This window comes from Embiotoca jacksoni, unplaced genomic scaffold (genome assembly GCF_022577435.1).
Source record: "Embiotoca jacksoni isolate LCO1_2020_lvr unplaced genomic scaffold, fEmbJac1.0.p SCAF_73, whole genome shotgun sequence".
Lineage (NCBI taxonomy): Eukaryota > Metazoa > Chordata > Actinopteri > Embiotocidae > Embiotoca > Embiotoca jacksoni.
The window spans coordinates 600,001-655,000 of record NW_027185429.1 but is presented as its reverse complement, the minus strand read 5'-3'; the positions used below and the strand labels follow the sequence as shown (position 1 = coordinate 655,000).

The window sequence follows — 55,000 nt, the reverse complement described above, 5'->3', positions numbered from 1 at the left end:
AGTGGGCTGCCTTTTCAAGAGGCGTTCAGGGGCCCCAGCTGCTTGGCCTAATGCTCCTCCGGAGAGCCGAGGATTAAACTGAGGGGCGACGGACAGAGAGGCCGGCGGAGAGCCGCGGTCTGCGGAGGGAAATGAAAGGAAACGATGAGGCAGGAGATGTAAAGGACGGATTCATACAAATAGAGGTTATAGTTAAGTGCCCCCCCCCCCCCCACCACCACCACCACCACCACCACCTCCCCCCACCTTTAGCCTCGGTCGGAGACATGAGTCGACACCACAGGTGGGTTTGTTTCAGAGCGCCGAGGACCAGGTCTGGAGAAACAGAAAAGATACCTGGTCAAGTTTCAACAGGTCCAAAGAAAAATCTTTATCTTGATTTCATTTTAAGAAAAATGGTAATAAAAGATTAAACAAGATTCTCCGCTCAATTATTCTGCTTTTGGTTCGTCTGGTTTTGTGCTCACAGAAACATTGAACAGAACTTTGTTGGCACCTTTAATGTCTCAGTCGCCCACCGAAGGCAGAGAGACGCAACAGGAACCCTTCGTTCAGTCTGAGAACCGAGAACACGGCTTGAAAAGTCAACGTGCTGCCGACGAAGACGCGGATCAACAGAAACTTTAATCACGTCGTCGATGGGGTCCACGTGAAGAAAATGTTGTCCTATGCTCACGTCCCCGAGGTTCTCCGTAGACGTCTCCGAGGTTCTCCGTAGACGTCCCCGAGGTTCTCCGTAGACGTCTCCGAGGTTCTCCGTAGACGTCTCCGAGGTTCTCCGTCGATGTCCCCGAGGTTCTCCGTAGACGTCCCCGAGGTTCTCCGTAGACGTCTCCGAGGTTCTCCGTAGAGGTCCCCGAGGTTCTCCGTAGACATCTCCGAGGTTCTCCGTAGACGTCTCCGAGGTTCTCCGTCGATGTCCCCGAGGTTCTCCGTAGACGTCCCCGAGGTTCTCCGTAGACGTCTCAGAGGTTCTCCGTAGACGTCCGCGAGGTTCTCCGTAGACGTCCCCGAGGTTCTCCATCGATGTCCCCGAGGTTCTCCGTAGACGTCCCCGAGGTTCTCCGTAGACGTCTCAGAGGTTCTCCGTAGACGTCCCCGAGGTTCTCCGTAGACGTCCCCGAGGTTCTCCGTAGACGTCCCCGAGGTTGTTCCGTGTCTACGTGTTGTGATGTTTTTTGTGGCCACTGGTACGTGAACATTTGTGATTTCACCATCGACCTGAAAGTAGAGCAGAGAAACATCAGATTTTTGGGAAAAAGAAAACATGTCCGCTCACAGCCGAGTGTTCCTGAGCCCATGCAGTGATTTCTACGACAGAATTGGAGATGTTTTTTTTGTGTGTCAAACTCTGTAAACGGTCAAGAGACCCTTGAAATGTTCAGAAAGTCTACGGGTGTTCTGATGACATCACGTTTCAAGAGGGGCGGAGCTTCACTGTCCAAGACCGATGAAGGCGTCAGGTCAGGAGACACCAGCTGGGTTTTCTTGGTGTCACCGTGAATTGGTTTGATTGTTTTCTTGTTTTATGACTGCATGCTGAAATATTACAAGTAGCATATAAGAATGTGCTGCTGTCGTTAGCATGTTAGCAGTTCAGGTTTAAGTAACAGCACCCTCTAGTGGCCGCAATAATCATTACAGGAAGGAAAGAGGAAGTAAGGTGACGTAGTTGCAGAGCCACGGACAAAAGGGAGGAGGTCGGGGTTGACGGGTGGGCCAACAAAACATTGGACTTAAACTTTCTGGTGCTTAACAAAATGTTTCTCATTGTAACCATGACAACAAAGGTCTTCTATTTTAATTAAAAAATCCCGACCTTCTCTATAACCTGGTGAAGTTTTTGTGCCTAAAATGAACTAAATAGAGGCGAAAAATCTTTACGTCATCGTTGAAGGACTTGTTGTCATTTGTGCAGCTTTTTTTTTTACTATTGTATCATAAATGAATAATATCTTATTTTGAAAAGGCATCTTGAGGGCTGGAATATTGAAGCAAAATCATAAAATCTTGTCTGCGGGTGAGTCTTAAGTTAAAGAAGCAGCTGGAGGAAACATCACAGCTCATATTAAACACTGACAAAACCTACTGAACTTTCTGTTTCTTCTTGCATCCTACTGAGAAGCCCGCCGGAGGAAAACACGCCAAGAAGAAGAAGCTTTTCTTCTCTGATTTGCAGGAAGATTGTTTTAAAGGAGTTCAACTCGGAAATCAGAAGACGGAGACGCTGAAAGAGAAGAAAGACACGAGAAAGATTTCAGTCCTTTGTGAACAACCTGCTTCTTTATATCTGGACATTTACATTTGGGAGAAAAACATGAATAGAACTTCTCATGAAGGATAAAGTTCAGATTTCACACAAGATTCAGAACTTTCTCCTCAAACACCCTCAGAAAACTGCAGTTTTAGTTTAATTTATACTGTCTTTGTTATTTTTATTCCCTGTAACGATGGTTTAAATAGTTTAAATGGTTTACATAGTTTAAATGGTTTAAATGGTTTAAATAGGTTAAATGGTGATCTGTGATCTGTAAAGACACTTCAGGTGTTTAAATCAAGAAGTGCTGAAACTTTCTCGACAGAAAACTTCCTGTAAACTCAATTCATTATTTCCACTTTGTGCTTTTTTTACATTTCACCACATTTCAGAGGGAAAAACTGCAATTTCTGTTTCACTGACTTCGTCATTTTTTAGCATCTAGTTACTTTAGTTTAATAAGTTTAACAAAAAAAACACGATACATTAAAAAATAAAATGTTAAATTTGATAACAAAATAAACAAGTTTTATTCACCCTCAGTCAGCTGGGATTAGCCCCGCCCCTCTGACTCGGCTCATCATAAAGACATCATAAATGGGTTAATTTTCTTACTGTATTAATCATCCGCTCACATTTCAAACCGAACAATAAAAAAAAGCCCTTTTACTTTTCTTACATTATTTTTGATGATAAAACTTTTACATACTTTTATTTTAGTGCAGAACTTTTACTTGAACTTATTTTGAAACTTTGATACTATTACTTTTAAAGAGAGTAAATATCTGAAGCGCTCTTAGAAAAGTCATAATTGGAATTAGTATTGTTATAGAATTTAATATATTGACATCTCATCTGATCTACATCAGACACATTAGAAGTCATTTTAGTAAATAATGAATAAAAAGTCTGTTCAGATGTAATTAATTCTCCATAAACTCGTTATGACAGGATCATTATTAGCACAAGTAAAAGTCTCACCAGAAACGTCAGAGCACCAGAGGCACCTTTACATCTGTTAGTGTATTTATTAAGAATTAAAAACAGCTTTCAGTGTATATATGTGAAATATTTTGACCTTAAATCACCTCAGACACACTAAACGTCATATATGATACTATAATATTTTCTAAAAGCCTCTCTTAGGTCAACATAAAGTTAATAAACAGTAGAATAGATACATTGTAGGTCAAAACCACCAAGTTTTACTGTATTTACCTTCAATATTTCGACCTTAAACGCATCATAAAACACCTCAGACACTTCAGAAGTCTTTGTGGAAATATTGTGATATTAGAACATTTTCTAAAAGCCTTTTTTAAAGTCAATAAAATGTAGAAAAAGTCATAAACCTGAGGAGCAAGGGCAACATGATGGCCTTGTATGTGTAGAGATGTTAATATTATTATCATGTTCATATATTATTAAGGGTTTAAAATGCCTTTCAATGTATTTAAATGCAATAAATTTACATTTAACTCGTCATAAACCTCTTAAAGTCAATAAACTTTAAAAAAAAAAAGAAAAAAAGATGTATGAGGATTAAAAACACATTAAAACTATTTCTGTGTTTTTAAACCATAGACATGTCATGACATCATATTACACAACATTATGATATCCTAACATTTTAAAAGTCATAGTTTAAGATCCAACAAAGTGATTAAAGTCGAACAGAAACACTAAAGGTAACTTTAGAGTACCAGATGAACCTTTAATTATGTCCATGTATATTTATTAAGAGTTAAAAATCGCCTTCCAGTGTTTTTACGTGAAATATTTTCACCTTGAACTCATCATAAACCTCCTCAGACACTTTAATCTTATGATATCATAACATTTACCAAAAGCCTCTTTTAGGTCAGTAATAGTAAAAATAAAAAGTAAAATAAAGACGTTATAAATCAGAAACTATTGAGCCCTGTGCAGAGGAAACATATTGTCGTTATGAATTTAACGTGACGTCAGAGAATATAATATTATAATTAATTCACCTTAAGCTGATTATAAATAAACAAAGACACATTATAAGTCCCTGTGGGATCATTAGAACAACACAGAGCCTTAAATAAGTTTCAATTAAATCTGTATAACAACGTATTGGAAGAATATCATAGAGATATAATCACATTAATAATTAATAATTAATAATAAAGTGACGATAAAGTGAACAGAAACATCTGTAAACACATCCGGTTACCTCTGACGACCCGCAGCAGCAGCAGCAGCAGCTCGGGGCCGGGATGAAGCTCCGGTCCGGTTGCCGGTGCCGGTGCCGGTCCCGGTCCCTCCTGCAGCGGTGCACCGGAGAGCAACACGCGCGTCCTGCCTCGCTTCTCAGGAAACTACAAAAAGGACGCGAAGTGACGTGACGCCGCAGGTCAGCAGGTGATTGGCTGCTCGGACTGAACGCGCACGTTTAAAGGTGGATTGTTGCTCGTTAAGGAGGAAACTGAAGAAGACGAGAGGCTGGAAATCTTTGAAACTCTGAGGAGGAAGAAGAGAGAAAAAGGCTGGAAATCTTTGAAACTCTGAGGAGGAAGAAGAGAGAAAAAGGCTGGAAATCTTCTGAAGTCTGAGTCAGAAAATCTGTAATTAAAGTCTGAACTCTGCAGCAAAAATAAAACTAAATCCACAGATTGAGGTCAGAGTTCGCCTTATATAAAAGGTTCAGATTTTTAAAAGTTTGTGTTTTTTATTTTCATTAATACAATATAAAAACAATTATTTAGTTTCTTCTGTGGCTCCAATTTTTATTTTGTCCAAATAGAAAATCAAGAAATTCACATTTAAAAAAAACAAAACCTTTTTCCACCAAATGATGAATTCAATTTAAATGAAATTAAACTTATCGACAAACACATTAAACAAAAGCTGCAACATTATCAAATTAATCATCATACATTAATAACAGAATTATTATTTATTTTTTATTATTATTAACGACTTTAAAGCACCAAAGAATGATTAAAATCTAAACACTATTACTAATAAATAGCCTTGTTCTGAATATATTTTATGATTTAGGTCAGAGCTGTAATATTTTATAAAATGCAGAAAAACAGAATAAAAAAGTAGAATATAAAAACAAACTTCAGTATCTGCAGGTTTCAGGCAGCTGATGATTATTTTCTGAACTTTATAATCTGCAACAACAACAAAAAAAACCAGCAGATTAGATTAATAACATTTAAATGAATAATAAAGTTAATTTACAGAATAAATAAGTTTGACAAACAGACTTTAACGTGTAAAATAATCAAATCAGAGTTTATGAAGGCTGAAGAACGAGTTCCTCTGAACAGTAAGATATGAAGCAGCTCAAACAGACATGAACTCATTTTATAGCTGAAGTGTTTCAAAGAGTCAAAAAGTCTCATCTGGAGGAAAATATCAGATTTGATCATCTTTTCAGTTCTTTATTAAATTAAAGGCTCTGAAGTATCTTTTTAATGAGATAAGAGACTTTATTAAAGAGAATCTTCAGAACCGGCGGCAGCACAAAGTAGGTCCAAACCATTCCCTCTGCTCACCTGTCATGCTGTCATTGTTGGCTGCTGTCCGCGTCGCTCCGCCCCCCCGCGCGGTCCGGCGGGATAAGGGCAACTGGTCTCCTCCTGCAGCCGATCAGCTGGACTTCTTCCCAGCGAGACACCAGAAGCAGGACGCCGGAGGGAGGGAGGGGGACACAGGCAGACAGCCCAGCACATCCAGCCAGAGGCAGCAGCGGACCGGACCGGACCGGACCGGAGGGCACGGTGGGGCCGAACCATGTCCTTGAGCCCAAGGCACTCCACCCCCTTCTCAGTGACTGACATTTTGAGCCCGATGGAGGACAGCTACCGCAGGTTCGGAGGGATGGAGCCCGCGGCGGGGTGCCTCGGAGCCCCGCTGGGGGCCTACCGGCAGCCGCAGGTCTCCCAGCCCGGTATGCATCACCAGCATCACCAGCATCACCAGCATCACCAGCAGCAGCAGCAGCAGCAGCAGCAGCAGCAGCAGCCGCCTCACCTCCACCACCATCACCACCACCACCATCATCACCACCTGTCCTCCTCCTCTTCATCATCCTCCTCCTCCTCTTCCTCAGCCACCGCAGCAGCAGCAGCCCTGGGCCCCCCAGGCGGGTCCTACCACGTGCCCCACGGGGTGCCGCAGTTCTCCGGAGCCGTCGGCGGGTTCTGCAACGGCGGCATCGGGAACGTGGGAGACCTGCCGTCCTACCAGGAGACGGTGCGAGGCGGCGGGGCGGCGGCGTGGTACAGCAACCCGGAGCCCCGGTACCCGACAAGTAAGGCCCGGTCCAGAGTTTGTGGAGGAGAGAAGTTTGTGAACTCTTTTATTTTGGTAGATTTTTGCTTGAACTCAAATTTAGATCTAAATTTTCCGCTATAATGTTAATTATTGTCTTTTTAAAACAGGCCTTAAAATAGTTTAATTTCCTGAGTTTATATTTCTGTAGTTATTTGAAATGTTCGTTGAGTCAAAAATAAACTTTTTAATAACTGAATTCTAATTAGTTGCAATTTTATTTGCCTTATTTTGACTTCAGTGTTGGTGATGCTCCATAATGACATTGATTGATTAAATAAAAATGTATTGGGCTCCATTTATTTAAAAATGATCCAGTTTTCCTTTGATCAAATTAAATTAATTTACCCTGCAAGAAGCTGCACTTTTCGCCTCTTGTCAATTTCTAATTTACTAAAGTTTCTATTGTTTTTGAAGGACCCGATATTAATAGAGGACCCCGTAGTTTGTTTATTCGTAAATAAGAATGTGATTTATGATGTTGACGCAATTTAATTGAACATTCCGATGATTGTTTCATGCAGTCTTGATGATTTTTCCTCCAAGTTTCCAGATTCATGGGCCCGTCCGCCGGGATGAACATGCCCGGGATGGTGGGCGGCCTGGCCGGGATGGACTCCGGCGCCAAGTCCATGGTGACGCTGCACGCGGCGCCGCGGAGGAAGCGGCGCGTGCTCTTCTCCCAGGCGCAGGTGTACGAGCTGGAGCGGCGCTTCAAGCAGCAGAAGTACCTGTCCGCCCCGGAGAGGGAGCACCTGGCCGGGCTCATCCACCTCACACCGAACCAGGTGAAGATCTGGTTCCAGAACCACCGGTACAAGCTGAAGCGGCAGTCCAAGGACAAGACCGTGCAGCAGCTGCAGCAGGACAGCGGTGGAGGAGGAGGACAGTGCACGACGACCCGCCGGTCCTCTTCCGTGTCCCCGGTCCTCTCCAAGAACGATAAGGGCTGCCGGACCGACTCCAGCGGCTCCACCCACACCGGGAACCGACAGAACGGCTCGGGTGAGGCCATGACGGCGACCCCCGCAGCAGCAGCAGCAGCAGGTGAACCAGCTGTCGTCCACGGAGGAGCTGGAGGATTTGTCCCCCAGCCCCCCGCTGGGACTGCACGCTCAGATCAACATGACGCAGACGGACGCGGCGCTCATCGAGTACACCAACAGCATGATCGGCTCCAACCTGCTGTACGGGAGGACTTGGTAGGATACCGAGAGCACCGGGCGCGGGAGCGGGCCTGCGGGGCGTCAGTCCCCGGATGGATTTCTGTTTTTGTCCCCGAGAACCGACTGCAGGACAAAAACAGGCACCAGATTGGTTTCTCTTTCCGTGCGTAAAGTTCTGGTTCCTTTACGCACGCAGGGACTCAAAAGACACGTCGTGTTTTTAAGCAATAAGCTGCAAAACTCAACGGAACATGTCGAGGCTCGAAGCTGAACTGAATGCTGATGATGATTTATTTCCTCCCGCCTCCACATGAACTATTTGTTACGTCTTCTTTGTAAATGACAGATATGACTGCTGCTGAAACAAAACACAGAAATCAAATTTTAGGAGATCCAGGATGATGCACTCTCCCCGCGTGCCCCCCAAACCCCCTTTCCACTTCCACGACTAAATTATTGCAGGTTTAACAAAGAGAAGCAATAGAAACCGGTCTGAAACACACAAGCGACGCTGCGCAGCTCGGAACCAACGAACGGAGAAATATTTTCAAATCCTCAAACATCGTTTGTTACAACTGATTTTAATGTTTCCAGTATTGAATAAATGATCGTTTCATTTTGGACAGTCAACGTTTCTTTCTGTGAACACTGAAGCAAAATTCAAGCAAAAAATGAGAGCAGATTTCGGGGTTTTTTTGGGAACAAAGAGTGAATCTCAGACATTTTTAATTGTAGCTAAAAAAAAAAAAAAAAAAAATCTAAATTAATCAAATATTCTTCAGGAATATTAACAACGTTTCATCTTGTAAGAAAAATTCAGTTTGGAGATTAAAAATAAGTGAATTTTGAATCGTTTTTTTCCCCTTTTTAAATCTAAGTGGGATTCTAATTTATTTTGAAAACCCATTTCCTGTCTGATGAATAGAACCCACACCATTGTTTTTCTTGCATTTCATTTACTACTTTTTTTTTTTCTTTTCTTCTTTTTTTTAAACATGAACCACTTCAGAGAGATTTCTCTGTTAGACCTGCTGCTTCTCATAAAAATCACAAATTACATCACAGTTTTCTCAAAATAAAACGAGAGAGAGAAAACAAATTGTACAAGACACTAAAATGAAGAAAATATGTCAGAAGATGACATTATGGTTCCCCTAAAAATAATCGCCCGTTCCATAAAATCCCAAAGTCCCACTTTGAGTTTAATTCCAGTTGTAGCGTCTGGATGGGGGAGGAGGAGGGTAACCTCGGCCGGCGCTGTAGGCCTGAGACACAAACAAACAAACAAACAAACATGCTTTTAAATTAATATTTTAAACAATTATAATCATCGAACAGTAAAACAAAATATTTAAAAAAAAGCAAATCCAAGTTTTCTGAATGTATTTGCAGAATTCAATTTATTCTATTTGGATCAGAGATTTAAATTAGCTGCAAATATTTCACTAATTATTTGCAAGTCAAATTAATATCCAGACATTTTTTTTTAATTTTATTAGAATTTATTATTCTTGTCCTGCTTTCATCAAAAGGATTTGGTTTCAAAATAAAGTTTTGGTAAAAATAATATTGAGTTTCATGACCCTGAAGTCTTAAAAAAAACCTCAACAACAATAATTTACATTTATTTTGAAAAATCTTAATTTAGAAAACAACCGAACAATAAATAAATAAAGTAAAAATAAAAATAAAAAAAAAAATCCCTTAATCTTTTTTGTACTGAAGAAATAATCCTGATTAAAACGATGGAGTTGTTTTTAAAGACCTGCTGCTGTTTGATTTTTAAACTGAATGAACTGAAGGTAAATGAGAAGATTTGTTTTTTTGTGCGAACTGTCCCTTTAATAGGTCAGCAGGCTTCAGGCTGAGACTTTAAACAGTTTATCTCTGTTAAACACTCAACTTCTTCTCCGTCCAGTTTGAAGAGAACAGGAAGTGTTTTTATTTTAAACTTGCTGAGGTCTTTGTTTGATTTCAGAATAAAAGCCTGATTTTAGAGTCAGTGAGGCTCCTGTTTCCTCATCAGGCCTGTTTGAAACTCTTTTAAAGTTCCAGATAAGAACGAATTAATGTCGACTCAAAATGTTCAGAGTGAAGAGTTTTCATTTTCAGGACTTTAAAAAATAAAATCAAAGGAGAATTTTTCAAATTTCCGATTAAGTATCTGAAAACTTTCGGAAAAAGAAAATCCTTTATTGCTTGTTTAAGTTGTTAATATTTGTTGGTTCCAGCTTCTTGGATGTGACGAGTTTTCTGTTTTCTTTTCATGTAAACTGTTTTAGTGTTTTAGATTTCACACATTTCTATGAAAGTGTTAAACCTTTTTTTTGTTTTACAATTTCTCTTTTTAAAATATATTTGAAAATAAAAATATGTAAACTACGCAGCGTAAATGAAGTTAAAAGTACCAGACTTCTACTACAGAGTTTAAAAGAGCCATTCAACATTTTTAGAGAATAAAAAACTAATTAAGACTAAAATCAACATTTAAAATCAAACAAAAACACTTCCTGAAATTTTAACCAAGTGGGAGCATCATCAGCCGTTAACAGCCAATCAGAGGCCTCGGTCTGTTTTTGTTTCACAGATCTGCCCATGAACAAAAACCTGATTTTGCTCACGAAACTTCAGTTCAACTTTCAGGAATAAAAACAAACCTGAACGTCTGAGGAGGAAACTTGTAGCCCCGCCCACATGTTCCTCAGAATAAAGCCAGGTCAGCTCGCCGGTTTAAACGTGTACCTGATGCTGCTGCCCACGGTTGTCCCGGCGATCGTCTCGCCGTTCTTGCCAGTCGTCGCGGCGGTTGTCGTAGCGCTGCTGGTAGCTGCCGGCCCCCGCCCCCGCGCCCGCGCCTCCTCGGTCGCGGCTGGCGTTCTGCTGGTAACTGGACTGCTGTGACTGCACGGCCCGGTCCCAGCCGTGACCGCCGCCGGCGCCGGCGCCGCCACCCCGGTACGACGGCTGCTGCTGCTGCTGCTGCTGCCTGCAGACAAACCGACCTGTCAGAGTCTCGAACACTTCATCAGTCAGGAAACACCAAACATCACTTCATCATCTCAGACTTTAACATCTGGAAGTTACAGATGTTTTAAAACCGTTCATTCTCCATCAAAGTGTGACGGCGCTGCTTCTTCTAATTCAACTCAAAACAGCTTTTAAACAGAAAAGTTCTCTATTTTAAATAATCTGTACTCGCTTTATTAAAGACTTTTATTTATTATTGATCTGATGAACATCTGAGCTTCACTATGGAAATATAAACACATCTCAAACTTCAGTATTTCATGTTTTAATACAAACACACACAAAAGGAAATGAATGAAATACTTAGTTAACAAAACTGATTTGCAACAGTTTTGATGATGATTATTTAAATAGTTCAAAATGTGTTTTTAAAAACTTCTCCAGAGAAACTTTGAACTGTTTTTGTGCTGTATTTGATTTCAAACTGGAAATCTTTTGCTTTTGGTTTGTTGGTCAAACAAAACATTTTAAAACATTTTCTGACTATTTATATATTAAATTAGTAGCTGATTGTTTTTAAATTTCTTCCAATGAAACTTGAAAAGTTTTTTCAGCCTTTTCATTAAAATTAGAACAAGAAGTTGAGGCGGATGGACGTTGGAGGATTTGCAGCCGGTCCTGGTTTGAACTTTGACCTCTCTAAGACGCCCTCGACTGCGTTTACGAGGGATGTGCAGCAGCTTCTCCTGAGAGGTGAGGACGAAATCCAACCAACCATATTCACACGCGGCTGAAATCATCCCTGAAATGAGGCGGCCGCACGGCGTCGGCGGGCCGAGCGGAGCGGCGTCGGTCCGGAGGAGATATTAAAGTCTCCGGTGAGGAACAATGAGGAGGAGAAGCTCCATCCCTCATTACTGAACCATGTCACGCTCCGGCCAGCGGCCGACTTAACCAGCGCTGGAATCCGTAATCCCTCCTCTCCAAGTTCCTCCCGGTCCCGTCCTGAGCCGCTAAAAGAAACTGTTTTCACTGGCGCTAATAACCAGTGACCTGCGCTGACACGGAGCCACAATGGGCCTGAAACGCTGAACCGGGAACCTGATTAGGACTCTGAGAGGTCTGGAGCTGGAATCAATAGGCGCTCTGCATTAGTGATGCCTCATTAAGTTGCACAAACCTCCTCCAGAGAAATCTGTTTCAGACAAATCTGAATCCGGCCGTGATGAAGCCCCGCCGAGCACACGGGCCCGGTCCACGCACACGTATGACCGAGGGCACACGGGAGGAAGTTGGAGGACTTTTTAGGAAGATTTCAGTGTTGGTGTTGAGGTGAACTCGGTGGGACTCACCTCGGGAAGGAGGGCTGGTGGAAGGAGGGCGGCGCTCCCATCAGACTGTTCTGCCTGGAATCTGCACACAACAAAAGACTGAGTGTGAAGTGGTTGTGCTGAGTTTGAGTGAGCAGAGACGTGAACAGCAACACGTCAGCAGCATGTTTCACTTCACTGTTTCTACGTGTGCTTCGATGTGAAGTCACGACTTCTGGGAAAACCAACAAAATGCACCAACACACCACTTTCATCGAGTTAAACTGCAACGAAACCCCAGAAAATCCTCCAGCTTGACTTTTTAAAAGCTGAACGCAGACGGATGTGACATTAAACATGGATGCTAATTAACCCAACACGTGCCGGCTTTAACCTCACGCATTAAAAAAAAGAGAAACACAGCTTCGTTTCTGTTATGGACACAGAATGAATCCGTTGTTATGAGGAAATTACGATTTTTTTTTTTTTTTTTTCAAACGTCGAATCAAGCCGAGAGGAGGAGGAGGAGGAAGAGGAGGAGGAGGAGAGACGAAGGCGAGGAGAGAGCGGGAGCGCTGCATTTGCATTTTTTGTTCAGAAAATGAAATAAGCATTCAGCCGGCAGCATTGTGGAGGGCTGAAGTACCCCGGGTCCATCGCTGCGAGCCCTTCACAAAGACACACTTAAAAAAAAAGAAAGAGGACGGCTTCTTCCAGATTCACTGTTGCCAAGGCGATGACCAGCTGCAAGTCGTGGTCTTGTTTGTTTATAGGGGCAGGCCTGCTGAGTGGCTGAGCCCGGGGCGGGTGAAAGGGGGGCCGTGAAAAGGACCCGGAGCCTCACGTTTACCAACCTGGAGGAGTCGCGGTGAAACCTGAGCGGCCGGTACGAGTCGAGTAGAACCGGAGACGATGTTCTGGATGAAGAGTGGACGTTCGATCTGAGCAGCGTGTTGATGTTTGTTTATGAACAGCTGCACCGTTTGATGTGTCATTTTACATATTTACACCTGAGTGATAAAAACACTCATCACATCACAGCAGCCTGAAACAGTCTGTTAGCAGGAGAGTGGAAATTCAGTTTCAGATCTATGTCACTAAAATACATGGAAATATGAAATATCATGTGTTTGTGTTGGTCTGGTATGAACCACTGTTAAACATGAGTGTATTTGAACTCTTTATAAAGTTGTTTTTACGTGCGTGGCTCCAACAGCTGATTATCTAAGCATGAGGAAATCACAGTTCAGATCTCCATTAGCTTTGTTTTGTTCATACTATTTTGATGCTATAAAGCTGCTGTACATTATGTGAATATGGAACGTTTCTTGTGAAATAACTGCCTGAACCCGACTGAAACCACAGCAGCAAAGTCCTCCAGAAACTTGGCTCACATTCATTCAAAATTCTATTAATTTAAGACTTTTAAACAAATAAAAAATGAGTATCATTAAATAAACAGTAAATGTATGTGGAGGTCTTTTTGTTGCGTCATCTTTCCTTGAACATGACGACGTTCACGTTTGTAATCAGTTGTTTTTTTTAATAATAAACCAAACCAATAAGGGACCAGTGGGCGTGGCTAAGTGCGATGACGTTGAATATAGGCTGCTGATTGGTTAAAAGCTGCTCCAGTACTTTCAAACTGAACGCAGGTTTAGGAGATTTTAGCGCTTCTTGAAAGTTGCCTCAAAATCGATGCTCACAACAGCGACCGCTCGCAGAACCTCTGATCTTTGAGTCAACTTTAATTAAACTCACTTATCGGCGAGTTTCCTTCTTTTGTGGAAAAACCGGCGATTGCAATATTGTAATATTAGTTTCCTGGAGGGGCCGACGTGCGTACGAAGTCACGTGAACACAAGAAGTGATTTGCAGATCCACAACAAATAAGTACCAATACCGCACCTCGAAATAACAAAGACACACACGCATATAACGCAAAGAGGTCTCTGCTGTAGTCCGCATACAGAAACAATAGGCAAATGTTAGCATGCTGACACGCTAAACTGAGGTGGTGATCGTTAGCTGTGATAGCGAGCAGATCAGCATTTGAACTTTTGAGTCTCCAAATCGTTGGAACCGACAAACGTCTGTAAATCCTCATTTAAATAAACAGGGAAAGAGACTTTAAAAAGATGCTGACGAGACGTTAACGAACTAAAGAATAAAAAACTGAAATAATCTGCGTCACCTGATAAACTCGAAGAAACTAAAACTAAAGTCCAGATTTCTCCGGTTCTCCGCTGACCACAGCAGAAAGCAGTAAAAACCCACATTTAGCCTCCAGCAGGCCGACTGCTGTTCACATCATCATTTAGTTTTCCTCATTCAGTTTTCATGTTTGATTATCTCCTCCACCAACAAACTTTAAGTGGACCACCCAGTCGGGCTCCAATTATAACGGCGGTTTTCTTTTTCTCATCACCGCGACGACTCAAAGGAGAGAATTACAAGTGGACACCTGTCAATCTCCTTAATTAACAATGATCTGAAAGTGTATAGACCTCCAGTCTGCGCCGCACAAAAGCCAACAAAGGATTAGGCTTTAAATCCTTAAAACACGCTGCGTCCGCTGTATTAACGGCGGATTACAACCGAGCTGAACAACTAAACGCCTCCTTTCAATCAGCGCAGCGACTCTTGGACTCAGATCGTCCAGCTCGTCCAGCTCGTCCAGCTCGTCCAACTCGCCCAGCAGCAGGACGCTAACTTCTCTGTGGACAAAGACGCTGCAGCCGCCGCTGCTGCTGATCCACAAACCGGGAATTCATCTCAGAAAAGAGCTGGAAACAAAAGACGTGAGGGCCCGAATCACAAGAGGAGTTTTCCTCTATTAAAAATATATCAATATATATATTAATGACATATCACAGGGACTCGCTGCTTTTCTATAGAAAATGACTTCAATAGTTTTCAGAACATAAACACAAGCGTTTGTGCAAGAACTCACGTTGATCTGATTTAATTCAGAAACGATTCAATAAACCTACAAAAATAAGTATGAATGTGTCAAAGACTAAAAACCGCAGGCACATTTTGTCCAAACTGAAAAAGCTGCTCTGCTCTTTTACTTCAGGCCTGAAACAACATGTAAAACTCAAACTCTTATCCTCCTGCGGTTTGTTGTGACGTGAACAACACTCGGCCGCTCTGCAGCAAACAGCGTGAATGAAAATGAATGAATCTGTTAGAAGCGTCTGATGTTTCATTTTAAAGCTGCATCTCTAACATCTAACTGTGGCTTCAGATTTCAACTTTTAAGAAGATCCAATGTTTTTTCTTTGGACATAATGAAGCTTTTTATGACGATCCGGAGAACAAACCACATGAACGTGGTGAGTTCAGGTTCCTCTGAAGTGTTGGAGGAGTTCGGCTGCAGGATCAAACCGTGACTCCGCCGCCCCGGTTAAAACTCGGTGTCACGACAATAATGGCCTCCAGCAGCGCGCCGCCGGTCACAAAGGCCGGCGGCGCGCTGCAGAGGCAGCGTGTTGACACATCACCGCAGGAGGTAGCAGCGCCGTCAAAGGGGAAGTTAACTTTGGTTTCAACCCTCTTCACACACCCAATCAAACGGGATCCCCCCGGATGCTTTTATCACAGGGGGCCACTGTGTCCAGCGGAGCCACTCCACAGTCTCATTACCGGCCCGGGGCTCCCGCAACACTAATCATCAGCCAACAACAACAACAAAAAAACATCACAAAAGCGGTGATTACTGGCCGAGCCGACGACGGCCCTGAGAACCTGTGATGTGGACAAAAGCCAGCCTCCGGCCTCCTCGTCCGGATAATCACATCCTGAGTTAAAGCCGCTCCACATTCAGCCCACTTTACACCTTCAACGTTAAACACAATCACAAACGTTCAAATCTGTGCCGTCGGATTTCAGACCAGAACTCAGCATCCAGAAAAAGAGTCAAAGGTTCAGAGCTTCAGCAGAACATCTGCACAAATCTGATTTCATAGAAACACAGATCTGCTTCAGATGATGTCATAACATCATCCTGAGGCTGCAGGTTCACAACCCTTCCCTTTTATTCAAATAATAACTTCTCCATCAAACACACAGATTTCAAAACAGAACGTCCTAATTGTGAAGTTTATCAGTGAGAAGGAGCGTCAGAGATCAGGGAGGCGCCGCCGCAATCCGGAGGAGCCAGAAGCTCCATTTGCATCAAGTGGCACCAGAATATCCGCGACTCCCCCGCACGCCATCAGCGGCCAGATGAGATTATTCATCTACTTGCAAATTGGCACATCAAAGTCCAACTGGAGGAGCGCTGGCGGAGGAGCGCGGGGCCGAGGCCGAGGCCGAGGCCGTGATTAGCAGCCAGTCGCTGCCTCCACGTGTGACGAGTCGCTCAAGCGTCCCTCGTGTCACCGACAAAAGGGAACTATTTAATCATATAAGACAATTATTGGTGCCTCGCTGTCAGCTGGGCGGCGGTGTCCAATTTCCTCTCAGAGAAACAATGACAATGTCTGATTTACATGGAAAGTAATTAGTTAATGAATAAATTAAAGGATGTCGAATGTTCACAGCTGCTTTTCTGTTCGTCTTCAGGGCTGAAGATCGACTTCGTTTTGGTTTCTGAGAAAGTTTTGGACATTTTGTACAATTAATCCATAAATTCAGAATATAAATGATCCTGCTCTGTTTCTGTTTACTTCTGTGTTCCATTTTACAGGTTTACATAACAGATTTAGTGCTCTAACCATCAGTGATGTCACCAACCATCAGTGATGTCATCAACCATCAGTGATGTCACCAACCATCAGTGATGTCACCAACCATCAGTAATGTCATCGTTGGTTTGTGAACATTATGAATCCTCCAGTTCAGATTCTGTCCGTCACCATCTTTAATAGTTCGGAGCGGTTTGGAGCAGGAAGTGACCATATTTGGACGAGCTGGGGGAGGAGCCAGAGGTGGATCTGACCGATCTGATCGGAAACCTGACGATACTCAAGAGTAGAGCTTCTTCCTTCATAAATGACCTCTGACCTTTGCAGCGACCACTTCATTAACCAGGTTTACTGTTAATGAAGCTGTCCAGAGGTTATCGTGGAGTAGAAAAGATAGTAAAAGGACCAGCAGTGAAATATTGATTGAAATAATGAAAATATACAAAGGACTGTGGGGTGTCATTTCAGTTATCCATCAGACTTTACGTAACAAAATAAAGTGGAGACCATGTGGACAGCGAGCTCAGCAACACGAGCATGAAACGGTCTAATATTTGACTATTTCTTACTCTCTGCCTCAGGAACCAAAAATGCTGAGAATAATAATTCTCATGTTCATGAAAGCAGCGCAGCGACCTCGGCTTTCATGACGGAGCGTGAAAAGCGAGGCCGCTGTAAAGTGCAGAGAAAGAGATGAACATTACAAGGAGGAAGTTTAGAGTCAAAGCACATTTTAAGCTGCATTGAATGGAGCTGCTGTTGTAGTGGGTGGAGGTGTAATAATATTGATAAAACGCAATATGATGCTGCTATTGTTGGATTCAAAGCTGCAGAAGTGAATCTGACAATCGAGCCAGTTTCAAAGTTCCTCGGTGACCTTGGAGACGGCGGCTCCATCGGTCCTCCTCCTTCAGCAGAACTTACATCTCAAACATTACACCTCTATAAAGTTAGACTTGATTCAGTTATGGCTGATTATCATCTATATTATTCATGACAGCAGCGATACAGACAGGAAACAGGAAGACTATAACTCAGTGAGAGTCTAAAACTCCCTTAAAGTCCACTTTAAATGCAACTGAAGATGGACCTGTGTGTGTGTGTGTGTGTGTGTGTGTGTGTGTGTGTGTGTGTGTGTGACTGACGTTGGAAAGGCTGGTGGCTGCTGTGAGGAGCCCGGTAGCTTCCTTGGCTGTAGTTGCCCGGTGGAGGAGTGCTGCTGTACTGTCCTCCACTGTGTTGGTTCCTGTTCACACTGTGACTGAAGGAAGAGGAAAAAACAAACAAACAAACAAACAAACATGTAAATTCATCTACAAACTGTACAAATACCTTCAATTTGTACTTAATGAGACTAATGGTTGTACTTAAGATCAAACTCCTTGACTGTCCATGTCTGGAATAGACTTTTTATAATTCCAGGATATTCCAGGACCAATGGGAACCCAGACTGAAGTAAATATACTGAACTACATTCCCCCACTGATAGTTAGACAGACGTTATTGTCCCAGGACGTGGACGTTGAAGGTTTGATGATTCAGTGAAGACGTCTGTTTTCTGTTTTCACATCAGAGCTGGAAAACACCGACTGGATGAAGTTGGATTTTGGCCTCTTGCCACAGACAGTCACTGATTTAAAACCAAAGCAACAGTAAATTATTTTTGTTAATGATTTGCTGCAGGTTTTCCTGCCCACCATCCCCCCACCACCCCCCGAGTGCACCTGCTCGCTCGCCCCATCGAGGAACGTAACTGCCTGAATTACTGAATCAACGACTGAGTTTAGTCAGAAAAGAGAAGAAAAAAAAACGTGTGCATGATTAATTCCCAAACACGCCACAGTCGGACCGAGCCAGATGTTCAATTATTCACATTTCCTTAATGATAATATCAACGTGTGGAGAAGAGAGCTGAGATCATAATCAAGGACGGCTGGTTAATGGGGAGCGTCACAAACATTTCAAATCTAAAACCCTGTCGTGATCACAGCGGTAAGACGACGCCGTCGCTTCACTTCCTGTTCATTGAGCCTTTGAGCAAAAGACTTCACAAACTACTCGCGTGCTATCGGTAGATGTCGGCTAGCGAGAAGCCTCCAGTTACTGCGGCTCAACTCAAATACGAGGCCAAAAAATGAGTTAGAAGAGAGTGAAATAAAACGTAAAGAGATTTATTTAGGTTGAAGTGATTTTGAGACGACCAATTGGAGCTTTTATACGTTAAACGATGCAGCTAACGGTTGAGATTAAAACAAAAACGTTTTACTATGGACGAAGCCTCGGTATTGAAATTTGGACAGTAGATCCATGTTAACTTCTCATACTGAAGGAAAAAGCTTGTCAGACAGCAGGTGTGACTCCTCCCATGTTTGTCCTGGTTGTTGTAGATGAAACATTTATATATATATTTATATATATATATATATAAACTCACCCCAGAGCCCTGAAGCCGGACTGATCCAGGTGAGCCTGCTGCCTGTTGGGGTTGAAGCCCAGCTGAGGTCTCCATGACTCCCGGTTCCCTTTCTCCCAGTCGCCCGGCTTCAACACCTTATTGGGAATCCTGAAAATAAACCAGCAGAGTGAAAGCTGCACCGACTGAAGAACTTTCAGGAAAACATTTCTCTTTTATTGACATTTATAAAACAAAGAGATGAGAACTGTTATGAACACTTGAAGCGCTGCACTCGTTTGGTTAAAAAAAAAAAAAAAAAACTGCAGAGGGGAAGTTTTGTCTCCCCCTTCTGCCCGGGAGAGTAATTACAAAAACACCGTCATGTTTAACTGGAGCCGACTCGGAAAGTCTGAAGGAGCCGACGTATTATATAATAATAAGAAAACTACGTCTGCACCACATAAACCAAAGAGATGGGGAACTTTCTTTTTTCTGCCAAATTAAAATAAAGACTTTGTGTTAAATTTTTTTACTTTTGTTCTGCAATTTTAATGCAAAAAACCCACTAAAAACTGCAAAATATCATCGCAATTTTTAAGAAAAGCAGCTGAAAAATTCCTTTCTGAGTAGCGATTGATGAAAAACTACAAAAACCAGGAGCTTCAGGAAACTTCAAAGCATCGTTTCAGAACAAAAGTACTCGGTGTCGTAAAGTTTGAACGATTTCAGACTTCAGTCGGAAAGAATGAGCGCCGAGAGGCGGCTGGTTCGGGTCTTTTCATGGGATTGTTACCAGCTGCATCCTTTAAAAAGTGTCTCCACACCTGAGATGAAAGAGCCTTTAAGGTTCAGCAGAGAACTTATGAGAGAAGTTGGTGTAAAAGCAGAAAGCGTCTCACTTGGCTGCCGGCAGGAGGACGGCCTTGAACACGAAGCCGTCTCCAAACGCAGGATCCTGGAACTTCACCCTGAAACACACCAACACATTCACACTTTTTATCTTTACAGGAACATTTGTAAAGAGAAACAGAGATCCTGAGTTTGTGATGGTTTGTGAAGTGTTGAAAGAACGATAGTCGCATATACTAATAGATTTTTCTATATTTTAACGACTATTAGAATATTTGAAAACTGTGTCGTCCTGTCCAAACTGTAAACTAACAAAGAAATAACGTCAGACTCGGGCTTGTTTGTCAAGATAAGATATTTTTTCCCGATAGAAATATTTATTGGACTCATTCTGAGAGTCCACAAAATGTCTGTTGTCGTGTTTATGACATAACTATGCAGCGTGACCATTTCTACACGTTTAACGTGATGTTCTGCTCGTGTTCCTGTTTTCAGACGGTAGAAGTTGCGACTCACCCGATCGCGCTGCTCTCCGAAATGTCTCGCAGCAGAGGAATCGGCGACTTCACCGGCCTGAAGGGGAAATTAAAGAAAGGAATAAATGAGGAGACGGTCATTGAAACATGAGACGAGGCGTATGAGCGCGAGTTCCTTACTGATCTGGGAGAATCGGGTTGTCGTCCAGGTTTAATGTTCCTTGGATTCCGTGGCAGAACTCGGCCGGGATCTCGGTGGCCTGACGGAGACACAGCGGCTCTTTATTTCTGACCTGGACCACATCCACACAACCCTAACACTTCCTAAAACTTATAAGATCACTATCATGTCACATGTTTTCCAGATGAAAACTTGTATGTATGACATGTTGCAACATATGAAAACCTGAGGGAAATATGTGGGAAGGTTTTCAGAGGAATCTACATGAATTTCACATTAAACCATGAAAATGTTAGAAAACCTCATTTCCCATGTGAACAATCACACGTGTGACATTAAAGCGTCTTTGAATTTTTTCAATTCCCAAATTATAAAATCCATTTAAAAAAAGAAAAGAAAATGATTTTCGGGTACAAATCTTCAGTTTTCATGCGGTTTTGATGAGTTTAACTCACTTTAAAATGTTTTGTGTAGCTACAATTAACAGGTGTTCCCTAAACACCTCACTGCAGCACAACTCGCACATACAAAGCTGGAAATATATTCAAAATAAAGCCGACTTTTTATCCCTCAGCTTTTTTTTATTTTCTACACACGTTCACGACCCTCTCAAAGTGACCCACTTTAGGGTCACGAACCACGAGTTGAGATCCTAAACAGAGCTTCAGATTTTAAATGAAGTATGTTGTGATTTATGTGCATTTTGCTTGGCAGCTCTGACGTGGTCATTAAGAAGTTTTCACCCAGCGGGAACAAAACGAGTCGGAACAACGGTTGTCTAGAAACGCACAATCAGCAAGACTGAACAGAAAGCAGGCGACAGCTGCAGAGCTCCACGACACATCTGCAGCGCCATGACACAGCAAAACACCAGAAGAAGAAGACTGTTATTACACAGCAGCTGACTGTGTGTGTGTGTGTGTGTGTGTGTGTGTGTGTGTGTGTGTGTGTGTATGTGTGTGTGTGTGTGTGTTTGTGTGTGTGTGTGTGTGCGCATTAGTTAAGATACTTTGAAAAAATCAATTATAGACAATGAGAAACTTGTTTTGTCAACTTTTCAGATGCTGCCTGTCGCCTCACATTGAGAAACAAAAGCTGACGTGTTGAATTGTGTCTGAATTAAAGCGAAGTTGAAGCGCGTGCGTCTCCGGTTCTGTTACCTCGTGAGATTCTGCTCGGTAGAGTTCATGGATGAAGTCGAAGAGAAGGTGAGACCTCCCCAGAAACAACACGTCACTGCCCAGGCTGTTTCTTCTCACTGCAACAGACGGCACAGTTCACAGTTCAGAGCAGGAAGTGACCATATTTGGACGAGCTGGGGGAGGAGCCAGCGGTGGATCTGACCGATCTGATCGGAAACCTGACGATACTACGTCCCGCCCACCGATAGCTGTAACCTGACTGCACCACAGGCCTGTCAATCAAACAGACACGCCCCCAAAAACAGGTCTTCTTGAATCTTCTTTTCTAATGAATGAGGGATTATTTTCAGATGGACCTCCAGAAAACTAATAAGAAGGAGTGACTTTAGCTAACAACACCGAGATAACTGATGGACACATTTTATTCACTTTGGATTTGATGAGAGAAGTTGAATGGGAGTCTATGGAGCCGGAGGCTTTTTGGAGCCGACCTCTAGTGGCACTCGCTGGTATTGCAGCTGAAGACACTTCTGGATCAGAACCATTTTACAGACCTGAAGCTATGAACTCTTTTATAAACAGTCTGTAGTTTAATATCTTCTTTTCTAATGAATGAGGGATTATTTTCAGATGGATCTCCAGAAAACTAATAAGAAAATGTAAAGCTCTCACCATTCCTCTAAAACGTGTCAACACAAACAAACAGAAGCACGTTTTATTACAGCAGGAAGTGAAGTTCAGCTCACCTTCCTCAGTTGTGAGGTCGGGGTAGACGTCAGCCAGACCCGCCCTCAACCGACGCTCATCCACAAACGGCAGCAAGGCAACGCCTTCGAGAAGAAGCACAAGCTCGGAGTCAATCATGGGATTATTGATGATGTTTATTGTAGAACTTTTACTTTCTTCACATCCAGCACTCAGAGGAATATTTTGACTTTTTTTTTATTTCTCAGGCAACAAACGATTAAATCTCTTTTAGAAAGTTTGAAGAAATAATTTCTTTTGTTGATTCCTGGCGATGATAAAGAACTGCTGGAACGTCACTGAGTAAAAATAAAGTGTAAAGAGACGCTCACCCTGCCAGGCGTATTTCTTGCCGTTGAGATCGATAGCGAAGTCGTCGGGGTAAAAGTCGATGATGGAGGAGTCCTGCATGGAAGGAAAAGTTTGTTAAAAAAACAAATAGCTTTTTTAAAATTATTCTGGTACAAATAAAACCCGATGTGCTCCCAGAAAGTCGTCCCTCTGAAACGTACCGGACTGCTCATGAGGTTCCTCCATGTCGGGGGCAGGAAGTTACCGCTGGCGGCAGGAAACACGGACATCAGCTGCTCCAGGGGCTTGAACTGCACACAAACAAGGTGTTTACACACTCACTCAGCAGGTATTATATTATGTACGTTATCTTATATAATACCTTAAATAAGCTGAGAATAATATGTGTAACAGGAGAAAAATCTAAATCACCAATAGTGAATTTCTGTTATTTGTTTGGTGCGACATATTTAACAAAACATCACGGAGACCAACGAAGAAGAGAAAGAAGTTCTCACTGGTTTGGTGTCCTTCTCGAAGTCGGTGAACATCTCTTTGATGTCTTTGAAGTCAGAGGCAAACGGGGCGTAGTGGAACGGGAAGTACCACTTCCAGGAGGCGCAGCCCTGCAGAGCGACAGGCGGCAGTTACACTTCACATGACGAATGACACAACCTTTAACATGTTGGTTTGTTCATCTGGGAAAATAGTGTAAACATCTTTTTAAACAGGAGTTTGAGCTGCTTTTTTATCAGGTGTTTAAGATTTAAAGACACAGAAACAAGGAAATATCAACTGAAATGAAGTAAAAAGTGATAATTTAATAAGAAAGAAGATAAAACAAGGGGGAAAAAAAGACTAGAAAAACAATGAAGGAACGAGTCTCCTGTGATAGAATAAAATAAGTTTACTGAATGCTGCAGAGGAAGCAGCTTTTAATCTACATTTCAAAATAGGGGAAGTGAGATCATTCGTATGATGGTTTGTGCAGTTTTTCTTTAGTTGTGATTGGAGGTGTTAAAAGCTGAGTGCTTCTTAAAAGATCTCAACAAGACGAACTGGCTTTTGTTCTTCTGGCAGATCAGAAACAGATTTGAGCTGCAGATTCATGAACCAGCAGCACTTCAACAAGAGTGTAAATATCTAAAACCATAAGTAATGAAGAATGAATTAATTTTTGGTGCAAAGACCAAACAAAAATAAATTACTTTCTTTAAGTTTTGTCTGAATATTAGATCTCATATTCGTGCTTTCAATCGAGATGGTTAAAAAACGCTCGTCAAAATTCACCGGAGCAAAAAAATGATCTCTTAAAATTGTTGGAACAACAAAACTAAATACATTTTCAGTGATAAAAACCCAAATCGGAGGAAGTTTTGATAAATCAGAATTAAGTAATTAATTTAATTGGTGTTTGCTGCTGATTTCTTGCTCTTTCCAGCTTCCCTGTTCTGCATCAGTGTTCGATCGGACATAAAATCATGACCGACAAACTAACAGGACAAAATGAAAAGAAGTGAAAGTTAAAAAAAAACAAAAAACAACAGAAAAGACTTACAAAGAAAATGGAAAGAAAAAAGCTTTTCTTTGCCCTTTTTCCACTAAAGTTCTGCTGCAGCTCAAAGCTTAAAATCCAATCTGACCAGACTAAGATGTCTGCGCTGACATTTAAAACCCTCCACGAGTCTGAATCCCGATCAGACGCCGAGCGCTTCGTTCCCCTGAATCACTCTGATTTAAATTTCCATCCGTTCGCTGCACTTTCAAACTTCGATGGTGACTTTTCTGTTTCTTGGACTACAGTTGAGTAAAAGCTCTTCCAGCTGTTGCGAAGATGAACGGCTCTGTGGGGATAAACTATAGAAATAATTCCCTCTTTCACCTCAGTGTGTTGGAAATGTTTATGCACAAAGAAGCAAAAAGAAAATGTAAGCGTGCAGATGGAGTGTTCGGACCACTTGTCCTCCGAGCAAACACGCCTCGCACCAAAGAACGACCTTCACTTCCCACAATCCACCTCTGAGAAAACGAGGTCCTCCGACAAACCCACCAATCCTCACATCTCCGCCAAGCCCACCACTCTATTATTAAAGATGGTCATTCAAATGATAATATGGCCCTTTACCATAATAAAAGATAGAGAAGGCTCCCATCTCCACATTCAAATAATCGCACAGATCATTTATGGTAATATGACAAAATGTTTTGTCTGGAGAAGAAATTCATTTGTGTCTGAGGCCGGCGGGTCAAAGACCACAAACCACAATAATAAAAAAAAAATAATACATTTACTGTCCTGTTTCACAGCGGCGGACAAAAGGGAAGAAAAGTTTGTTATTGTTAGCGTAAATAAAAAAGTACAACAGAAGAGTAGTTCTTATCCGTCAGTGTGAATATATTTTAGTCTGATTTACTAAATTCTGTCCAAATTAGGCCTCAAACTAATCAATATTTTCATTAACTAATAAATCAACTACTTTTATAATTAATAAAATTTACAAACCCCAATTATATTACAATTATAACTAAATAAAAACAGCAATTCTACAGATTTCTTTTAGTCGTAACTGAATTGATTAGCTACTAAATTTTGTTCATTTAATTTCTGTCACAAATACCAGTTTGTGCTTAGTTTCTAAATCATAAATAACTTATTCTTTAAATTAAACTATGTGATGTAATGCAGAAAAGTTTATTTCACTGAAAGACAGTTTAAGTATTTTATAAACTGCTCTGCTGACATTTTGTCAAACAATAAAAACAATGTAAAAAATGTGATTAATAACCTGATTTTGGCTTTGGATGTTTTAGTCTCTACTTGAATACAGAAAAGAAAATTCAATTTAAAGAACGTCACTTTAAAAAAAAATTATAATATGAAAGGAACAGGCTTTACAAACCAAATATCCCAAAATAAATGAAATAAAAAAAATTATTCACTTATTGTACATTATTATTGAGGCTGCTGGTTTAAGTAGACCAAAGATTTAAAACTTGAAAATGTCACTTGTTCATTTTCGATTCAAAAGGTCCTGATTAGATTCGACTAAAAGAAACTTGTTTGAATTTCTTAAGATTCAAGGAAATCAGTTGAAAACTACAGAAATGTAAAATCGTTGGTGAAGACCTTCAGTTATCGTTTTTATTCATCTTTAAATTCCCTCTGTGAGAAACACCACGTCAACAACAGCCACAAAACAAATCCAGTACGGAGATGTTTCTGATATTTAGTCCGACCCATTAACATCCCTGAGGGTCGACTAAACATGACGTCAGAGTGAAACATCACAGCCAAGCAGCAACGGAAACTAACCTCCAAAATAACCGGCAAGAAATCAACACCTCGGAAAAGTGTTCCAACAAAACCTGAACGTTAAAAACCTGACGTTACTCGTACGTTAAAAACCTGACGTTACTCGTACGTTAAAAACCTGACGTTACTCGTACGTTAAAAACCTGACGTTACTCGTACGTTAAAACCTGACGTTACTCGTACGTTAAAAACCTGACGTTACTCGTACGTTAAAAACCTGACGTTACTCGTACGTTAAAAACCTGACGTTACTCCTACGTTAAAACCTGACGTTACTCGTACGTTAAAACCTGACGTTACTCGTACGTTAAAACCTGACGTTACTCGTACGTTAAAAACCTGACGTTACTCGTACGTTAAAACCTGACGTTACTCGTACGTTAAAAACCTGACGTTACTCGTACGTTAAAACCTGACGTTACTCGTACGTTAAAAACCTGACGTTACTCGTACGTTAAAACCTGACGTTACTCGTACGTTAAAACCTGACGTTACTCGTATGTTAAAACCTGACGTTACTCGTACGTTAAAAACCTGACGTTACTCGTACGTTAAAAACCTGACGTTACTCGTATGTTAAAACCTGACGTTACTCGTATGTTAAAACCTGACGTTACTCGTACGTTAAAACCTGACGTTACTCGTACGTTAAAACCTGACGTTACTCGTATGTTAAAACCTGACGTTACTCGTACGTTAAAAACCTGACGTTACTCGTACGTTAAAACCTGACGTTACTCGTACGTTAAAAACCTGACGTTACTCGTACGTTAAAAACCTGACGTTACTCGTACGTTAAAAACCTGACGTTACTCGTATGTTAAAACCTGACGTTACTCGTACGTTAAAACCTGACGTTACTCGTACGTTAAAAACCTGACGTTACTCGTACGTTAAAACCTGACGTTACTCGTACGTTAAAAACCTTACGTTACTCGTACGTTAAAACCTGACGTTACTCGTACGTTAAAAACCTGACGTTACTCGTACGTTAAAAACCTGACGTTACTCGTACGTTAAAAACCTGACGTTACTCGTACGTTAAAAACCTGACGTTACTCGTATGTTAAAACCTGACGTTACTCGTACGTTAAAACCTGACGTTACTCGTACGTTAAAAACCTGACGTTACTCGTACGTTAAAACCTGACGTTACTCGTACGTTAAAAACCTGACGTTACTCGTACGTTAAAAACCTGACGTTACTCGTATGTTAAAACCTGACGTTACTCGTACGTTAAAAACCTGACGTTACTCGTAAGTTAAAACCTGACGTTACTCGTAAGTTAAAACCTGACGTTACTCGTACGTTAAAACCTGACGTTACTCGTACGTTAAAAACCTGACGTTACTCGTACGTTAAAAACCTGACGTTACTCGTACGTTAAAACCTGACGTTACTCGTACGTTAAAAACCTTACGTTACTCGTACGTTAAAAACCTGACGTTACTCGTACGTTAAAACCTGACGTTACTCGTACGTTAAAAACCTGACGTTACTCGTACGTTAAAAACCTGACGTTACTCGTACGTTAAAACCTGACGTTACTCGTACGTTAAAACCTGACGTTACTCGTACGTTAAAAACCTGACGTTACTCGTACGTTAAAACCTGACGTTACTCGTACGTTAAAAACCTGACGTTACTCGTACGTTAAAAACCTGACGTTACTCGTACGTTAAAACCTGACGTTACTCGTACGTTAAAACCTGACGTTACTCGTACGTTAAAAACCTGACGTTACTCGTACGTTAAAACCTGACGTTACTCGTACGTTAAAAACCTGACGTTACTCGTACGTTAAAAACCTGACGTTACTCGTATGTTAAAACCTGACGTTACTCGTACGTTAAAACCTGACGTTACTCGTATGTTAAAACCTGACGTTACTCGTACGTTAAAAACCTGACGTTACTCGTACGTTAAAACCTGACGTTACTCGTACGTTAAAAACCTGACGTTACTCGTACGTTAAAAACCTGACGTTACTCGTACGTTAAAAACCTGACGTTACTCGTACGTTAAAAACCTGACGTTACTCGTACGTTAAAACCTGACGTTACTCGTACGTTAAAACCTGACGTTACTCGTACGTTAAAAACCTGACGTTACTCGTACGTTAAAACCTGACGTTACTCGTACGTTAAAAACCTGACGTTACTCGTACGTTAAAAACCTGACGTTACTCGTACGTTAAAAACCTGACGTTACTCGTACGTTAAAACCTGACGTTACTCGTACGTTAAAAACCTGACGTTACTCGTAAGTTAAAACCTGACGTTACTCCTACGTTAAAACCTGACGTTACTCCTACGTTAAAACCTGACGTTACTCGTACGTTAAAAACCTGACGTTACTCGTACGTTAAAACCTGACGTTACTCGTACGTTAAAAACCTTACGTTACTCCTACGTTAAAACCTGACGTTACTCCTACGTTAAAACCTGACGTTACTCGTACGTTAAAAACCTGACGTTACTCGTACGTTAAAAACCTGACGTTACTCGTATGTTAAAACCTGACGTTACTCGTACGTTAAAAACCTGACGTTACTCGTAAGTTAAAACCTGACGTTACTCGTACGTTAAAACCTGACGTTACTCGTACGTTAAAAACCTGACGTTACTCGTACGTTAAAAACCTGACGTTACTCGTACGTTAAAACCTGACGTTACTCGTACGTTAAAAACCTTACGTTACTCGTACGTTAAAAACCTGACGTTACTCGTACGTTAAAACCTGACGTTACTCGTACGTTAAAAACCTGACGTTACTCGTACGTTAAAACCTGACGTTACTCGTACGTTAAAACCTGACGTTACTCGTACGTTAAAAACCTGACGTTACTCGTACGTTAAAACCTGACGTTACTCGTACGTTAAAAACCTGACGTTACTCGTACGTTAAAAACCTGACGTTACTCGTACGTTAAAACCTGACGTTACTCGTACGTTAAAACCTGACGTTACTCGTACGTTAAAAACCTGACGTTACTCGTACGTTAAAACCTGACGTTACTCGTACGTTAAAAACCTGACGTTACTCGTACGTTAAAAACCTGACGTTACTCGTACGTTAAAAACCTGACGTTACTCGTACGTTAAAAACCTGACGTTACTCGTACGTTAAAAACCTGACGTTACTCGTACGTTAAAAACCTGACGTTACTCGTACGTTAAAAACCTGACGTTACTCGTACGTTAAAAACCTGACGTTACTCGTACGTTAAAAACCTGACGTTACTCGTACGTTAAAAACCTGACGTTACTCGTACGTTAAAAACCTGACGTTACTCGTACGTTAAAACCTGACGTTACTCGTACGTTAAAAACCTGACGTTACTCGTACGTTAAAAACCTGACGTTACTCGTACGTTAAAAACCTGACGTTACTCGTACGTTAAAGCCCAAACGTTGAAACTCGAACATGAGAACTCGTACGTTTAAAGCCATTCATTAGAACCTTAACGTCAAAACCCAAACGTGAACATTATGACATTAAAACGCGAACAATGACATTTGAACGTTAAAATCCGAACATTTGGACTTGTATCAGGGCTGCTCGGGTAAATTAGTTTTTGCTAGGTGTACCTAATAAACTGGCAGCTGAGTTTATAAACACATTTCAGTGTTTCATGAAATTGTTGACAAAAACAGGCAAAAATGTAAATAAAACCATTTCTGTTTCTAGTTCCAACAAAACGTACGAACTCTGACTGATGACGTGATTCTATAAAAATCAGCTTCGGATGATTTTAGTAAAACGTGTGAGGAAACTCTTCCTTTGTGGTGAAGCTGTTGAGGAGGATTTAATTCCCAAGTCAGAGGACGTTAACGAACCTCGGTGAGCTCCGAACCTGAAACATAAAGGGAGGGAAACAAAGTGGAGTCCTTTGTGTTGTGGATAAACCGTCTCCGTGGATGATCCGCCGAGGTGTGAGCGATCATAACTCTGCGGCGGCGGACCGAACCGTGAATGTGCGGCGGCGGAGAGGAGACACGTCTCCGTCCGCCGAGGGCCCGCTAATGAATTCATGGAGAACGGCCCCCTGAGACGGGCTTTGGATCGGAGTCAACACCGTCTGCACACACACAATCAGCCCGGACAAATCCCCACGGATCAGCCCGCCGCCCGGCTCTCCTGGAGACCGCCCGCCGCTCATTACTTCATTCACACATAAAGATCAATATTTTACAACAGGAACATGATTTAGTGTTTAATCACACTGCAAACAACAGCTGGAGGTTTCACTCCCCTCTGAGAGCTGTTGGGCTGAAACACTCAACACTTCTTGACTTTCAAACAAAGAACAATACCGGAACCACCGCCTCAACGTCGTACCTCTCCTCGTTCAAATCCATGTCCTGACAGACTGATGTCTTCACAGGAGTCCTCATATGAGTTTCCACGCCTTGACAATAAAGATGACTGACAGCAAACGATGCTGCAAATTGTAAAACGTGGATGATTCCAACACGTTCAACCCGACAACACGGTGACCTCTGACCACCAACATCTAATCAGTTCATCCTCATGTCCAAGTGGACGTTTGTGCCAAATCTGAAGAAATTCCCTCGAGCTGTTGTGGAGATATCACATTCACGAAAAGAGAACGAGCGGAAGGAAAATCAGAAAACGTGATGCATTCAGGTACCACCAGCGCAGAGGCAGAAATAAACCTGCTGTTAATAACGTGGAGATTAAATATCTTTTATCTCTGATAATCTCATTAAACTACGTTGACAACGCTGCAGTTTGAGATCTTCCACCTCATCGTGAAGTAAAAAGCATAATTTGAAGTTCTTCAGCAGAGCAACACGTGACAGATGAAGTCACGTGGGCTCAGGTTGCCATGGAGATGCGTGTTACCTGGTAATAGTAGCGCAGCACCCAGCAGAGACCCTCCACGTACGACTGGACCACCTTCCGCCTGAAGTCCTCGTCTGTCACGTCAACATCGAACTTGGTCTTGTAGTATCTCTGCTTCCAGCCGTCCTCCCACAGCCTGCAGCACAATCACAGTTCATATTCACCATCACAGTTCATATTCACCATCACACAGTTCATATTCACCATCACAGTTCATATTCACCATCACAGTTCATATTCACCATCACACAGTTCATATTCACCATCACAGTTCATATTCACCATCACACAGTTCATATTCACCATCACACAGTTCATATTCACCATCACAGTTCATATTCACCATCACACAGTTCATATTCACCATCACACAGTTCATATTCACCATCACACAGTTCATATTCACCATCACACAGTTCATATTCACCATCACACAGTTCATATTCACCATCACAGTTCATATTCACCATCACAGTTCATATTCACCATCACACAGTTCATATTCACCATCACACAGTTCATATTCACCATCACAGTTCATATTCACCATCACACAGTTCATATTCACCATCACACAGTTCATATTCACCATCACACAGTTCATATTCACCATCACACAGTTCATATTCACCATCACACAGTTCATATTCACCATCACACAGTTCATATTCACCATCACAGTTCATATTCACCATCACAGTTCATATTCACCATCACACAGTTCATATTCACCATCACACAGTTCATATTCACCATCACAGTTCATATTCACCATCACAGTTCATATTCACCATCACACAGTTCATATTCACCATCACACAGTTCATATTCACCATCACAGTTCATATTCACCATCACAGTTCATATTCACCATCACACAGTTCATATACACCATCACACAGTTCATATACACCATCACACAGTTCATATTCACCATCACACAGTTCATATTCACCATCACACAGTTCATATTCACCATCACACAGTTCATATTCACCATCACAGTTCATATTCACCATCACAGTTCATATTCACCATCACACAGTTCATATACACCATCACACAGTTCATATTCACCATCACACAGTTCATATTCACCATCACACAGTTCATATTCACCATCACACAGTTCATATTCACCATCACACAGTTCATATTCACCATCACAGTTCATATTCACCATCACACAGTTCATATTCACCATCACAGTTCATATTCACCATCACACAGTTCATATACACCATCACACAGTTCATATTCACCATCACACAGTTCATATTCACCATCACACAGTTCATATTCACCATCACACAGTTCATATTCACCATCACACAGTTCATATTCACCATCACACAGTTCATATTCACAAACAAGTCAACATCCAGGAAAGAAGACAGTGAAAGCTGAGCAGACTCAGTGACAGCAGTGATCTCTTTATTATTTAAAACAAATTCAAATAGGAAGTTGAAATTTCTCCGCATTAAAGTTAAACAATAGAAACTTAAAGTTAAGTTAAACAAAACTCGCTCTCTAAACACAAACACCTCAGAAACCTTTAGTCAGCGAGGCTCTTCATCCAAACAAACCGCATGTAAAACCAGAAGGTCAAATGAAATGACTTTTCAGAACATTACTGTGTTTTTGTACATACAGGATGTGTTGGATTGGTATTATTAAAAAAAACAAACATTTAAAGTACTTTTGTAAAACTGTCACTTTAGTGCCTCAGGAATTTTTTTGCAATTTTGAGCCGCATGGTTCTTTAAGTTAAAGAAAAAAAATAAAGAAATACAATTTGAACTAAAGTATTTCCAGATGTTTCTGTGACATACAGTTTGCTGCTTATTTGCAGTGGGTTTCAGTGGCGTCTGTCTGTCTGTCTGTCTGTCTGTCTGTCTGTCTGTCTGTCTATATTCTTCCTCAACAAGTTTTGTCAAATTTCCTCATGTGACCACAACACCATAACCTGGTGCTTTACCTCCACCTCAGTAACTGGTGTGTGAATCTCAGCTCCCCCTACGAACACACCTCAGTTATTAATGTGTAATTATATAAACTCCGTGTACAGTGCTGGTGAGGTAGAAGAGTGAATCCACTGCCGCAGTAACTCTAAACGACACGTTAAAGCTGTTCATCTACAGCCTCAAAACGCTGCAACGCTAACGGCTTAGACTTCCTGGTAGGTTTCAGGGCGGCGATGCCGTTCTGCACACATAATGAAGGGAGTCCAGCATCTGTGCGGCGGATCCTCGGAGCGGACCGCCGGGAGCGCCGGCTCCGGAGAGGAAAGCCTCCATGAATACCAATTCAGCCCGACGGATTTAGCAGCTCTGACGAGAGCGTCACAGAGGAGTTTACCCCGATGTTCCTGCTTTCCATATTAATCAGGTGCAGGAGGAAGTGGGAGCTGTTCAGCAGAGGTGTGTGTGTGTGTGTGTGTGTGTGTGTGTGTGTGTGTGTGTGTGTGTGTGTGTGTGTGTGTGTGTGTGTGTGTGTGTGTGTGTGTGGAAGAGTTAAGCAGCTTGTGCTGCAGCTCGGTTCATTAATGAGCGCATCTCTCTGCTTCTGTTCGTTAACACGCCGAGTTCAGATTTATTCTAAAGATATTTCATCAATTGTCGGCTGGACACTTTATTTACAGGTCAGTTTGTACGAAGGTAAATTGAGGTACATTTTTAAAAAGAGAACTTTAGATGTTTTTCAGAAATCTTGACGGGTTTGTTTTATTGATCCAAAGCCGGATCGTTCTGAGGTGAATCATGCAGTCACGTTCCCGCTGTGTGCCGAGCAGGCAGCCAATCAGGGGCCTGTTTGGTTCATGGTGGTCAGTATACAGAAGGTTGGAGGAGATTTAAACACCGAATCCTTCCATGCAAATCTGGTGTTTTCTTCTACATGACAAAAAAACGAAAGTTTTTTTTACCAACTCGTCCAATATATGAAAATCCTCTTTTGTCCCTCATCCTCCGTTAAACTATAAAAAGTGGATGTGGATGCGACCTAAAAGCACTTTAGATGATTAGACTACAGCCCAGGCCCCGCCCTCCGCTGTGACTCCGCCCACCCGGCCTGTGAAGGTGTACCTGACGTTGTCTTCGGGCTCCGGCTCGCTGTCACTGTCGTCGGCCTTCCTCTTCATTCCCTTGCTGTCCAAGCTGTCGCTGGGGCCTGCAGACGACTGCGCGGGGCGGAGAAAACCCACAGGAGAAAAACATGAAGAAAATATTCAGATCAGAAGAAAAACATAAATATTAACAGAATTTACACATTTTTAATCAGTGCTGCGTCTGCTCTAATAAACAGATTAATTGTTGTTTAGATGTAGGAGGACTAAACGGGTGTTTATAGGACCCGACAGGCTCAACTCCTGAACAGCAGCAGCGTCGCTGTGAAAAGCTTTCAGCGTTTTGTCTGCGAGGACAAAACGGTTTCAAACTCACTCAACACACGGCTGGAGGTTTTTAAACGCCACAGAAATCTGTTTAAAACCTCCACAACAAACTACACAAACACTCTGAGATGAGATTCGTCCTCCAAACAAGAAAAACCTGAAATAGAGCTGAAGTACGAAGAAGTCACGGATCAGCAAAACGACAGAAGCTGCAGTTTCTCATTAAACAATTATAAATTGTTTTTATTGTTGTTTTTGTCCTGTTTTCACTCAGAAACTCAACAGTGTCATCAATTCATATTCTTTGTCAATTCTTTATTATTTTAACTTAAACTACATAAATTTGTTGTTTTTGTTGGTGAATGTCTCAGCTGTCAGTTTGGATTGAATTTTAAAAATGCACTTGCTATTTGGCTTCTTTTCTGTCTACAATCTGTTAAATTGTCTTTAAATTCTTAATTATTTGTTTTTCAAAAATAAAATAAAATTCTAGAGAATATTTTCAGGACGAAACAAATTAAATCTGATGGATCAGGTCTCGCATAACGCAAAAATAAAAATAAACTACAGCATGAGTTCAGAGAATATTTTTAGAGCTGTGGTTAACAAGAGTTTTCATTATGGTCATTTTTTTTTATTAATGTTTATATATTAAATAGTCTAAAATATGTCAGGATACAGTTTTCTACAGCCTAAAATGAAGTCTTTAAATATCTTAATTTATTGTTTACCATAATTAGAAAAGCAGCAAAGCCTCAAGACTCTGAAGCTAAAATTATTCATTTATTATCAAAATGTAGGCTATTTAGACTAAAGTGTGTTTATTTGGTTACTAGTAAATAAAAAAATCCAAATAAATACAACACAATATGTTGCTATAAAGATAAACGATGGTTATTAAGATGGCTACATTTACATTAATATTGATTTATCACAGATAAAACATTTAGAGGGTAAAACTGCATTAATTATAACAAATATTTAATGTATTAAAGCCTTTTTACTGCTAATGAAACATGGCTGTGTGCAGCGGCGTCAGATGAAGCTGATGTACAGATCTACGTGGATTTTATGTTTGAAGGACGCTGATGCAGAGGAATAAAAATAAACTACCTGAGCTACTTCGCTGTCCCTTTCTTTTCCTGCTGGAGGCCTTTGTGCTCGGTTCATTCATGTGCTAATGTATAGCCGGCTATTGTCAGTCGATAAATGTTAACGCCGCACAAGAGAGGGCAGGAAACATCTCGAGAGACACTTTAAACAGACGCACGACCGTGAACCGACCCAAACACAGCAGCATCGCTCAGAGCTGCTCGCAAACACCGAGGGAGGAACCGCCCAGCGCCGCAAACATCTTATACTTATTATTATAGTTCTGCTGATGGAAATGTTCACTGCAGGACGTTTTAAATGTTGAGTATTAAGCACGCCGTGAAAACGACACGGCGACTGAACCTTTTTAAAAAGAAAAAAAAACAACTCAATAATTTCTCCGATAATCGTGTCCTAAAACTGATGTGTCCGTCCTGTAGTCGTCCTCCTTCAGGGGAGCCGAAACTTCAGAGGACGGCTGAACAATGTGAAGTGAAACAGTGAGATGATGAAGGAGGAAAGAAAAAAGGAGAAAACCGAGCGCAGGACAGAAACGCTGCTGCTTGTCGGTTATTGATTACTTCTTAAATCAGAGGTGCACAAATGATTTCCTATTAAGGGCATTTCATAAAAAAATGTAAGAATAATTTATAGAACATTAACATTCAGATTTTCTTGACATCCTGATTTGGTCATTTTTCTTTATTTTTTGCTTCTAGCAGGGAAACTTAGTGAAATAGTTTCTTTTATTGTCCATAGCAACCTGCAGACCAAGTTAATACAGCCTGCTGGGTTTTACCAGTTAAAACTAAATATTGAGCTTCATAATTAACTATATTCTACATTCAGCCTGTTAGCAGGAGAAGCTTTTCTTCTACTTTAAAGACGGAAGGTGAAGTTTAGTCGACACAGGGCGTTTTATTTTGAAATCTGACCCGATTGTCAACACACTGCAGCTGATAGACAACAGTTTCTCTCCAAGAGGTGTCGACATAAACAGACTTCAAGACGTCAGTGAAAGATCACAGGAGTCTCACACCGAACCGATTCATGTTTTGTATAATATTTAAGTAGATGCATCAAAAGAAAGGTTCATATTTTACTCCTTATCCACTCAACTTGTAAACTATACTCACTCTCTGGTTCACTATTTAAAGGCAGTTACTGTACGAGTAAGAAAACACAGATCTGACTTACGTTGCCTCCGTTTTTAATCATGGCTTTCAGGGACTGAGCAGCATCCTGCAGAAACGAACACCAGACTACAGGTCAAAACTAAAGTACTGGATGGTGAATGAAGCGCTTTTAATTTGAAACGAGGGCTTTTAATTTGAAACGGAAGCAGGAAGTCGCAGCAATCAGCCAACCAACGGCGTAAGTTTATGACTCGGGTACCTTGTTGTGCTGCATCCTCATGTCGAAGGCCTGGTGCCGGGCGTTCTGGACGGCCTCGGGGCGGTCGCGTCTCCCCAGGGCGTGAGGGGTGAACTGGCCCGTGGTCAGGTAGGCGGGGCCCTGCCGCTCCGCCTGCACACGCACCGCCACAAAAACAAAAGTCAGTGTTCAGGACACGACTGGTTCACCAGCAAACAATCAGAAATACATAAACAGAAAGGAGAATTCAGGTTTCTGTCGAGTCTCTTTTCTCCGGCGAGACGTTTGAGGTCAAAAGTTTTTCTTCTGTTTCAGCTTTGTTTTGGTAGATTGAGACTGAATCATTCAGGTGGATTTAGTTCATTATCTTATTTAAATGTCCCTTTAAAAGGAGCAGTGTGGAGAATTTTAGTGGCATCAGGTTGCAACCAACTGAACACACCTTGTTTAATTTGAATAAACTGTGAGCGATAAAAGCTTTGAGGGTCGTCCATGTTCCTGCTTCGTTCAGTGGGCGAAGTGTGCTCATATCAGCTGATCGGGCAGAAAATGTCAAATGTGGCCACCTCAATTATTAAGAAACAGTAGCATCTTGCTTTCCTCACCTTCATCCTCTTTTTCTTCTCTTTATTTCTCCTCTTGAAGTTTTCCTATGAGAAAACAAACGAGACATTTAGGACTGTTCGTCGACGAGCCGCCGTGCACTTATAAATGTTGAATTAAAATGTGAATGAAAGCAGCGAAGTCTCACATCGTCGTCTTTGCGTTTCTTGAAGATGTTGTCCTCAGCCACGCCCACAGCCTGCATGATCAGCTCCACGCGCTCCAGGTTCACGTAGCCGTTCTGCGTCAGGTAGCCCTGCAGAGGAAACACAGTTAAACTTATCCACGACAGGATTTCAACTTTTCAACCCAGAATTAATTTCTTCTGATAAGTGACGAAACTCACCCCAGTTCTGTGGACGACGTCTTTGTAGATGTTGACCAGTCGGTCGATGGCTCCCTCTCTGAAGGGAAACGGACACAAACACAAGTGTAAAACACTTCATGAGTAAAATTCACTTTGAAAGGTGTTCGATAACTGGCAGCTGCTTTAGAGTTTTTAAAGGACTCTGCAGACACATCTGCTGGCTCCTCCTCTCAAACCTAAACCAGCTTCCTGCAGCTTTCTGGGGACCAACTGAAGCTTACCTGATTTCTAAGGACGGAAGATGTGGCAGGAAGTCGTTTCCCACAAAGAAGCACATGAAGACCCAGTCGTCGACACTCCTCTCGAAGTCGAAGGGAAACGGCAGGCTGGCCATCGTCAGCTCTCGGGCCAGGTACTGAAGAAGGAATGATTTATCATGGAGCTTCATACCGCCAGCCTCAGCAGGCTCACACAGAAATACAACGTACAGCGTGGCCCTTATTGAATCATTTGTATTTTTAGAGCAAACAGATAAAATACATTTCTCTACACAATAAAAGCAGTTGAATTTAGAGCATATTGAAACACTTTAATGCAAAACCATCATATCAGCCAGCACATTCAAACGGGAGGGCCAAATGTTGCCGTCTCAAAAACAACCAAACTCTCTTCAATCAATCCAATTGTATTATATCCTGAATGTAAACATCCAAACTACTTGTACGTAAAATCTGTAAACTTCTACTTCCAGAAATGTCTTTTCTAATTGAATGGTTTAAAGTTAAACAAATGCAGGACGAACCTCCCGCAGGACGCAGAGTCTGATGAAGATGAACTCCTGCTCGGCCGCCGGCATCGTGTCAGCAAACTCATCGTGCTGGAAGTGAAGAAGAAAACGGTCACTGAGTCCATACTATCAGATATATTCTTAAAATACACATCTTCAATGAAATATGACTAAATATGGTTTCTAAATGAATCGCAGTAAAAGTCTTCACAGCTGCCGCTTGATGTCTCGTCAAATGTTGGACTGATTTTAAGACTTTACAAATCACATGAATCACTTCATTCAGTTTACAGGCCTGTAATGTTTTAATCCTGGTAAGACATTTGTGAAGCACTTAATATCTTTGTTTTGAAAAGTGCTGTTTAATAAAGCTTATTAATTCAATCATTATTATCTTGGTGGCCCTCAGATCGATTGGTATCGCTGTTCTCCGTTAGGAACACTTTTTTTGTTTAAACAGAAAATAATGCAGATAAAAAGGCTCAGAGTAAGTTTTTTTTTATAATTCATAAATTCCCAATAAGGTTTACTTTTCATCATTTCAGACAATAAAACTGTAAAATATTGTTGTCATCCTGACAATCAGCCTGAAAACTCCAGCAGTTGTGTGGAAACTGATCACAGTAGTGTTTAAATATGAAACTAAAATAGAATAAAACCATGTTGGAGATGTGGTCTGGAGGTTTGGAGACGTGATATGAATGATGTAGGACAGGATTGACAGGATGTCCCGGTCTCACCTGTCCCTGCTTCTCGCGGGCCGTCCCCTGACACTCTTTGATGTCGTGGCCCATCTGGCCGCAGAGCGCGCACGGCCGCGGCTTGTTGGGCTTGAACTCCTCCCGGATGATGGTGAAGTTGGGTTCGTGCGTGGCCAGGCCCAACATGATCAGGTCAGCTGACACGGGGAGAGAAAACACACGGCACTTCAGCGAGGACGTAAAGACGACGAGGGCGGGACACGTCGGGTTGGAGAGAGTTCTTACCGTCGGCTCCACACAGGCAGTGATGTGTGTTGGGGTCATGGTGGGGTTGAGCTGGTACAGGGAACAAGAGGACAGGCAACACGCTGATGAAGGTTCACACTTGACTTCAGAGGCCACACATCATCATCATCATCATCACCACTCTAAGATGAAGATTAAAGAGTCATCATGAGTCTGAATTGTAATAAAAGTGAGTCTGGAGGACTTCACGTCCGTTGTGTTCGTGATTCAGATTCTTCTCATATTCACTTGTTATGAAATCATTTGTTGTTACGTTGTGAGCTGCAGGTTAAACTCAGTCTCACTTCTTTAAACAGTTTGAAACTAAAGATAAATACAGCTTTTAAAACACAAAACGTGACTGATTTAACGTCTGTAACAGTTTTTGTTCCGTTTGAATGAACTGAATCTGTGCATCTGTGCTGCATCGGGCCACAGTGTGAATGTCGGTACCTCTCTGTCTCCGGATGAAGTCCATGATCTTGTGTTCACCTTCACCTGGGACGCTGGCGTCGGACAGAAACACCTGAACAAAAAGAAGGAAATAAAGTTTTAAAATCACTTCAGTGTCTCGCCGTCAGATTTGGAAAAGATTCAATGATCACTTTTAACGCTCGTCTTACGAGACTCAGCGCAGGGGCATAAAAAGATGATCATCACATCTGATTACGTTTCAGTTGAACTTGAACCAGTTTGAATAATCAGCAGCAGTAGGAAGTGTCTGTATTAGAAAGGGTGAGACACTCACCACGACATTCTTCCATCCCGGATCGTTGCTGAGCCGGTCGGCCACGTAGTAGCGCAGACACTGAGCCAGGTTGTCCATGAACTCTGTTCCCTGCAGACCACAAGGCAGCGACTTAATAGAAATAAAAAGGACATAAAAGTACAGCTGGAACTCTGGACTTCACCGAGACTTACTGGAGTGATGCAGTTGCTGTCAAACCTCTCTTTAATCTCCTCGGGGGGGAGATAACCTCCTGCAGAGGGCAGAGAAACAAGGAAGGTGACATGGAGTATGAATACTGGGAAAGTGTCAAAACATTAAGTCCACCGAAAAATACACAGCCTGTATTCAGCAACTCTGCCGTTTGGACTTCTGTAAGTTTGTGATGTCACAAACTGACGGTGATGTCACATGTCTGCCCTCAGCACGACCCGCATTTTATGTGGAACAAAAACACTGAGGTTCTGTTGTGGCGCTACAAGCTACAAGACTGAGGAAGACCTATGACTGGTCGGGATATGTGTCACTCAAAAGACAGTCAGCCAATCAGAAGAGAGGGTTGTCCTTAAAGACACAAAAACATCTTGCTGCTGGTAAAGCTGCAGAAAGAAGCTGCAAAAACTATACGGAGATGATTTTTGGTCCTTAAAATCACAAGAATATTTTCTTTTGGAGAATAAGTTTGCAAATAAAACATTGGATTCATGAATAAATATTGAAATATGAACTCCCTGTAAATACAAACTACAACTACCGTCTATAATGTTGTGAAGGCCGTGAGTGTGAATAAAGGAGTAGAACATCACACACCTCTCTGGATGATCTCCTCCCTCATGCGATGCTTCTCCTCCGACAGCTCAACTCCTTCTTTGGAGGCACGAAAGCGTCGAGAGCGCTGCTGGTTCATTTTGGCTCGAGGAGCCTGCAAGAGTTCAACAGGTCGACTTTCAGAGTCTGAACAGAAGCTGCGGTCACGTCTCTGATGACCCAGGAAACACGGCGCTGCTCTGAAGTCAGCTGCAACACTCAGACAGGTGAAGTCCTTCATTTTTCCTCATGACTGGCAGACGTTCATGTTTAAACCCATTGAAAGCATGAAGAAACTTTACAAACCAGCAATTAATCAATAAAGAGAGAAAATCAGCAGATTAATCTCGAATGAAAATAATCATTAGATGCTTTTATTTTACTGCACTTCAGTTGTTTTCAACAAGGATTTTTTTTTTTTTACACTTCAAATTAAATAGAACATGTTTCAAATTTCAGCTCTAATAAAACATTCAACCAAAATAAAACTGTTTTCATACCTTTAAGGATCATTGCAACCCATAATAATTAATTATGTTTTCTCAGACAGTTATACTACTATAAAAAAAAGATTTTATGATCAAATTATGATTTTTAAATAATCAGAAATACCAAATATCACGTGTCTATAAAGCAGGAACTTTTGCTTCCAGCTGGTCGTTGGAGGATGTGAATCTTTTCTTTGTCACATGACATATGAAGACGTCAACTTTACCCTCAAACCAATCGGACGAAGCGACTCACCACGCCGTCGATGGCCATGTACAGAACCCGTCTGGGCCGCACGATGTTGAACAGGCGGTCGATGTACTCGAAGATGGAGACCATCATCTCGTCTTCATTTTTGGGCGGTGGTCTGTGCAGGAGGAGGAAGAGGAGGAGGAGGAGGAAGAGGAGTGAGGACTGACTGTGGTTTCACTATTTATATCAACCCTCCTTCTGAAGTGAGTCTGAAACATGAAACAGGAAACAGGAAGTGGCTCCTACTTGTCCTCTGGATGTGTGCAGGGGTGGATGATGCCGTTCATGTCCAGGTACAGGTTGTCGAACTCGACCTCGTTGGGGTTCGGTTTGGTCGTATCGACGGGAATACGAACTCCATTACACTGTTTCCCCTGTGAAGGTCAAACAACACAAACCACCCAGTTGGACTTCAAAATAAAAAACCTGTTCGGCATTAAAGCTGCAAAAAGTATCTGCTGTTCTTTGTCCCATGTGACAACAGTGTGAATATTTTGGGTTTTCTGGGATCAATGGACATCGATATTATTAAGTAAATTATTATGATTATTATGATTATTATACACGAGAGCCCTGAAAGAATACAAAATACATTATTAGATATTAGGAAAGAAAAATGTACAAAACCTTCACGAGCTTTTTGGAAAAAAAAACAACATTAAAAACTGCAGTAATTTTTTATAGAAAAGTTAATAAAAAATGTTTTTTTTTAAAAACCATAACATTATAAAATGATTAAAACCACTGAGAAACCTTTTAAATCCGCGTGGTGCATTTCCTTCTTCTGAATTTAATATTCTCCTCCGCTCGATGTCTCTGGATTAAATTAAATTAATTAAATTAAATTAATTAAATTAAATTCTGCGGTGAAGCAGCAGCTGTGAATCCTGATGTTTAAAAACACCTTTATGCAGGTTAAAGTTCTGCCGTCCTTAAAAATGCTCCGTTTTGTTGTTGTTGTTGTTGTTGTTGTTGCAGGTAAATCGCGCCGTTTTGTTGTTGTCTCGTGTGAAGTAAACAAACTCCGGTTTGTTTTTAAACGGTACACAAATAAAGAGCACGACGAGACTTAACGGTGAAGCGGGACAGTTGGCGGTGAACAGGTGAACTTAGAGCCGTTAACCGATCAATTAACCGACCAATTAACCGATCAATTAACCGATCAAATAACCGATCAATTAACCGATCAATTAACCGATCAAACCGTTAACCGATCAACTAACCGATCAAACCGTTAACCGATCAAACCGTTAACCGATCAAACCGTTAACCGATCAACTAACCGATCAACTAACCGATCAAATAACCGATCAAGCCGTTTCCCGCGGTTCGCGGGCTGCTAGCCGCCATGCTACCTGCTTACCTTCTCCTCAACACAATGCACAATGATTGACGGATATTTCCGGCTCAGCCAACGGAAAAACGCCGGGACTCCCATCTCCGGTGAACAGTCGTTAATCTGTCAGTTTATAAAAACAGAAACTCGCACGAAACGGTTAAAACAGCTCAATTAAAACACGAGTTTTGATTTGGATGAGTCCAACACTTCGGCTACATGCTGTTGGCCATCGCCATTGTATATTTTCTCCGGGTCGCGTTGACTGTTTCCGGGACGTTTCGGAGGGCCGCCGGCCCACAGCGACGCCGGTGGTCAGAAGCGGTACTGCAGGCATTCGGGGTTCTACGCAGTGATCATCTATTTTCTACATCTACTGCGGCCTGTTTGTAGTAAATTAATGAAATAATGAAGCCTCTATTCAAACAGAAGAACACCCACATCATATCTTATTTGATCAAATTATTATAGCCTATAAAATAGACATCAAATATGTACAGAAAAAGTTTGATCATAAATCATAAATTCTCCATAAATTTTTATTATCCTCAGTTATTTAAATGTCCGTGCATTTTAGTATTTTACTATTTCAAAGCCCAAGTACTATGCATGGATTATCCTTTATTAAGCAATTTTAAGTTCCATTAAATAATTTATTTTCAATATTAGCCATTTTTTGGAACTTCTAAAACAGATGACTGCTAAATAGAAAAGTAATACTCGTTTATTTCGTGGTCTAGTTTTTTTTTTTAATGTATATAGTTTGGTTCAGCTTGTTATCCTTTTAAAAATATGGTTTTATCTCAAGACTGTGTCACAAAGTATGTAAACAATCCTTTTTCCTTTCATTTAAGTATATTTTACAGTAAGTTTTTCTTTTATTTCAGCACAAATAGCTGAAATAAGATGTAAGATGTGCTATTTCTACTTCATACTCTTCTTAGAGCTTACAATTATCAGTAATTTGCATTTCAGAATAATAATTGATCATTTGCACGTCAACAAGCATAAAAACATAAAAACAGGCCAAAAGTGATTTAAAAAAACATGCGTTAGTTGAAATTAATTTAAGTAAAATAACACAAAATCAACAAAGCAGTTCAATATTGATTAGTAGACACTAATCTGATTAATTAGTTACAATTAAAATGGTCACGCGTTCTCAATAATTCCTTTAATTATCTTTATTGTTGAGTTTTGAGCCAGAGATCGAGATTTAAACGTTGCATTGAACACCAAACCGAAAGCCAACAAGTGTGTGAAAGGTGTTCGCCCTGCAGACTCTCACTCGGCTCCATATTCCCTGTAATTGTACTGTGGTTGATCTTACATGATGCTCCTTTAATGGGGACTCTCTGAACAGATGCCCTCTCGCTTCCCAACCCTGCAGCACCACATTTAAGGTGAATTAGATTCCCCCCCCCCCCCCCTCCTCTCCTCACTGGTTCATGCAGGGGGGCCGGGGGGGGGGGTGCCATTAGCCTCCCCTCTTCAGGCAGGGTGGGTCTGACATCAACGCTGCAGTATTATTACTGCAAAGAGCCGCTGATGGAAAACACTTGGCCTGCTCCGATGAGCCATTTCCATAAACATTTACGCTGGAGTTGCAGGTAATAGGATGAAGCCATCATTTGGGTGTTTGTGGAGAGAAATAGAGGAGATGAAGGGAAATCTGATGCAAATAGCAGATGTGGAAGCAGACAGAGGTGCTACAGCTCAGGAATGTGACATGGAAATGCATTTCACCAGCTGCCGATGATACCTTCACTGAAATCATGGGAAAATACTTGCTGACTCTGGGCTGAAGGGAGGTTCATTTACATAAAGACCTTGTTGGGAAAAAGTGGAACATTTATTTTATCCAAAAGAAAAAACAACATCAACATTGAAGCAGGATTTTCTTGTGAAGTCTCAGTTTGACCTTTTCAGGAGTTAAAGATTTAATTTTTTATACAAACATGCGCAAATGAAACCCAACAAAAACATCCAGATTCAGTCTTTATCAGTCAGTCTGAGCTGATTCTTCAGAGATTCTCTCACTTGAATCTCTCAAAGCGTGTGGCAGACTGAAAGAGGGAGAGCGCCCTCACCTGGTGGATCCCTGCAGGTTTCAGACCTGCGTCGGCGTGAGTGCGTCCACATGCTTTAGTGTCTCTGATCCGTCTCATTCCAGCTGTTTCAGAAGTGAAGCTGCTGAAACATAAAAGCTGCAGATCTCAGGGTGTTTAACGGCAACTCGGGACATGAAAACATAAAAACATTTAGTCCTTCAAGCTGCTTCTTCTGCACTGCAGCATTTACATCATACTGGAAACACATTCAGACTCACCTGCAGGCAGATACATACATGAAAACATATTTATTAAGATATGCATCTGTTGGTGCACATACAATCACACAAAACATGCTCTCATCATACATACAAATTCTGTATTTAAATCCAAATGCATGTAATCATTTCATTTTTGGTTGCCAGATATGAAATAGATATTATTATTTTTTTTTTTTATCTTCGTCACACAAAATAGTTGGATAAACACACAAAAAGACCACAAAGAGATGCAAAAGATTTGCAACATTATTATAAAAAAGCAGACCAGCAACTTAATACAATGCCAAAGAGACAGGAAGCAACAAAAAACGACCACAAAATGACCAAGAGACACAAGACGAACACAAATAAATGCAAAACACAGAAAAAAAATAACTGCAAAGATCCACAAAAGAACCGGGACTAGATTCACGATAACCAAAAACAAAAGATGAAAATCGACCACAAAGAGATGCAGAAAACTAGAAAGAGACTCAAAAAAACAGATTTCCACAAGGTGAAAAACAGAGTTTTAAAGCTATGTTTATCCAATAAGCAGTTCGTCTCTGCTGAGACGATCACTAGAAGGAATAAACACAACTTCTCTGCTCGTAAAGGTTCATTCAAAGTGTTTCATGGATATATTCTCCAGATAAAGTGTTGATAATAGAGCCGACCGTTTCATAATGCCACACGAGCTCTCCGCTCGATGAGACTGAAAATACCCATCGACACTCACTCGCTCGGTTAAAGTGCTTCATCTCACAATCAGGATGGATTTCACTGGAAGACGTGCAGCTCTCGATTAAATATTCAAACAAGCTTTTATCTCATTTCATCTTTGCTTTCAGAATCAGTCTTCATGTGTTGAATTGACGCAGCAGGAGCACGGACATCATTTCACACATTATGTGATTAATAGAAGTTTGATAATGGAGGGAGTCCAGGAAAAAGTCTCCAATTCAAAGTCTACTGTCCAGGTTGTGCTGGCAGACATTGACTCCTTCCTTCCTTTGATGAGCGGATCTTTAGCCTGCACATGAAAAGCTCAGCAGGAATTCACATAGTATAATGGAGCAATTTGTGTCTCCAAGGTTGTGATGCGTCCTCGGTGGCTGCTGAATGTCTTCACATCTCAGCCTCTTTGAGTCTTTCTGCTCATTGTGTATATGTATTGAATAAAGACCCCGTCGCATTTCACATTTTTGTCCGTTATGAAACGCTGGCTTTCTTAATCTCATTTGTTCATCTTTTATCAGAATTTGACCAAACACGTGACGGCTCTTTGAGAAACGCTTCCAGGTGTCTCGGGAGAACAGCGTGATCGGTGCCATTTCATCTGTTTGTTTGTCCAGCGGAGGAAACATTTTTAAATCTCCTGTAATCAATACGAAGGTGTGTGATTAATAACAGGAACATTGGCCGGACAAAATGCTCTCAAACTGTGCAGCTGGATGGAGATTTACAGGCTGATATTTCCCTCCGGAGCTGGTGGAGACCAAAACAGAGATAAAAACACAGAGAATACTGGAATGAAATTCATCATGTTTCTAATGTGTACAGTAAAAAAAAAATTAAAAAAAAATATTTGCCCTCGGGGATTAATAAAGTAATAATACCTACCTACCTACCTAAATCAGAAACTGCTTGCTAGCATGTTAGCCATATCACGTTCAGGAGAAGGAGACGTACACAAACCCCAAAACATAACTCCTCCGGCTGCAGCTGTCTAAAAACGATTAGTAACCGAGTAGAGTTTGGCTTTAATGCACAAAAAGTTTGGACGGAAACTACCGACAGACCAACGCTGCTCTGTTTATTTCTTTCTCTGTATTTCTGTTTGTTTACTCCTGTTATGAAATGAGTCAAAATGTCCTCGACCTCCATTACGGGGTCAGAGGTCACGTTGGCAGAGCAGCAGAAGCAGGTCGGTGACTTTCACGGTCGCCGCCACAAAACCAAACAGCGGCGGATCAGCGGTGAATCTGCTCGCGGCGGCTAATTGAAAACGGCGCCGGGCAGCACTGCTGCTCTGAAACGCTCTCGGCGGAGGTAAAGCGCTTTAATTGAGCTAAATTCATCTCAATTAAGGCGCTCACTTAAAAGCGAGAGGCGGCCCTGGCAGCGGGCCGGGCGAGATGCAGCGGTGAGGGGTCCTTACCTGCACATTAGAGGAGAAGGCATTTTAATAACAACACACACAGCCTCCCCCTCCTCCCCCCTGTTAGCGGCTCACTGGAGTGGGACTCAATTATTGTTAATGGAGGTTCGCCACACAATTTCAAAAGGGAGCCCTCATCTGCTGCAGATGGGCTGATCTGTACGCCGAGTTTCAGTTACACAAACTTCAGCTGGATGATCCAAACAAAAACCCGCTGCTGTTGTCATCAGGGGACATAAGAGGAGACGGGGGACAAACCTGGAGACAATGAGTCTGGACAAACTACACCTGAACATGGTTTTCACCAGCTTGTGCAGATTTTAGCCAACAATCAGGAAGAAGTAAACACGCCAGACAAAACAAAAAACACGGGAATTTCAGACTGTAGACGACCACAAAACCGAACAGAAAATCTTCAACACGTCCACTAACAACTGACTGTTCCTGAGCCCATGCAGTGATTTCCACTGCAGAATCAGGGCTGTTTTTAAAGCAGTGCTGCCTGAAGGCCTGAAGATCACATTCATCCAATATTGGTTTCCAGCTTTGTCCCTTGCATCAGATTTTGGGTCAAAATTTTGGGGAACAAAATCTTCAACACACCTGCTCACAGCATGTTGTCATGTTGGAGGAGCCTGTTGCCATGGCGACACAGTTCAGGTGGTCCACAGCGAATGTTCCCCTCAGAAGGTCCCAGTGGAACTCTGTGTTGACAGTCTGACTCTGGGGGACGAATTCACGGTGACACAAAGAAAACCCAGCTGGTGTCTCCTGACCTGACGATCCTTCTTCGGTCTTGAACAGAGAAGCTCCGCCCCTCTTGAAACGTGATGTCATCAGAACACCTCGCCGGCTCATCGCTTCGTCGCCGTAGACTTTCTGAAGACTTTCAAGAGTCTCTGTTGACCGTTTAGAGTTTGACACAAAAAAACAAAACATCTCCAATTCTGTATTAGAAATCACTGCATGGGCTCAGGAACACTCGGCTGCAAGTGGACGTGTTGAAGATTTTCTGTTCCCCAAAAGTTTGACCTAAAATCTGCTGTTTCTCTGCTCCAGTTTCAGGTTTCCATGGTGACATCACTAATGTTCACGTACCAGCGGTCACGTTAACGTGTTGAACTCAGTGATGATGATGAACTCTGAATACGTCCTGATGAAGGTCGCTGCTTCCTGCTGCTCCGTGCATCACCGCGTTGCGTTCAGGAACTCTATCGTAGAGCCTCATGGTACAGTGACGGCATGACTGTAACATTTCTCTGAGTATTATGAAATAAAAAGCCTTTGAGCGTTTCCAACCCAGCCTTGTTTGCAGTGCGATGAACTGAATCTATGTCCTGACCCCGAGCGGAGTACGTTTCACATCCTTTCAGTTTTCCAGAGCTCATTTCATTTCTTGCCCTTGAGGACAGCGCAGTCAGTGGCCTCTGATGTCCTTTTCTCCTCTTTACCTATCGCCATTGTTCAATATAAATGGGACAAAATGACGAACAAGGTTTTTTGGAGCCGGCAGCCATTTAAACGGCGTCCCAACAAACGGAGCTGCTCAGGCCTTGGAGACACAATGCAGCCGAGCCGGAGAGAGCAAAGGACCCTCGAATGGAGCGCTCCTATAAAATACATTAAATGATGAGATTCTTTGTTTATAAGTTTGTTTGGCCTCATTCTGTTTCGGATGATCATGATGGTTGATCCAGAGTGGTTTATCCTTTTCCTCCTCTCAGTGTTATTGACCTGTGCTGCCCCCTGGTGGTGAGCAGCTGCAGCAGCACCAGAGACCCGAGGAAGTAGGGACTCGCTGGATGGGTCCTAACAGGTCTTCTTCATCAGTGTTTCCATCAATGAGGCACCTGGACGTGATGATGTTTGATCAGAACTTAAACATCTTGCGAACTGCATTCACTGCAGATCCAGGATACATATTTTGTCACGATTTGTGTTTTTTGTATGTTTGGCATTTCATTAGAGCCCGAGCACCAAAGCCCTATTGTTATTCATAAAGTTATTATTTTTTTCCTGAAAGTTTAAATGTATTTTTGGAGGTTTTATCATATTCAAAAACTCATGAAAGTTGGTACACACATCTCTCCTGGCAAAAAATTTTGTATTCTAGTGGAGTCGCGAGTGGGCGTGGCCAAATGGCTCGCTAGCGCCCCCTAAGGAGATGCCCCGGCGGCTACATTTACCTACATGCACGAAATTCGTTGGACACGTGTATCACACCTAGACGTACAAAAAAGTTACATTGCACCGTTACGTCAACTCAACAGGAAGTCCACCATTTTGAATTTAGTTGCCATTTTTGGTGATTCGCACGTTGTACTTTAACGAACTCCTCCTAGGGATTTTGTCGGACCGACTTGACATTTTTTCTGTGCACTCTTAAAATGTTTGGGATTAAAAGTTGTTCAAAGAATGGTTGATGATATGTTGAAAAGCCTGTGCATTATCGTCAAAGGGCGTCGCCACGGTGATGCGGCAAACTTTGATGTTTCGCCACGACACATGAAGTTGATGTTTAAGGTCAAAAGATGCTTGAAACCTCACAAAACGCAGCACATACATCCGGCGTGGTGAGACGATACATCTGATATGTGATTTGCGAGTGGGCGTGGCCAAATGGCTTGCTAGCGCCCCCTAAACAGATGCCCCGGTGGCTACATTTACCTACATGCACGAAATTCGGTGGACACGTGTATCACATCTACACGTACAAAAAAGTTACATTGCACCGTTACGTCAACTCGACAGGAAGTCCACCATTTAGAATTTAGTCACCATTTTGGGCGATTCACACATGTTGTACTTTAACGAACTCCTCCTAGGGATTTTGTCAGACTGACTTGAAATTGAGTCAGTTCACCTCTAACATGTTTGGGATTAAAAGTTATCAAAAGAATTTGTTTTTGTCGATGCGTGTGCCAGTGACGTGGCGGCCATTTTGAGCGTCTCGCCGTGAAACTACAAGTGACTAACTTTTATGTAATTATTCCGATCTTCCTTAAACATTACATCTTTGATAACAGTCAACGCCCTGATGACACCTGTATGGTAATATTCGCTCATAGTCGTAGCACCCCCTGCTGGAGACAGGAAACGAAACAAAAATTGCAACTTTAAGCAGGGAAATGCGGTCCCTCGAGCGCTGCACGTCAGGGAGCCGGCGTTCAGCGTGCCAGGGCCCGATATCACTGCTTGCAGTTTTATTTGTTCAGCTGCAGCCGAGTTCACATCATCTTTTCATCAGGTTGGCTTTCATTGAGGAATTTAATTGCATTGATGGTAAATAATCTCAACCTGATAAATAATGTGATGTCAGTTTCTCATGAACTGGATTTTAACTTTAACTTTCAGATATTATACAAATAATTTAACAGCGTTTTATCAACCTGTACAAGTCTTTCCGTCTTCATCTTCTTCCTTTTTTATGAAATTTCTTTTCTTTCCTTTTACCTGATGAAATCTCATCCGATATAAGATCTAAACCGTGAAGCTCTTCATCCTGAGCTCACTTTATTACCGATGAATGTAGATGAGTGTTTGTGCTGACAGTTTTACTTTTTGAGGGTTCCTGTTGGTCTGCATTGTTGTTGGAAAGACAAACTGAATTGTGTGGAAATCTGCTGTGTGTCTCCGAGCTGTGAAATATAAAAAATAGCACAATGCTCGTACAAAAACTTACAAAACTTGTGACAACTTCCCTCCGGACTGCCAGCAGCAGCCCGGCGGTTTTGATCTGTGAGATTGGTCCGGTCCTCCGCCTCATGCTGCGACATTCAAACAGAGCTACGTGTCATTAGCCTGGAAGATCTTTGGCTGCCACATGAAAGCCCGACGCCGGCTGATCAGCGGCTCCCCGGGAGGGGGGCGGCTGCTGGTCGCGTAGGCCCGCCGCCGCTTCTCTTGTTTCCCCCAAACAGGAGTCTGTTTTGCAGCCGACTTACAAATGACCTGGGTTGGCTCGTTAGAAGTGAGGCGGAGAGGGGGCGGCTTCATTGGGCTCATTACTCAGACAGATGACGCTGGCAGAGGGACAAAGGGCGGCAGGGAGAAGAAGCACTAATGAGAAAAAGAGCAGATACTAAACAGAGAAATGACCTCCTCACCATCTTTCCTGCTGCTCGTCTGTCAGTCAGAGCTGCTGCTGGAGGGGAATCACCTGAGCAGAGCAGGAAGACTCTTCTCCACCGACGGTACCGACGCGGCTCGGATCGACCCGGTCAGCTGAACCGATACCAACAGGTGGCTTAAAAACACCGCAAAAACACGTCGGTTTCATATAAAAAAAAAAATAACGCAGACTATTACGAATGTGTTTTCTTGGTTTGTGATGAAAAATCTCCCCAGCTGGACTCATTAAGATGATATTTGTAGGCCTTTGAGTGTGTTTGTTTCAAGAAAAACAAAAGACCTTGCAGAGTTTACTGGTATTTGTGCATCCACAGAGGTTTTTCCGTCAATAATTCAAAAAACAAATCAGATCTATGTCATGATACCAAATCACGAGGAGATCTGCTTCATACCTGCTAGTTTTTCCTCCTTTTCCAGTCAGATCGGGGACACGTTGGCTTGCAGCGAGGACACGAACACAGCTGTCTCCAACACGATGCAGAGATTAAAGTCAACTCTTTGTCAAGTCTCACAGTAAAATGTAATTGGTGCCTCACAGCAGGACGCCGGCTGCAAATGCTGCCGCGAAACATTAATAAACAAACATGACTTCTACACTCGCTGACATTTCAAAGAAGGGCGACACATTTTGTTTCCGTGGAAATGCAGCAAGTGTAAGAAAACATAGGAAAGAAACAACCCTGGGGAAGTTTAATCAGCTCGGCCACATTAAGATGCCATTTCAAGAAAAGAAAGAGTGGTCTTTAGATCAAAAGCTATATTTCAAATCCACAACATCCGCTTTGCGCTGCTGCCTCGCCGTCTAATTTGTCGGGGAAGGAGAAGTGAGCTGCTTTAGTTGGCTGCGTTGAACGGCCTCCCAGGGGGCGGCGGGGCAGACCACCAACGCTCGGCGGCCACCATGCTGCGCCAACACGGCAAAACAAAAGCACAAAGCTGCAGCGGGGACGCTTTGGAGCTCGGCTTTAATGTGGCGGCCGGCCGGCTGCCCCGCTGACGTCCGGCCTCGTCATCTTCGAAGAGACACAAATACCGTAAAGACCCACGAAGCATCGCTGAGCTGGGGCGGAAACATCCCTCCCTCCGGCCCGACTGGGAGCAAACTGCTTTTTACACTTTTTATCACCCGACAATGAAACTCCTTCAGTTTCACCGACGATCCCTTCAGTCCGGTCTGATGTCTCTTCAACTAGCCACAGTTTATTTCCATCAACATCAAGCTGCAAAAACTCGGATTAATCACACGTTAACCTTTAGGAAGTTGTTTTGAAGTATCGCAGAAGTTTTTACTTTTGGCTGATGTGAAAAATGTTGGCGAATCAATAAAAGCAAAATGCGACAAAGTGGAAACAGACTCAGGTGAATGAATGAAGACAAACATGAAGCATGTGAGCTCTGCTGGGGAGAAACAGCATCAAGTCAACCCGTCGGAGTCAGAACCGCCATCAAGTTAATACGCAAAGCAAAAGAAGAAATGTCATGTATCCTCACCTTCCCCTGTCCCACCCAGATATTTGTAGAAAGTGCAGTAGATAGGAGGCACAACATTTTTGTAAACAGGCTTCTGGCTCTTGTTCAGTTTGTATGAATTAAACAATCCTGAAAAACCAGAGTGATAATATCTCTAAAATTGTACGAGTTCTTTAACACCGTGAAGTCTTCAGCAGGTTTGACTATTTTTAGGTTTTAGGAATATTTCAGTTGCGGAAGGTTTACGACTTTATATTAGGTGATAATAAAATGAAGGTTTCAGACAGAAAGAGGATTTATAATAAGTGTCATTCGTTCGTTTTGTATTCAACTGAAAATGCAACATTAGAACAGTAAAATCTACAAAATGAGAAAATTGGCAGCGGACCGAACTTGATGTTCATATTGAATCCATCTTCGACAGATTTCTGTGTTGCTCTTTATAAATATGCAGCAAATACACACCGTGTGAAGGAAAGGGATCGTAAATCAGTGCGTCGGTATGTTTGAAGTAGACGACTTCGGTTTGACACCACAGCCGCACTCAAACCAAAACTCGAATGACTTTAATGAAAGACGTGACCAGTTACGTGTTCGCTCCTCTTAACTCTCCGTGAGTGATTGTCAAGGGAAGCAAAACTAAACCAAACTAACGAGTCAGTCACTTTCAGGTCAGACAAATCTGACACATTTAATTATAAAAATCAAGTTCAGTCTGTTTTAAAAGTTGAGCATAAAAACTAAAAGTCCGAAAAACAAACCATTTTCTAATTTTGGATTCGAATACGAAAAGAATGAACGATAAACAAATTATTTGTGCTTCCATCTCACAGCGGATAAAGCTTCTGTTATTCTCCTCTTAAAGAAGGAATTCATTTAAATAAATACACCAAAACTAACCATCAAACATTTCATTTCCTTTTTTATATGCTCAGTAATTTCTTACAACAGCTCAACATTTGTTGGGGACTATTTGCTGTGGCGGATTAATACACGCTTAATAAACTGCAGCGTGTGTGATGAAGAAACACGAATCAGGTCCAATTAAAGTCCGTCAACTGGATTCCATCAAAAGGCTGAAGACTCCCGTCCGTCCGCCCGTCCGTCCGTCCCGTGACGGAGGCCTTCCTTTCTTTACGCCGCCGGCAACCACCGAGCCAAGGTCACAACTAATCCGTCGGGGTGGTGGTGGAGGGGGTGGAGGGGGGTGGAGGGGGGGTTCTTCCTTTGTCTCTTCACAACCAGGGGAGGGGTGGGGGGGGGTCAGAGGCTCTGATAGGCCGCGGCTCAGTTTAACATCTATTAGAGAGATGTGACCCCCACAGAGCTGATCTGATTGGCTGCTGAGACTCAGGACAACTGGAGGGGAATGTTTGGAGGCTGCGTCGTCCCCTGAAGACGACGTCCCCTGAAGACGACGTCCCCTGAAGACGACGTCCCCTGAAGACGACGTACTCTTGTGCTTTGGACCTTTTAAAGATAAAGCTGTAAATGTGCAATCTCTCGCTACGTTGGTTGAATTTGCGTCAATTACTGCAAGATGGAGATCGTTTTTGTTTTCATCAATAAATCACGAACGAAACAGAAGAAAACAAACGTTCCAGCTCCACGAAGAACCAGCGAGCACGCGAACTGTTCGCTAAAAGCACGATTACTGGAACACAAGTTTAAAGTGAACAAAGTGTGAGAACGACATGGGTTAGAAACTCCGACCCTCTCGTGCCGACTCGTCCGTCCGCGGTCGAACCTCCAGCTCGGGGAAACCCGTCCGCTCGTCCGTCCGTCTGTCGAACTGCAGGTCGACCGCCTCGCC

At 42.1% G+C, this 55,000-nt stretch overlaps 3 protein-coding genes across 4 annotated transcripts in view; 1 reads left to right on the top strand and 2 right to left on the bottom strand.

Moving 5' to 3' along the window:
* The first annotated feature begins 5,834 nt into the window (after window positions 1-5,834).
* Window positions 5,835-7,866, top strand: nkx2.4b (NK2 homeobox 4b). The gene is given in 3 exon segments (XM_069177472.1): window positions 5,835-6,548; window positions 7,115-7,592; window positions 7,594-7,866. Coding segments are annotated over 3 exon segments (1,179 nt in total). The 5' UTR covers window positions 5,835-6,028; the 3' UTR covers window positions 7,775-7,866.
* A 430-nt stretch (window positions 7,867-8,296) lies between these two features.
* On the bottom strand, window positions 8,297-43,346 carry xrn2 (5'-3' exoribonuclease 2). Of its 2 annotated transcripts, XM_069177470.1 has the most exons (31): window positions 43,142-43,346; window positions 42,025-42,152; window positions 41,782-41,893; window positions 41,041-41,152; window positions 40,425-40,483; window positions 40,252-40,341; window positions 39,957-40,029; window positions 39,504-39,554; window positions 39,258-39,415; window positions 38,533-38,607; window positions 38,012-38,145; window positions 37,770-37,827; window positions 37,572-37,679; window positions 37,426-37,470; window positions 36,842-36,973; window positions 36,644-36,688; window positions 34,047-34,141; window positions 30,964-31,099; window positions 23,299-23,406; window positions 23,002-23,091; window positions 22,822-22,894; window positions 22,492-22,575; window positions 21,764-21,861; window positions 20,603-20,682; window positions 20,463-20,519; window positions 19,997-20,065; window positions 19,137-19,265; window positions 17,848-17,963; window positions 12,054-12,114; window positions 10,477-10,720; window positions 8,297-8,999 (listed from the first exon to the last, which is right to left on the bottom strand). In XM_069177470.1, exons 1-31 carry the CDS (start codon window positions 43,214-43,216, stop codon window positions 8,937-8,939), a joined length of 2,958 nt encoding a protein of 985 aa, XP_069033571.1. In that variant the 5' UTR covers window positions 43,217-43,346; the 3' UTR covers window positions 8,297-8,936. The 2 variants fall into 2 exon arrangements, with proteins under 2 accessions (XP_069033571.1, XP_069033572.1); XM_069177471.1 differs by lacking the exon at window positions 36,644-36,688.
* A 10,167-nt stretch (window positions 43,347-53,513) lies between these two features.
* LOC138215365 (bifunctional protein GlmU-like) overlaps window positions 53,514-55,000 on the bottom strand; it is an 8,396-nt gene continuing 6,909 nt past the window's right edge. The window contains exon 3 of the mRNA XM_069177474.1: window positions 53,514-55,000. This exon is cut by the window's right edge and continues 159 nt beyond it. Within this exon, the coding sequence (XP_069033575.1) occupies window positions 54,887-55,000 (114 nt within the window). The 3' untranslated portion in view covers window positions 53,514-54,886.

What these genes read in the sequence shown, in the direction of transcription:
- xrn2 (XM_069177470.1), bottom strand. Translation starts at nt 43,216, where the DNA reads ATGGGAGTCCCGGCGTTTTTCCGTTGGCTGAGCCGGAAATATCCGTCA. An exon ending in TGCATTGTGTTGAGGAGAAG is followed by an intron (nt 42,153 to 43,141) that starts GTAAGCAGGTAG and finishes TGACCTTCACAG; the next exon opens with GGGAAACAGTGTAATGGAGT. An exon ending in GGAACCTCATGAGCAGTCCG is followed by an intron (nt 22,895 to 23,001) that starts GTACGTTTCAGA and finishes CCTTCCATGCAG; the next exon opens with GACTCCTCCATCATCGACTT.